The sequence below is a fragment of the Triturus cristatus genome, chromosome 7 (genome assembly GCF_964204655.1).
Source record: "Triturus cristatus chromosome 7, aTriCri1.1, whole genome shotgun sequence".
Classification (NCBI taxonomy): Eukaryota; Metazoa; Chordata; class Amphibia; order Caudata; family Salamandridae; genus Triturus; species Triturus cristatus.
The window spans coordinates 1,733,373,912-1,733,446,000 of record NC_140590.1 but is presented as its reverse complement, the minus strand read 5'-3'; positions in this window follow the sequence as shown (position 1 = coordinate 1,733,446,000).

Here is a 72,089-nt window from a genome sequence, read left to right as displayed (position 1 = left end):
CAAATCAAAACATTCGCCCCCAGTCGAGAGATCTGGGTTAAATCCATCATTCTTTTGCTCACTATGCCACCCCAGTTTAGACCTGGCCATATGCAAATCAGTCTTGACCCTGTGCCTCATGGGAACAGTCCAGCCCGAACTGCCAAGCCAGGTCCTCCCTGGACCGGAAACAAGCATCCTAGGACCGGTTTCGGGGTTTCACCTATCTTCAGCCAGGATAGCTTGATTCCAGTGGCACAGTGAGCCCAGGACCCACGTCTGGGCATACCTGGCTCACTTAGGGCAAGAAAGCAAAAGACACACAATTGATGGACGGAATGCAGAACAAATCAAAAAATTCACCCCAGTCAAGAGATCTGGGTTAAATCCATCATTCTTTTGCTCACTATGCCACCCCAGTTTAGACCTGGCCATGTGCAAATCAGTCTTGATCCTGTGCCTCAGGGGAACAGTCCAGCCTGAACTGCCAAGCAAGGTCCTCCCTGGACCGGAAACAAGCATTTAAGGACAGGTTTCGGGGTTTCACCCCTCTTCAGCCAGGATAGCTGACATCACCCATGAGTGAGTGATGTCACTGACCATGTCATGAATGATGCAATATCTGACATCATCAGCAGTGCATTGCGGGCGCGCGAGTTATAGTTAGCAGAACTAACTATAACAGAGGAATTTCTATGGTTTTGTACTAGTGAAATGGCCAGCTAACAATAACACCCCTGAAACCTATGTTTTTTTCTGTGAATTTCTAAGGTCTTTTAAATGCTAATTTCTAACTATAACGTCTCTGAAACCTATGGTTTTTCCAGTGAATTTCAAAGGTTTTTTAAATGCTAATTTCTAACTATAACGTCTCTGAAACCTATGTTTTTTTTCAGTGAATTTCAAAGGTTTTTTAAATGCTAATTTTTAAGTGTGATAGTAGTTATGCCTATTTTTTTGTACTTATTTTCTACAGTTTTTTAACTGTTTATTTATAAATATTTTATTCATTAAATAACATTATATATTTTTCTGAAAATTGCAAAAAAAAAATTCAAAAATGTAAACCGCCATTTTAGAAAAGTCATTAAGGATCCGCGTATGGTATGCGACGGCTGCGTGTTATTCAGTTACATCATATACATTTAATATCACGTGATGTGCGCGATTGGCATACGACCAGTTTGCAACTCCTGCTCCCGCGCATTCATGACACATGCGCATTACGGTACGAGATGTTTGCGCAGTTGCAGGTCCCACGTGACATCATATACGTGCTGGGGCGCACTGGGTGCGCGACTCCCGCAAAAAAAATTATGTTCCAAAATGATATGTATGTGTCTTTAAAATACATATTAGGGCAATAGATTATGTAAGATATTCATAAAAATAATATATTTGTATTCATAATAAACTTATATTATTTTTATATATATTTTCGCGAAGTCGGGTGCGTGCATCGTGAGTACAGAAAACCAGGTCAGCAGAGCTGCTTTAGAGCCAGAGAACCAGGTCAGCAGAGCCGCTCTAGAGCCAGAGAACCAAGTCAGCAGAGCTGCTCTAGAGCCTATGAACCAGGTCAGCAGAGCTGCTCTAGAGCCAGAGAACCAGGTCAGCAGTGCTGCTGTAGAGCCAGAGAAACCAGGTCAGTAGAGCTGCTTTAGAGGGAGAGAACCAGGTCAGCAGAGCTGCTCTAGAGGGAGAGAACCAGATCAGCAGATTTGCTCTAGAGCCATAGAATAGGTTTAGGAGAGCTGCTTTAGAGCCAGAGAACCAGGTCAGCAGAGCTGTTGTAGAGCCAGAGAACTAGATCAGCAGAGCTGCTCTGTAGCCTAAGAACTAGGTCAGCAGAGCTGTTGTAGAGGCAGAGAAACCAGGTCAGCAGAACTGCTTTAGAGAGAGAGAACCAGTTCAGCAGAGCTGCTTTAGAGCCAGAGAACCAGGTCAGCAGAGCTGCTCTAGCTGACACTGACTGACTGACACTGACTGACTGACACTGACTTATTGACACTGACTTACACTGATTGACTGACACTGACACTGACTGACACTGATTGACTGACCCTGACTTACTGACACTGACTGACTGACTGACACTGACTGACTGACACTGCCTGACTACTCTCTACTACTCTACTACTCACTCTCTACTACTATCTACTACTCTCTACTACTCACTCTCTACTACTCTCTACTACTCACTCTCTACTACTCTCTACTACTCACTCTCTCCTACTCACTCTCTACTACTCTCTACTACTCACTCTACTAGTTTCTACTACTCTCTACCACTCACTCTCTACTACTCTACTACTCACTCTCTACTACTCACTCTTTACTACTCTATACTACACACTCTCTACTACTCACTCTCTACTACTCACTCTCTACTACTCTCTACTAATCACTCTCTACTACTTACTCTCTACTACTCTCTACTACTCACTCTCTACTACTCTACTACTCACTCTCTACTACTTTCTACTACTCTCTCTCTACTACTCACTCTCTACTATTCACTCTCTACTACTCTCTACTACTCACTCTCTACTACTCACTTGCTACTACTCTCTACTACTCACTCTCTTCTACACACTCTACTACTCTCTACTACTCTCTACCACTCACTCTCTACTACTCTACTACTCACTCTCTACTACTCTCTCTCTACTACTCTCTACTACTCACTCTACTACTCTCTACTACTCTGTACCACTCACTCTCTACTATTCTACTACTCACTCTCTACTACTCTCTCTCTACTACTCTCTACCACTCACTCTCTACTACTCTCTACTACTCACTCTCTACTACTCACTCTCTACTCTCTACTACTCTCTCTGCTACTCACTCTCTACTACTCACTCTCTACTACTCTACTACTCTCTACTACTCTCTCTACTACTCACTCTCTACCATTCTCTACTACTCACTCTACTACTCTCTCCTACTCTCTACCACTCACTCTCTACTACTCTACTACTCACTCTCTACAACTCTACTACTCACTCTCTACAACTCACTCTACTAATCTCTACTACTCACTCTACTACTATCTACTACTCACTCTGTACTACTCACTCTCTACTACTCTCTACTGCTCACTCTCCACTACTCACTCTCTACTACTCGCTCTCAACTACTCTCTACTACTCACTCTCTACTACTCTACTAATCTCTCTTACTCTCTACTTCTCACTCTCTACTACTTTCTCTACTACTCACTCTCTACTACTCACTCTCTACTACTCTAATACTCTCTACTACTCTCTACTACTCACTCTCCGCTTCTCTCTACTGCTCACTCTCCACTACTCACTCTCTACTACTCGCTCTCAACTACTCCACTCTTTAGTACTCTCTACTACTCACTCTCTACTACTCCACTACTCTCTACTACTCACTCTCTACTACTCACTCTCTACTACTCTACTACTCTCTCTTACTCTCTACTTCTCACTCTGTACTACTCTCTTACTACTCTCTACTACTCACTGTCTACTGCTTGCTCTCTACTACTCACTCTCTACTACTCTCTAGTACTCACTCTACTACTCACTCTCTAGTACTCACTCTCTAGTACTCACTCTACTACTCACTCTCTACTACTCACTCTACTACTCACTCTACTACTCACTCTCCTACTACTCTCTACTACTCACTCTCTACTACTCCACTTCTCTCTACTACTCACTCTCTACTACTCTACTACTCTCTACTACTCTCTCTCTCTACTATTCACTCTCTACTATTCTCTGCTGCTCACTTTCTACTACTCACTCGCTACTCCTCTCTCTCTCTACTACTCTCTACTACTCTACTACTCACTCTACTACTCACTCTCTACTAGTCTCTCTGCTACTCTCTCTCTACTACTCACTCTACTACTCACTCTCTACTACTCTCTCTCTGCTACTCACTCTCTACTACTACTCTCTACTACTCACTCTCTACTACTCTCTACTACTCACTGCCTACTACTCTCTACTACACTCTACTAATCACTCTACTACTCACTCTCTACTACTCTCTACTACTCACTCTCTACTACTCACTCTACTACTCTCTACTAATCACTCTCTGCTACTCTCTCTACTACTCTCTACTACTCACTCCCTTCTCTCAATTACTCGCTCTCTACCTCTCTCTACCTCTCTCTCTACTACTCTCTACCTCTACACCGCTACCTCTACACCTCTACCTCTACACCTCTACCTCTCTACCTCACTCTACACGCACACATATGCACATATATGCACATGCATTTATATATATGAAGATGTCCAGCCTTAAAAGACATACTATGTAGAAATATTTTAATGGCTGAAAAGGAAACTAGATCAAATGTTCAGGGACTTTTTACATGCACTTCATTCAAAGCGTGTAGGAACAGTTTCAACTGCAAACAGATATTTTTATCAAAAACTATGACACCGTTTATCATAAGAAAGCATCTTAATTGTAAATCGGATTTCTGTATGTATGCACTTATATGCCCTTGCCAGCTGGTGTACACTGGTAGTACGATCAAACAGGTTAAATTACGCATTTTGGAACACATGCGTCCCATAACAAATGAGGACAGGCAATATCCTGTTGCTCGGCATTTTAAAGAATGCCATAATAAAGATATTGGAATATTGAGATATTGTGCCCTAGACAGAATTGCTATCTCTGAAAGATGGGGAAATAGAATATAAGAGCTGCGCAGATTGGAATCACGGTTGATAATAAAGTACGAAACCATTTTCCCAGGCGGCATTAACCAAGATGAAGAATTATCAGTTCATCTTGGTTAAGATGTAGCTCCAACCTGACCATTTGAATGTAATGTTTTTATATAATGAATCTCAAAATGTTTGCCTTTTGTACAGCATGTTTGTGTTGTTTTTAATAGATGGATAGTAACCATTTTAATGATTAGTGCATTTGGTTTTATCTTTGTAGGAGACGGAGTGTATGCCTTGTTGTGAAGAATTGCAGTATAAAACCTCATGAATTGGTATCATTTAATGAATTGGAAACACGGTTGATATTTGCCCACTAGGGCATCAATGTAATAAGCAGTCAGCATTGCGATCAATAGTTATGAATATTTACCAAATTGGCAATATTGTTAAACATGAAATAACAATGTTTTGATATTATCGCGATGTGTAAATAGCACCCACTGACATTTAATTTTGATCAAACCTAAATGTATTATGTATGAAATTGCTTTTTCATTTCTGTTATTCTTGAAATGATTTTTAAGTTGTGATTCAGTGTTTTGAAATCGAAACCATTAGATACTATCAGGTATTAATGAACCATTCCAATATGGTGGTGGAAGCAGTCTCTCAATCATGGCAACATCGTAGTCCTTCGTTTGTATTGTTGTCATTCTTTGTACTATATCACATGACTCACGTTAACGTCTGTTGACCCGTGACCAAGGAACTAAGGTTCTGAAACGCGTTGGGACAGTTTTTGTCATTGCTTTAAATAAAGCACGCTGATGAAATGAATTGGGGCTCGGCGCAATCTTTAAACAAGGAAGGATTGATAGTTTTTGCTGAATGTATATATATACATACATATATAAACATATATATATAATCTGCATATCTATATAAATATAAATGCATGCATACATATACATATATGCATACATATGCATGTTATGTACATGAAAGTTTGAAAAACACTAATACAAGCAAAGCTAAAAAGCCACCTAATTACAAACAGAATTGCTTTAACTTAAACGAGGGCGAGACCTATTGCATTTTCAATGCTTGTTTACTTTGGTTCCATCAAGAAGGCATTCAGATGTGTCACACATTTGCCATAAATTCTGAATGGTAGCAATCTAGTTGCTCATTAGATCACTGTAGTAAAGCTACTGCTTACCAGGGAAGTCTGCTGCTGGTATTCAAAGTGCATGTTTCAGTCTGCATGTCAGAATTTTTTCATGAAATAGAAGAGGATTTGAGAAGTCAAAATGTGCCCTAATTTTTCTTTCTGCAGCACTAATCATAATTTCTATGGCAAAATGAACCCCCTCATTTTGTTCCTTTGCAAATTAAATGTTTTAAGTGTTACCACTTTATTCCAATCAAGATGGCTTCAGGTGTGCCATACTTTTGTCATAAGTAAGACTTTTAGAGCTCTAGTTGTTCTTTTAAACACTCTGGGACATTCTGTCATTGGGCTATACTTGGGCTTCATCTGGGTGATATTTGTGCTACATTTGGGCTCTTTTGTCTCTGGTGGCCATCTTGGGAGACTTATTTGTTTTGAAGTTTCCTAATTTCCTCATTTACTACAGTCTCCTCAGTAGGAAATACTTTCAGGTTTTTTACTTTCATTCCATCAAGAAGGCATTCAGATGTGTCACACATTTGCTATAAATTCAGAATGTTAGCACTTTAGTTGCTTATTAGATCACTGTAGTAAAGCTACTGCTCACCAGGGAAGTCTGCTGCTAGCATTGAAAGTGAATGTTTCAGTCTGCATGTCAGAATTTTTTAATGAAATAGAAGAGGATTTGAGAAGTCACTCAAAATGTGCCCTAATTTTTCTTTTTTCCGCACTAATCATAATTTCTATGGCAAAATGAACCCCCTCATTGTGTTCCTTTTAAATTAAACTACTCACTCTCTACTACTCACTCGCTACTACTCTCTACTACTCACTCGCTACTACTCACTCTCTACTACTCTCTACCACTCACTCTCTTCTACTCTACTACTCCCTCTCTACTACTTACTCTACTACTCTCTACTACTCACTCTCTAATACTCACTCTCTACTACTCACTCTCTACTACTCTCTACTACTCACTCTCCACAACTCACTCTCCACTTATCACTCTCTACTACTCACTCTCTACTACTCTACTACTCACTCTCTACTACTCTATACTACTCACTCTCTACTACTCTACTACTCTCTCTACTACTCACTCTCTACTACTCTACTACTCTCTACTACTCTACTACTTTCTACTACTCTACTACTCTCTATTGCTCTCTGCTACTCACTCTACTACTCTCTACTACTCTCTACCACTCACTCTCTACTACTCACTCTCTACTACTCACTCTCTACTACTCTCTCTCTACTACTCACTCTACTACTCTACTACTCACTCTCTACTACTCACTCTCTATTACTCTACTACTCACTCTCCACTACTCACTCTCTACTACTCGCGCTCTAATACTCTCTACTACTCACTCTACTACTCACTCTCTACTACTCTACTACTCTCTCTACTACTCACTTTCTACTACTCTCTCTACTACTCACTCTCTACTAATCTCTACTACTCACTCTCTACTGCACACTCTCTACTAACTCTCTACTACTCTACTACTCTCTACTACTCTCTCTACTACTCACTCTCTACTACTCTCTCTACTACAAGATGGCTTCAGGTGTGCCGGACGTTTATCATAAGTAGGACTGTTAGCACTCTAGTTGTTCTTTGGAACACTCTGGGAAGCTGCAGTAGAACACAAAGGAATCAACTGACAGTCTCTGCCCTTGTTGGATGTACATGTTTTGCTGAAAATGTCAGACTTCATTCTCACATGACTGAGAAAGATAATGTGAATTTACAGAAAATATGCTCTCAGTTTAGCTTATAGATCACCTTCCAAACCTCTGTGGGAAAAGCATGAGAAAATAGTTTTCTCTCAAACATGATTTATGCTATCCCAGCAGAAGGCTTTTTCACATGGTAAAATCACCTTAGAACATACCACAATTCCTAAAATGAGTATGGTACCATCAACACATGATTTATAATGCAACTAAAGTCTTAAAACCTTCTATTAACTGCAATGCTTTTTAATGAGGTGCTATTATGTATATTGGTTCCAAGATGGCTGCCAACACTTCTTGGATGAAGTGCTGACAGCCAATCAGACCTCACGATGAGATGTGAGGTTAGGCTCCGCCCAGATATATATGTGATTTTACTTTTGATTTTCTCAGGAACTTCTGAACGGATTTACACCATTTAAGCAAAAGGCACGACTCTGAACCAAGGTCTACCTTTCTGCCAAATTTGGTGTAATTCCGTTCAGCAGTTCAGGCTGTAGCTGCGGCTAAAGGTCCTATGGGAAATTGCATTAGGAAAACATGTTTTGGGGCCCCCCTTTTTTCTCAGCCCCCGCTACATGAATCATCCCGAGACTTTCAGGATAGGAGCGGACCAGAGCTGGCCAAATGTTTTGAAAATTTCGCGAAGATTCGTCAACAGGCGCCAAAGTTATTCCAAATAGAATGTTGCGGATTTCCTATGGAAAAAAGGTCCTAACTATAACTACCTACTGGCGACCACCAGTAGGTAATATATGTATACATATATTCAAAAAAGCAAGTTTGTGGGTCTCCCTGCCACTTTTCGGCGGCGGGCTTAAGCGAGGTAGCGATCCTCCTTAATACTCCAAATACTTTGTGCTTACACAATAATAGTCCTAGTCCCATCTCCATAAAGCGTGATTTATTTCATGAATAAAAAAGGCAAAGAAACGCCCGACGCGTTTTGGTGCAGTCGCACCTTGGCAGCAAATTGCATGGCATCGTCCTCTGACCTCTTCCAGATACAGAAGACGTAATCTATATACCTTGCCCAGAGGACGACGATATGGGAAAAGGCTAGGATGTTACTAGCCACCTGCTCCTCCCACTTTGCACAAACTGTCAGTGACCCGTGACCAAGGTGCGGCTGCACCGAATCGCGTCAGGCGTTTGTTTGCCTTTTTGTTCATGAAATAAATCACGCATTCCTATGGTGTGTGACCTGGTGTTGAGACAGAATATCGAGTTGGAAGTGTCGACTTACACAAATATCAAGTTGGAAATATCGTGATTCAGAAATATTGACAGCAAGAATATCGTGGTCAAGAATATTAAATTCAGGGTAAGAAATATAATTGTTTTAAATATAGAAGTCATTAATATTGTATGTAAAAATATAGGTGCCGATTCCGATCCTGTAAAACCCGGGTACGAATGGTCGTACGGAGCGTATTCTCCGTACGACTCGTATCCGGGAAATCCTCCTTACAAAGCAGCAAGTACGATTCGTACAGAAATACCATTTCCGTACGAATCATAAAAAACTACGTGCGGTGAAAAAATACCCACAATTCCGATCCGGGACATCACGTACGTGACGTCCGGATGGAGTCAGGCAGCGTTTTACGGACCAGCAAGTACGATTCGTGCCTACGTCACTCCGCACGGCTCATTTTTTACGGCAGCCAAAAACTCCCAGGAAATTGAGGACGACGCGAAGAAGGAGCACCGGTACGTGACGGACAGCCATGGACCCCATCCTACGTGTCATCCCGGCCCTCCTAGCCTACGACCAGGTGCACCGAAACCGCCGCGCACGCCGCAGAAGGTCAGAACAACACCCAGGGGCAAAGAGGGGGGCGAGGGGCAGGAAAAATAACCCCTACCCAATTTTAAAAAACATATATCCTGTACATACATTACCTCCAGTGTCTGCTCAATTTGGGGTGTGTCCACCAATCCCTGCGTACCGCCACAACAGAAGTGGACGTGAACGCGTACCTGTCACCACTACAATGGTGGGACGAACCGTACCCATGCTCTGAGGGCGTGGGTACGGTCCATTCCACCATTGTAGTGGTGATGTAGGGGTACGCGTGGTACGGTCCGTACCACGCGTACCCCTACATCACCACAACAATGGTGATACGGACCATACCCACGGACTCAGAGCATGGGTGCGGTCCGTACCACCATTGTAGTGGTGATGTAGGGGTATGCGTGGTACGGACCATACCCACGCTCTGAGGGCGTGGGTACGGTCCGTACCACCATAGCAGTGGTAACTCAGGGGTACGCGTGGTACGGACTGTACCCACGCCCTCAGAGCATGGATACGGTCCATACCACGCGTACCCCTACATCACCACAAAAAATGGTGGTACGGACCATACCCACGGACTCAGAGCATGGGTACGGTCCGTACCCCCATTGTAGTGGTGATGTAGGGGTACGCGTGGTACGGACCGTATCCACGCTCTGAGGGCGTGGGTACGGTCCGTACCACCATTGCAGTGGTGACACAGGGGTACGCATGGTACGGACCGTACCCATGCTCTGAGGGCGCGGGTACGGTCTGTACCACGCGTACCCCTACATCACCACTACAATGGTGGTATGGACCGTACCCACGCCCTCAGAGCGTGGGTACGGTCCGTACCACCATTGTAGTGGTGATGTAGGGGTACACGTGGTACGGCCCGTACCCACCCTATGAATGCGGGGGTACAGACCGCATCACCCGTACCCCTAGGGCACCAGTAAATTTGTGATACAAGGCATACACACGCCACGAATGTTGGAACAGGGCCTGGTGCAGCATATAACCAGTATATTGGGGTGTGTGTATGCCCAGGACAGCAGTGTACTGCACCAAGGGTGCGGGCCGGTGGGTGGGTGGCTGCCTAGGATTCCCAGCAGTGGACAGAGACATGTGAGGGGTGGGTGCCTATCACTCCCAGCAGTGGACAGAGACATGTGAGGGTTGGGTGCCTATCACTCCCAGCAGTGGACAGAGACATGTGAAGGGTGGGTGCCTATCACTCCCAGCAGTGGACGGAGACATGTGAGGGGTGGGTGCAGAGGACTCCCAGCAGTGGACAGAGACATATGAGGGGTGGGTGCCTATCACTGCCAGCAGTGGACAGAGACATGTGAGTTGTGGGTGCCTATCCCTGCCAGCAGTGGACAGAGACATGTGAGGGTTGGGTGCCTATCACTCCCAGCAGTGGACCGAGACATGTGAGGGGTGGGTGCCTATCACTCCCAGCAGTGGACAGAGACATGTGAGGGGTGGGTGCAGATGACTCCCAGCAGTGGACAGAAACATGTGAGGGTGGGTGCAGAGAACTCCCAGCAGTGGACAGAGACATTGGAGTGGGTGCAGAAGACTCCCAGCAGTGGACAGAGACATGTGAGGGGTGGGTGCCTATCACTGCCAACAGTGGACAGAGACATATGAGGGGTGGGTGCCTATCACTGCCAGCAGTGGACAGAGACATGTGAGGGGTGGGTGCCTATCACTGCCAGCAGTGGACCGAGACATGTGAGGGGTGGGTGCCTATCACTCCCAGCAGTGGACAGAGATATGTGAGGGGTGGGTGCAGAGGACTCCCAGCAGTGGACAGAAACATGTGAGGGTGGGTGCAGAGGACTCCCAGCAGTGGACAGAGACATCGGGGTGGGTGCAGAGGACTCCCAGCAGTGGACAGAGAGATGTGAGGGGTGGGTGCCTATCACTGCCAGCAGTGGACAGAGACATGTGAGGGGTGGGTGCCTATCACTCCCAGCAGTGGACAGAGACATGTGAGGGGTGGGTGCAGAGGAATACCAGCATTGGACAGAGACATGTGAGGGGTGGGTGCAGAGGAATACCAGCAGTGGACAGAGACATGTGAGGGGTGGGTGCAGAGGACTCCCAGCAGTGGACAGAGACATGGGGGTGGGTGCAGTGGACTCCCAGCAGTGGACAGAGACATGTGAGTGGTGGCTGCCTATCACTGCCAGCAGTGGACAGAGACATGTGAGGGGTGGGTGCCTATCACTCCCAGCAGTGGACAGAGATATGTGAGGGGTGGGTGCAGAGGACTCCGAGCAGTGGACAGAGACATGTGAGGGGTGGGTGCAGAGGAATACCAGCAGTGGACAGAGACATGGGGGTGGGTGCAGAGGACTCCCAGCAGTGGACAGAGACATGTGAGGGGTGGGTGCCTATCACTGCCAGCAGTGGAGAGAGACATGTGAGGGGTGGGAGCCTATCGCTCCAAGCAGTGGACAGAGACATGTGAGGGGTGGGTGCAGAGGAATACCAGCATTGGACAGAGACATGTGAGGGGTGGGTGCAGAGGAATACCAGCAGTAGACAGAGACATGTGAGGGGTGGGTGCAGAGGACTCCCAGCAGTGGACAGAGACATGGGGGTGGGTGCAGAGGACTCCCAGCAGTTGACAGAGACATGTGAGGGGTGGGTGCCTATCACTGCCAGCAGTGGACAGAGACATGTGAGGGTTGGGTGCCTATCACTCCCAGCAGTTGACAGAGACATGTGAGGGGTGGGTGCAGAGGAATACCAGCATTGGACTGAGACATGTGAGGGGTGGGTGCAGAGGAATTCCAGCAGTGGACAGAGACATGGGAGGGGTGGGTGCAGAGGACTCCCAGCAGTGGACAGAGACATGGGGGTGGGTGCCTATCACTCCCAGCAGTGGACAGAGACATGTGAGGGGTGGGTGCAGAGGACTCCCAGCAGTGGACAGAGACATGGGGGTGTGTACATCATTCTCAGATGACCACAACTCCATGGGTGTATGTACGCATCCCTAATTTTCGACTATGTTGATAGTGCCATAACAACACATCACTGACAGCAGTGTCCCACTCCGATGAGGATGGATGTCTTTCCCCCACTGCGTGACACACCACATGTGGGTGTGAGGACAAATGACACATGCATACCCACCCCTGGCTGATGCAGCACAATACACACAAATAGATCATGCCACAAGACTGTATAGTCATGTATATGCCTACTAAACTAAGAGAGCCAAAGGGAACACACACTGTCCCGCACATCCCAGGACTGATAGGCATGTACAGGTGCTGGGACAGCCACCAAGATGTTGTGTCTCATAGAAGGAATAGGGTGGAGTTCCCACAGATACAATGCCCACAATTGTGAGTCAGGTGCCCACATACCCTGCAGAACAAGTACCATATGTGTGCTAGGCTGGGATTACACACATGCATAGTGCGGAAAAGGGACAATTTCTCCATGAAGGCATGGCAACATACTCAATACACAAGTACAGTGACTAGCAAGGATGGCACAGACGATGCAGCCGGAGACATTGCTGAGCTGGCCATAGTTGAAGGGATCCATCACCAACAAAGGAAATGTAAACACAGGTCAGCACAACAATTGTGCAACTCCCTGCAGGGAAGATGTCAGGTGCCACAGAGGAAGGAACACTCCTTGGGACAATGTCTCCAAACACAAATAGCACACACGACCAAAGATTCTTAGCAGAGACCTTGTGATGGCACGCAGATACCATGGTGCACCCCATGAGCATCAGACTACATTTCCCTGAAACCTAACACATTACCACAACCCCAACTCCTGGAGCATCAGCGCCAACATCAATACCTGAAATGCAACAGTGTTCAAAGTAAAACGAAAATGCTTTATTCAGCATTAAATGAAAAATTATTAAAGGACACTATTTACAAAGGCCAATGGCTAGTCCAGATCAGAAGTCCTTGGGGGGGACACATGGCCACGCATCTCCCCTAGCTTGCCTGCACATTAGAACCCTCAGGTTTGTCGACTGGGGGGGGGGCGGCATCATGTGGGGAAGGACTAGGCACCGCAGGGACAGGAGGTGTAAGGGTAGGTGTGGTGGGTGCAGGGACGGACGCCTCCACCACAGGGGGTGGGGCAGCGCCAAAGGTGGAGGTGAGCTCGGCGCTGCACACTTCTGCCAGGGCGTCCAGAGTATCCCCTGCACCCGAAGAAACCACAGGCACAAAGGAGGGGGGGGGTCGGAGGGATGGGGTGCAGTGCTACTGGGGGAGGGGGTGGTCGGGGGGGCTCAACTCCCCTACCCATGGAGTGCCTTGCCCATTTGCAGGCTGGTGACCCAGTGGGGCTGAGGCCCAGCACAGCCAAGTAGCTCTCCTTGTCAGACTGTGTGGCAGGGAAGCCGAGGGGAGTGCCTTTGGAGGGACTGGGTAGTGAGGCATGCGGACTCAGACTGAGGCTGCGTGTATGCCTGTGTGCCCCAGTACCTGTGGGTGTGCCTTTATCCCCCTGAGTGTGCTTGCCAGGAGGTGTGCACTTGCCCTTACGTGTTGGTGTGCTGCCTGTGTCTCGTCGGGCGCGTGCTTGGGAATGTCTGGGTGTGCATGGGACAGGCATGGGAGTGGGAAGTGTGGATGGTGCAGGGGTAGGGGGGGACGAAGCGCTGCAGGAGACTCACTGCTGCCGTCAGTGAAGAGTCCAGGGACTTGAGCAACATCCGTTGGTCAGACATCGCTGCTGACATGCCCTACATGAACGACACCATCTGTGTCAGCAGTCTGGTGTGGCCATGGAGGACATTCAGCATCGATGTCTGGCCAACTTGCAACTGCCGCTGAACATCCACAGACTCTGCAGTGAGGGCAGCAGGGGGGACAGGGGCAGGGGGTGCGGTACCTCGCACAAAGGAGACATGGTGGTGCCCTGCACGGACAGAAGGGTCCGGAGCAACTGGGAGGGCGGTGATGGGAATGGAGGAGGCGGTGACAGATGTTGTGCTGCTGCCAGGTGTTGTAGCAGCCTCTGCCCCCTCGAGGAGTTCAGCCTCGGACCCGTCAGCGTCGTAGTCGGTGTCGCCACCAGACAGGTCCTCCGCCTGACTCCCCTCGCCCTCCGTGCCACTTGCTCCCGCAGACTCGCCAGCAGTGGTGGCACCGGTGCTGGATCCCTCCTCCAGGTCCGTGCAGGTGTCTCTCTTGGTGTCCTCCGATGATGCTGTGGGCAAGGTGAAGATGCAGAAAATAATCAGTCACCTGTATACATCTGACACCTGAGTCCACAAAATATGTCACAGTGCATACCAGGAAATGCATCATGAGTAACATCTAGAATACTCCACACATATGTAAGCCCTGCACTCCCCACTTGGTTGACCCACCATGCCACTTGGAAACAAGGAAAATTAGGACAAAACAGCAAATAACTTGATATTGAATTATACTGAGAAGCTAGTGTCTGGGAACAGTTGAGCACAGGAAGACTATGAAGGCATGCCACCTCTTGTTCACTGTGAACAAAACAGTATTGGTGCACCCAAGGCCAAATAACAGACCTCTATGCTGAAGGTGTCCCCACACTCAGAGACCTGTGAGTACTTTGGAAACCAAAACGAAATACATTGTGATCCCTTGGGAATCACAACACTTTACACAATCTACATGTTTAGAATGTGTGAATGTGCCACTTTGTGAACAGAAACCACATGTGCCTGTATAAAAGAAGTCACACAAGGAGGTGTACACAAAACTACATTTACACAGTCATTGTATGAGCTGCCAGCCTTATTCAAATAAGCCACTGTTAGGAAGAAATGGGGTATCAGTAAGTACATATACATGGCACCACGGTGGTCTGGATGACTTGACACTCGTAAGTTGGTATCAGCAACAACCAAGGACTTACCCAAATGCAACCACACTGTGGGACCATGTATATGTATCATCTGAAAACAAGTGTTATTCGAACTGTGCCTTTCTTTAAAATGTGCCAGCGTGTCCCCGGAAAGTGTAAAGGTGGTTTCTTGTGCACTTCCTTGGGAGACATCTGTCATGCAGGCACACTATTGTCCTTCACAACAAAACATAAAAGTCAAGCATTGAAAAAATTGGGACATGTTGACAAGTGTAGTGAGTGCCAAGGTACAAGACTTCTTGGCTAACAACTTGAATCATGCCACCTGTCACATGGCCATCCGTACCATGATGACACAGTTGGCAACACATCTGACCAACTGCCTGTCATGTGGAGTGGCACACATGTCCAAACACAGGACAATGCATAAGCTAATGGGCCTGCAATTGTGTCGGAATAAGGAGCACCTGCACTGAGGAGACACCCTCATGGGAACCAAGAATGTCCACACAGATGTCAGCACACAAAGACCAAACTACATAGCATCTGGACCACACACTGGTGCCAAAAATGGATGAGCAGGAACCATGTATTTTAACTTTTGACACATGCTGCAAAGCACAAACATTAAACCCTGCACAACATGACTGGGTCACTGCATGTTGAGTGTCTGTCCAGACAATTATCACACACAGGTCAGACCTGGCAAGGAGACATAAGGTTTGGACATGTAGGCCTTGCCGGCACAAATCCCCCATACCTGAGACAATGTGATTGAGACAGATCAAGAAGTTACACCTCTTAATCTGGGTTTACTAAAATCAAGAATTCCTAAATGTACTCCACATCACCTCGTGAGGCTGCCAACACATATTTGTGACAAACAACCATCAACAGATAGTTGTACATAGACACACAGGCACTGCCCAGTGTGAGGATGCACAAGCCAAATGTGGTCACCCTGTACAATGGACACATGTAGCACACTTTACATAAATACAAATGAGGCCAGGGAACAATGCCACAGAGGCCAACCTATGCTGAACACACAGAGAATGGGCACAGTGTTGGATGACACACATGATTCCGAGGCAAGGGTGTCTTAGGGGACTGTAGTGGGCACACTGCTCCATGGTCCTGGAATGATCTGACTGTAACATGAGCAAACATCCTGGCACTATGCATATCTCCCACTCATGCACATCATGTCTGAGGCCACAACATCGATCATGCATGCTGCAAGTCTGTTCATTTGAAACCTCACACTCCTATGTTGAGACTCAGCATCAGTGCCAACAAATATGGACCCCCAAATGACTGAACAGGACAGGGCACAGGCAAGGTACCAACACATGTCACAGACCACCCCCACACATGATGCAGAAAGCAGTGTGCACTTGGATTAACTGGCAGCCTAGATGACCATGTGCAATAGTGATTACACACAGATCAGGGAACACATGTCAAGGAGGGGAAGGGAGGAAGAACAGCACCGGTTGACTTGAGGGAACAGGATATGCACTGCACATATAAACCCTGGCCGTGTATCCAGGTGACTGAGCACTTCCAAAAGCTGGTGACACACAACAAACACACATGTACCTACCCCCTCCTTGCTGCTGTCCCTCCTGTAACCACCTATCCATGTCAGGGAAGACCACCGCCAGGACACGCTTCATCTGGTGGGTCAGGCGTCGGTGCCCGCCGTGGGGGCGTGGAGGTGAGTCCTTTAGCAGGACCCGGGCGATCCTCCAGGTCCAGCACCGGATGTCCTGCCATCTCTTCCTCACTTGGGCTAGGCGCCGACTGCGACCGTCCGCCGAGATCACGGTCCTGACGGCCCGCTTCCATATCTTCCCCTTCTCGTAGGCAGTTACCTGTGAGGATGACAAAGTGAGACAACATCACTACACCTGCTCCATGTCACAGAGACACACATTTGAACATGTTTGATATGTTGAACAGAGCATAGTATGCTGCCAACGAATAGCACCTTTGTCATAGGGACATTAGCCTCTGTGGAAGCCCCAATGCACTACATGGCATTGAAAGTACACAGGTGGCATGAGGGGTGCGACACACTCCCTGATCATGGCACACACTGTGCATCACAAGCAATACCAGGCTGATGGACAGCACCTCAAAGCAGTCACATGCCCCAGACCACTGACGTAACCTTAGCAGAGTACACAGACACACACAGGCACAGATCAATCACCTGCCATTGGAAACAGCGGATACAAACCTCACTCTGCACATGTGCCACTTGCCTGTGGGGTCTCACAGGTGTGGGGCTAGCTCAGCAAGTCAGACACACAGCACGGCTTACTTCTCACATCAGATGGGTAGAGCTGTTGCCTCCTCCATGCAGCTGTGGTGCAACACTCCACATAGACACTCACCCACATGACAAGGAACATTCACACACATCAATGTCCAGGGGGCGTACACATCATTTGGACACTCTCCCCACTCTCACCACAGCTCCACTCAACTCACACACATCTGTGGGTACAGTCACCTGTCACACCGGGGGGACCACTGAATCACCTCAGGACTATAGAACAAAAATGGCCCAAAGGATTGGCCAGGCTGGATGTGCCATGCAGTGAATGTCACAGTAAGCACAATGCAAGTGAGGAGTGCACACATGAACTACATCATGCTCTGCATGAGAGACATAAGCCATTCCCCCCCTGGGACCCACTCTAAACAACATTGCATGTCTGTCACTCCTGGACACAATGCCAGAAGTGACAGTCACAAAACAGGTGCACAGTCAAAGGTAGTGGAGTCAGCACTCACCTGCTCCCCTGGTCTCCCATACAGGCTGGGGTACTGTGGGAGGATGACATCAAGCAATGCCTCATTCTCCTCTTGGGTGAAAGGCTGGGCCCTCTCCACAGACCTTGACATGGTGCCAGAGGAAGCACAGACAGCAGCAGTGGTGTCGACTGAAAGGTTGTGCAGGCAAGTGCCCTCTCATGGGTTTTGGCTGACTTATATCTGCCTTTCTGGGCTGTTTCATTAACAGTAGTACAGAGTGATTGGTCAGACTCATTTGCATCCTACGTTTCCTCCAATCCCTTTAAACATACACCAGCGAGTGCCTTTGCATGGTTCAAATTAGCAGCATCATGTCAAGTCAACAACCACTTTGCAACATTGTATTTTGTGGCCAACTGACTTTTCCAGGCCACCTGATGGAAAAATTTGAACTGGAAACTCGGTATCCATGACAACCAGCATGCATTTAGGCCCTAATACTTGTCCCTTATGTGTCCCCTATGTAATTTTGAAATCCACACATAGGTAAGGTGCGTTTCACACGTACCCCTACGGCACCAGTTGCACAGTGTGTTTGACACGTACGTGTACGCACTGGTAGTACACGTACGTGTACTAAGGTAGTACACATATGTGTACGACCAGTGTGTACACGTACGTGTATGACCAGTGTGTACACGTACGTGCACGACTAGTGCGTACACGTACATGCACCACCAGTGTGTACACATACGTGTACGACCAGTGTGTACACGTACGTGTACGACCAGTGTGTACACGTACGTGCACGTCTAGTGCGTACACGTACGTGCACGACCAGTGTGTACAGGTACGTGTACCACCAGTGTGTACAGGTACGTGTACGACAAAGTGTGTACACGTACGTGTACGACCAGTGTGTACACGTACGTGTACGACCAGTGTCTACACATACGTGTACACACTGGTCGTACACGTACGTGTACTACGGTAGTACACACACGCGTACTCTGACGGCAACACAAATATAGTGAAACGGACCGTACACACGCCCTCAGAGCGTGTGTACGGTGCGTTTCACAGCTTACACTGGTGATAGGAGGCGCACATGAAAGGAATGGAGGTCTCAGACTCGCACAAGGCTGTACATCAAGTCATTGTCATTGCAGTCCTTCATGTGCAGGGCCTAGGTGTGTCAGGCAGTGATATGGCACATGTCTCCTCATGTTTTAGCACAATAGATGTGTGATGACCTGTGTACAAATGTCATGGGGCACTATGTGGCACACTTCCCCTTCACACTTTGCACATGTGTGCATGTAGTACAAACGTGTCAAGCACTGCATCACTGGTATGGCACAGTCACCAACACCCGCAACTGTCCCCTGATGCCAGGGACAGGGACACTAACACCTGACATCTAACAACCAGCGTGCCCCAATGTGACTATGTCATGTGTGTGTCATGTGTTCCCATGAGCTTGCTGTTGGTGTTCCGTCAACTGCATCTGCTGTTGCTGCATCCAACATGTGTCTGTGTGTAGATGGGCATGGCACACATATACGCACACCATTCCACATGTGGATTCACACGTTACATGTGTCTGGATGCTTCGAACATGATTTTTTGACATGAGGACATTTATTTATTTATAATTTTATATAGCGCTGAATCACCCCGAGGGGTATCTCTGCGCTTGCAACAGCCGATCGTCTTGACACTAGAAAAGATAAGTTTTCATCAGCTTTCTGAATTGAAGAAGGGGCATTTCCGTACGGAGATATTGGGGAAGACTGTTCCAAAACATAGGAGCCAGATAAGAGAAAGCCCTGCCACCAGTACGAGCTTTATTCATTCTAGGAACAGAAAGACGTTTTTTTGATCCTGACCTATGTGAGGATATAGGAGTATATGCTTTCAATTTCCTAGCAAGGTACAAAGGGCTACACTCATTTAGAGCCTTGAAAATCATGCAACCAGTTTTAAATTGCACTCTTTTTTTGATTGGCAACCAATGCAATTCATGCAGCAAAGGCAATGAGGGAGTCCTGGCAGGTGAATCAGTTACCAAACGGGCAGCCGTATTTTGGATAACCTGCAATTTATCCACTGATGCTGCATGAGCAGAGAGAAGAAGAGCATTACAATAGTCAATCTTGCTCATGAGCAGCGCCTGAATTAAAGTCTTCCTGGTGGAAAGAGGAAGCATCGGAAAAACTCTTCTAAGTAAACTTAAAATATGATAACAGGACCCAGCAATAGTATTAACATGGGTCTGAAGAGTAAGTTTCTTGTCGAGCTTAATGCCCAGATTTTAACTACTTCTTTAGGAGCAGGGGCTCTACCCAACTCCTCCGGCCACCAACTGGGTGACCAACAGATGTCAGCACCTCCAAACAGCAAAATCTCAGATTTCTCAGAGTTTAACTGGAGATAGTTGGTTTTCATCCATGAGGCAATTGCCAGCCTGCCCTGAGAAAAGATGGTTTGTATGTCTGTCGCGTTTTGTCGAAGGTGAGGAGGAGTTGGGTATCGTCTGCATAAGAGATAGGATTAAACCCCAAATCCCTCATCAGTTTAGCCAGGGGTGTCACATAGATGTTAAACAAAGTTGGGCTCAGACATGAGCCCTGGGGGACACCCCTGGTAACCTGTGAGGGAGCAGAAGAAAAAGAACCCAATGACACTACCTGTGTACGGTTGGTCAAAAAATCTGATAACCAACTCAGTGCAGATCCGTTAATACCAAGCTCTTGTAGTCTGTGCAAAAGAACTTGGTGAGAGATGGTATCAAATGCTGCTGAGAGGTCAAGCAGCACCAAAAGTGCTGCTTGACCTTGGTCCAGAGCCATTCTAATATTGTCAGTTACCTCCACTAAGGCAGTCTCTGTGCTATGTTTAGCGCGAAACTGACTGAGAAACATCAAGAGCACTGGAAGACTCGAGGAAAGCAGATAAGTGCTTATTGATGTGTTTCTCAGTGATCTTACTCTGTAGTGGAAGCAACGAAATCGGGCGATAATTAGACAGTTCCTCAGGAGAGATATTTGAGTTTTTACGAATGGGGATAATTTGGGCGTGTTTCCACCTTTGTGGAAGACTAGCAGATTTCAAAGAGGTATTAATTATGGAACAAAGTGGGGATGCCAGCTGAGCTGCAAATCTAGAAGAGATTTTAGCTGGAAAATATCCAGAGGAGATCCAGATCTGGTACATTCCAAAAGTGTTTGCACTTCAGCAATGGTGATAGCAGGGAATGTAGTCAAATAAGGTCCTACACTAGTTGGATGGAATGTGGTTACAGCAGGGATGGGGACCAAAGTATCGGGGAGGGTGATATTTTGGTAAATCTTTTCAATTTTTTGTATAACTGAGAGGAAATGTCCCTGGTTTGGCAAGATTTGGGGTTCGTAAAATCACATACAATTTGAAAGAGCATTCTGGAGTTGTTACCTGCATGCTCCAAAGTCTCTGCAATGTGTGTTTTACGGGCCAGTTTAACATTATTATGATAGATAACCACAGCTGCTTTATACGTGGTTTTGGCTTGCCCATTGTGTGAGCGTCGCCAGACACGCTCCAGTTTTTTACAAGCACTTTTCTCCTCCCGTAAGGCAGACGTATACCAGCCAGTGGCAGAACTCTTGGGTGAATGTCTTAGAGGCTTTAGAGGAACAACTTTATCAAATAAATGACTAACTCTCGAATCAAAAAAATCAAGTTGCTGATTTACATCCCCTTGCATACTGTTCCAGTCCCACCCGGCAAAAAGTAGGGAGAGATGGTTAGATGTTAATTTATGCCAGGGTCTGTACTGTCGAGAAGCAGAATTATTATTTATCGCAGGAACATGGTCAATAGCACCCAACAATTGAAAATTTATCATAGAATGGTCAGACCATGTAAGCGGGTAAGTCTCCCCACATTTAATGTCCAAAGAATTAGCAAAGATGAGATCCAAAGTATGACCAGCAATGTGGGTGGGAGCAGTGTTGATAATAGCTAAACCTCCCGCTGCTAGATCTTGCAAACATAATTTTGCATCTTGATTGGAAGCATCTTCGCTATGAATATTGAAGTCTCCAAGCAGGAGAAATGTACGCGAAGCAATTAAATAGGGAGAGATGAATTCAAGCAGTTGACTAGAAAATTTCGATATTGAGCCAGGCGGTCTATAAACTAAAGCGCCTTTCCAGCTACAACGTGCGGAGAGGTCCAATCTGAAATTATTGGATTCAAATGCTTCAGTCCCCATCTGGTCAAGGATGGTAACGGTCAATTCCTCTTTATAAATTAAGGCTATACCACCACCCATTTTACCTATTCTATCCCGCCTAAGAATCCGATAGCCCTCAGGTATAGTTAAAGTAATAGCCGGGGTGGAGATAGGTTTAAGCCAGGTCTCAGTAATAAAGCCTATATCCGGCTTCAGATCGGTAAGGACATTCCATTTATCCGTGGAGTGCTTAACCAGAGACCTAACATTAACTAGGAAGCAATTCCATGCTTGATGCTGTACAGTGGGAGGAGAATAAATGAGAGGCTCCAACCGAAGAGAGTCAGGTAAGCATGTACAATCAGATGGCAATATAGTGAGTGAAGTGGAACAGTGGCAAATCATGCTTTGAAACTTACAAGTCGAGCATGAGAAAGGACCCTCAAGAGCTCTATTGAAATAGTGCAAAGCATTACAACACACCATATTTAAAGACAACAAATGCTCACGTGAATATGTCTGCACAGAATTATTCACAGATCTTAGCGACGACTGCAGACTATCAGAGGGTCTGGCGGCTGGCGGCGTCCTGGCGCGGATGGACGCAGACGGGCTTGCCTCTGGCGCGCCTCTGGCGCGCCGTCGGCGCGCCCGCTGCACGCGTGCGCTACGCACTAGCATGGATCTCCTCTTAAAGCCCCCCCGGTCCAGACGCTAGAGCGCTGACCAAAATGGCGCCCTGAAATAGCACAGTCCCTCAGAAAACCCCGAGAAACTCGCAAAATAGCGAGAAATGCATACAATCTTAATGTGCGGGTAAGTGAGGGCATACAAGGTAAATTAAATGCAATTTATAAAACAAATAGAGAGCTCCACATAAAATGCTCCAAACGCAAGGACATATCTGCGTCGTCTCCATGTCTGTGTTTTCTGTATTCACGTGTACCCCTTCATCGCAATGTGTGTGATCTGCAAATTTTTAATGACATGTGACCTGTGCGTCCAGCTTGCCGCCAGCTGTCTGTATGAGATGACATCCTTCAAATGCAGATATGTGGATGTATGTCACTCCTGTGATGTCTCTGGCTGTTGACTTACACTGGCCCACAGATCGTTTCAGGGCATGTCATGTAGACTTGACAATCAACGGGTGTAGCTGGCTTTTCATAGGAGTATCACCTGGCTGGCATACGTGTCCTGGATGTATTGCCCAGACCAGACTCTGTATTTAGCAGATGTGTAGTAGCAGTTGAGCATGTGCTCAGTACATTGACATTGATGTTGTTATGTACTCACTCTTCGTTATTCATTCCAATTTTCTGCAGGGCACCGCCTCTCCCCCGACCAATGCCAGACTTGGGTGCCATGAGGGAACGTGACTGCATAAGATGTTATCGATTCTCGCAACAGTTGATTGAGAAATTGACCGCAAAGCTGGAACCACACCTCCAACCGTGACACAGGTATCCTACTGCGCTGACCCCCAAAATGAAGGTGATGGCAGCCGTACATTTTTTTGCCACCGGTACGTTTCAATTCACCATAGCTGATGTTGGTGGCATGTCACAGACTATGTTCAGCCGTGTCCTGCATGATGTTTTAGAAGCCATGTTGGAGCACCTGGCTGAATTCATCCATTTTCCGACTCGTGAGCAGTTGACAGGTGTCAAGGGTGAGTTCTATGTCCTGGGAGGGATGCCCCATGTAATTGGGTCCATTGATGGGACACATGTGGCTTTGGTACCACGACAGGCACAGGAGGTAGCCTATCGCAACCGTAAACATTATCACTCTATTAATGCCCTTGTGGTGTGTCTACCTAACATGCTGATTTCCCAAGTCTGTGCACGTTTTCCAGGGTCAGCACACAATGCCTACATCATGAGGCGTAGCAGGGGGCCACAAATGATGCTGCGGCTGCACAACGAACGAGCATGTCTTGTTGGTGGGTATACTCTGTTTGGCCTGTGTTTAGCGGTATCTTTGTATCTTACGGTATCTCCTGACCCACTTCTTTACATGATGTTTCCATGTAGGGGACTCTGGCTATCCCAACATGCCATGGCTGATGACGCCTCTCCGCAACCCCAGAACAGCTGCAGATCACCGTTACAACAACGCCCATGGGCAGACCAGGCGAGTGATTGAGAGGACGTTTGGCCTCCTGAAGAGCCGATTCCGGTGCCTTCACAAGACAGGCGGGTCCCTCCCATATGCACCGGTGAAGGTCTGCAAAATCTTCCTCGTTTGCTGCATGCTGCACAACATGGCAGTGGAGAAGGCAGTGCCACTCATCCTGGATCCGGATGAGCAGGAACTTCCACCCGTGGAGGATGAAGGGCTTGGTCATGAGGCAAGTGAGGAGGAGGAGGAGGACATCCGGAGTCAGCTCATACGCAACTTCTTCTCATAATGGTGAGTCCCTGTGTCTGAGTGTGCACGCTTGGAGCCTTGTGTGGCATGTGTTGCAATGTGTGTGTTCAGCTGACTGTATGCTAAGTGACTTAGAGGTGTGTTCTGATGTGTCACTCGAGTGATGATGTCATTCCACACATTTTAGCTGAGACACTAAATTTTAAACTAGCATGGTGACAACCTTATTCCTGTAGAGTAAATGACCATGCATGCGGATGACAATCTTTTCGCTGACTTCTTGTGTGTCTGTCATCCCCAGGTAGTTGCGCATGCTGTCTGCTCGTGTCATCGTTGGCCTCCTGCTATTCCTCATGAGTATTGCAACGTGTGCTGAATCAGCATTCCATGCACGGACATGGTGAAAAGTCTTTTTGGGTAAGGATTGCAGCACGGCATTTTGGGGGTGGTAGGTGTTTGGAATGTGTGAGCACTGCTCCTGTGCAGGTTGTGCTACTATGCATACATGTCGACTCACCATGGGGCACATGACATGTAGCATGACTCCCATGAATTGATAGTCACCCTTCGTGACAGTCATCTGTAATGGGAATGTGGATTCTGATGAAGGCATCAATGTGTGTAAAACTTCCCTCTGAAACATACGGGATGCTACGGGTGGACATAGTGTGGGACATCCCCATAAGAGGATCAATGGGGAATTGCAGCCTCTCCATGTGCAGCAGGGGGTGTTTGACTCACCCCCTTCACTTGTGTGCCAGTTCAATGGATTTACAGCATCTGTGGTGTGAAGGGGGTGTCCAGTGTAGGTCCCACATGTTCAGCCAAATTACCTGTGAGTCTGTTCATATTGATGCATTTCCCTAGCTGTGAGCCTGAGTAATAAAGGTGTTCCTCACCCTCCAAGGTGCCTCATGTCTGTCAATGCAGGTCTCTTGCCACTTTTCATGCGGCATCTCTGGCATAGCTGTCAAAGATTGTGCATATGAGTCTATGTGTAGATTAGCAACATGCATGCAGTTCTTAATGAATTAGAATCTCTATTGTGCATGAAGTCAATGGTTGTGTATGTATTTGGGCATGTTGGTCCCCACAACGGGCCCTCAACAACTGCTGAGGGTGTGTCTCCTGTGCGTAGCTCGGCCTTCAGTTTCCTGATCCTGTGTCAGTCATCTTTGGTGATTGTGCATCCATTGTCTCTGAGTGTGCCATGGGAAACCGGACACTCCTTCCTTTACATACGCCTGTTGCAGTTGTCCTTTCTGACATCCTTGTCTTTGTGTGCAACTTGTGGCATAGTTTCCAGGACATGCCGCCTGCTGATGCGGCCCCTGCAGCAAGGGCCCACAAAGTTGACGGATTCGGCAACACACACGCCTCAAAGATGCTCCTCCCTTCCTCCCTCAACCCATTCATTTGGCTGTCATCAGCTTGTCTGTGCCACTGTTGCGGCCACGCGGTGCCAAAGGCTGGACCGTCAGTGCATGCAACGTGCACATTGTACAACCCTCATGTCCTTGCATGACCCACATCACACTATAGTCTGATGTTGTAGCCACCCTCCAAGCAATGTCCATCCGAAAATCTACCGCCTGCTCTCAGGCATACCCTAAGCCCACACACAACACCTTTGCAAAATGACTGCAACATATAAGTAGAGAAATTTAGATTTATTCTTGGTGGGGGGCATGTTTAGTGTGGACAAATAGGTGCTATACAGTGTGCATAGAATCCAAAGTTCACAGGGGGAGATGGGATCCTTCGCATTGGAAGTCATCAGAGTCCAGACCACAGTGTTGGTCATCATTGGTCAGACTGTGACCAGCAAGTCCATGTGGCAGAGAATGTCATTGGATGAGGTGCTTCTGTTGCACCAGAAGGCCAGGTGCCAGGCCAGGTGACCTGGGAGATGTGGATGGTCCGCTGCCTCTCACGGTCTTTTCCGTGGACGACCCACCTTCCTCGGGGGACCCTCAGATGCAGGCCTTGACGATTCTGGGGACGCTCCGTCGTGTATGAATGGAGCGTACCAACACCCCACCCGTGTATGTACGGACCGCACCCACACCCGTGTATGTACGGACCGTACCCCCACCCCACCCGTGTATGTACGGACCATACCCCCACCCGTGTATGAATGGAGCATACCCCCACCCCACCAGTGTATGTACGGACTGTACCCCCACCCCACCAGTGTATGTGCGGACCGTACCCCCACCCGTGTATGTATGGACCGCACCCACACCCGTGTATGTACGGACCGTACCCCCACCCCACCCGTGTATGTACGGCCCGTACCCCCACCCGTGTATGAATGGAGCGTACCCCCACCCCACCAGTGTATGTACGGACCATACCCCCACCCGTGTATGTACGGACCGTACCCACACCCATGTATGTACGGACCGTGCCCCCACCAGTGTATGTACGGACCGTACCCCCACCCCACCCGTGTATGTACGGACCGTACCCCCACCTGTGTATGAATGGAGCGTACCCCCACCCCACCAGTGTATGTACGGACCGTACCCCCACCCGTGTATGTACGGACCGTACCCACACCCGTGTAAGTAGGGACCGTACCCCCACCCGTGTATGTACGGACCGTACTCCCACCCCACCCGTGTATGTACGGACCGTACCCCCACCGTGTATGAATGGAGCGTACCCCCACCCCACCAGTGTATGTACGGACCGTACCCCCACCCGTGTATGTACGGACCATACCCCCACCCGTGTATGTACGGACCGTACCCCCACCCCACCCATGTATGTACGGACTGTACCCCCACCCGTGTATGAATGGAGCGTACCCCCACCCCACCAGTGTATGTACGGACCGTACCCCAACCCCACCAGTGTATGTACGGACCGTACCCCCACCCGTTGTATGAATGGAGCGTACCAACACCCCACCCGTGTATGTACAGACTGCACCCACACCCGTGTATGTACGGACCATACCCCCACCCCACCCGTGTATGTACGGACCGTACCCCCACCCATGTATGAATGGAGCGTACCCCCACCCCACCAGTGTATGTACGGACCGTACCCCCACCCCACCAATGTATGTACGGACCGTACCCCCACCCGTGTATAAATGGAGCGTACCAACACCCCACCCGTGTATGTACGGACCACCCCCACACCCGTGTATGTACGGACCGTACCCCCACCCCACCCATGTATGTACGGACCATACCCCCACCCGTGTATGAATGGAGCATACCCCCACCCCACCAGTGTATGTACGGACCGTACCCCCACCCCACCAGTGTATGTACAGACCGTACCCCCACCCGTGTATGAATGGAGCGTACCAACACCCCACCCGTGTATGTACGGACCACACCCACACCCGTGTATGTACGGACCGTACCCCCGCCCCACCAGTGTATGTACGGACAGTACCCCCACCCCACCAGTGTATGTACGGACCGTACCCCCACCCGCGTATGAATGGAGCGTACCAACACCCCACCCATGTATGTACGGACCGCACCCACACCCGTGTATGTACGGACCGTACCCCCACCCCACCCGTGTATGTACAGACCATACCCCCACCCGTGTATGAATAGAGCGTACCCCCACCCCACCAGTGTATGTACGGACCGTACCCCCACCCCACCAGTGTATGTACGGACCGTACCCCCACCCGTGTATGAATGGAGCGTACCAACACCCCACCCGTGTATGTACGGACCGCACCCACACCCGTGTATGTACGGACCGTACCCCCACCCCACCCGTGTATGTACGGACCATACCCCCACCCGTGTATGAATGGAGCGTACCCCCACCCCACCAGTGTATGTACAGACCGTACCCCCACCCGTGTATGTACGGACCGTGCCCCCACCCGTGTATGTACGGACCGTACCCCCACCCCACCCGTGTATGTACGGACTGTACCCCCACCCGTGTATGAATGGAGCGTACCCCCACCCCACCAGTGTATGTACGGACCGTACCCCCACCCGTGTATGTACGGACCGTACCCACACCCGTGTAAGTATGGACCGTACCCCCACCCGTGTATGTACGGACCGTACCCCCACCCCACCAGTGTATGTACGGACCGTACCCCCACCCGTGTATGCATGCAGCGTACCAACACCCCACCCGTGTTCGTACGCACCCTGACCCAGGCCCACACACCAGCACCCTCACCCAACATCGGGCATGTACGAGTCGTACTAAGCCATAGCAAAGGACAGCACTGTAAAACAAAATGGCTCATGTACGCACCGTACAGACGCTAAAAATACTCCTACTGAACCAGAACTAACCAAAAAAACACAAGGACAGTCAATCCGAGGCACACAACACCACAAAACATTTCCAACAAGGCCAAATACATCCTATACACTGACCTGCAACTGACAAACAGAGAAACAGAGGCCCAAACCACTACCACTCCTTATAACACACCCACCCAAAGTTCAAACACAGCCACACCCACAAATGGACCAATAAAAAGGCCCAACACACACAAACCATGATCCTTTGCGGTTGTGGTGAGACTGAACTAGGACCAACACTTCATGCATTCGGTAAGGATAGCCTATGCTACAAGCAAGACCCTGGCAATGATGCTAATTTTGGTGGTATAGACGGATAATGAATAACACGTTAACCACGGCTCAAACTGAATGTATATTGATGTACCATTTTTGATTACTTGCTGCGCTATCCTAACACTATACTGATGGAAGTCATGTATCTTAATTTTGTTGAAAACTTCAATTAAAGTGAAAAAAAAAAAAAAAAAAATTAAATATGGCATTTGTGTAATTAGTTTTAGGTGTGGGTTGTGAAGTTCATAGGGGTAAAGGGTGGGAAGTAATTTATTTGTAATTAATTAAAAATTAATTGATTATTAATATTAATTAATTAATTAATTGATATTTCATAAGGGGATTTGTTTATATTTTTGTGCTGGTTTTACTGTTATAGGGGTACAGTGTGGGGAGTAAATTAATTTGACGTACTTTATAATTAGCTGTTAAATACTATAAGTTTTTTAATAAAAAATATGTGTTAATTGTGTAATACCATGTTTTACAGTTTAATTTTATCTGTAGTTGTGGGGGCTATAAGGGGAAAATGTGGGAAGTTAAATAATTTTTATGAGTTTTAATTTGTTTTCTAATTAATAATATTTCATTAATTAGTAATTAACTATGTTAATTAAGGAAGTACATTTCTTAAAAATGTAGATGTGGTTTATGAATTGTGTGGTGTTATAGGGTAGAAAATGAAAAAAGTACATGTATGTAATAATTAATGTTTTTGTTTCTAAATAATCTCTAGATAATATTTATCGGTTTGGAAATTATTATTTATTTTATTTAATATAATATTTGTAGGTATTTGTTATATGTATTTAACATTATAATATGCTTTTTTAAATTTTAATATTAAATATATTAGTTTTTAATTTTGAATTTAGTTATATATTTTTTAATGTATTTTGGTGCCGATTCGGATCCTGGAAAAATTTCCCCCGTCCGAATTGAATCTTGACTTTTTACCGTCCGAATCGCACAAGAAGCGTACAAACTGCCAAGTACGATTTGCATGGGAAAAACTCCATACGAATCACATCCGGAAAAGTCCCCCACACGTCCTCGGGTCGGAAATTGTGTCCGACAAATCCCCGGACGATTTACCGTACGATTAGGAAAAATGAAGTCCGACCGCGCAAGTACGATCACTCCCGTCCTTTCGATTTCACAACTGTATGGAAAAAACACCGTACGGACCGAACTCCCATAGCAAGCATGGAGACACGTGCCCGCATACGCGCCGAACACCCCACCACAGACCCCGCATGTACGCGCAAAATGCCCCCCGGCCGCGGATGTACGCGCCGAACCCCCACCAGTGTATGCATGGAGCGTACCAACTCTCCACCCGTGTATGTACGGACCGTACCCACACCCGTGTATGTAGGGACCGTACTCCCACCCCACCCGTGTATGTACGGACTGTACCCCCACCCGTGTATGAATGGAGCGTACCCCCACCCCACCAGTGTATGTACGGACCGTACCCCAACCCCACCAGTGTATGTACGGACCGTACCCCCACCCGTGTATGAATGGAGCGTACCAACACCGCACCCGTGTATGTACAGACTGCACCCACACCCGTGTATGTACGGACCGTACCCCCACCCCACCCGTGTATGTACGGACCGTACCCCCACCCGTGTATGAATGGAGCATACCCCCACCCCACCAGTGTATGTACGGACCGTACCCCCACCCCACCAGTGTATGTACGGACCGTACCCCCACCGGTGTATGAATGGAGCATACCAACACCCCACCCGTGTATGTACGGACCGCACCCACACCCGTGTATGTACGGACCGTACCCCCACCCCACCCGTGTATGTACGGACCATACCCCCACCCGTTTATGAATGGAGCGTACCCCCACCCCACCAGTGTATGTACGGACCGTACCCCCACCCCACCAGTGTATGTACGGACCGTACCCCCACCCGTGTATGAATGGAGCGTACCAACACCCCACCCGTGTATGTACGGACCGCACCCACACCCGTGTATGTACGGACCGTACCCCCACCCCACCCGTGTATGTACGGACCATACCCCCACCCGTGTATGAATGGAGCATACCCCCACCCCACCAGTGTATGTACGGACTGTACCCCCACCCCACCAGTGTATGTACGGACCGTACCCCCACCCGTGTATGAATGGAGCGTACCAACACCCCACCCGTGTATGTATGGACCGCACCCACACCCGTGTATGTACGGCCCGTACCCCCACCCGTGTATGAATGGAGCGTACCCCCACCCCACCAGTGTATGTACGGACCGTACCCCCACCCGTGTATGTACGGACCGTACCCACACCCATGTATGTACGGACCGTGCCCCCACCCGTGTATGTACGGACCGTACCCCCACCCCACCCGTGTATGTACGGACCGTACCCCCACCCGTGTATGAATGGAGCGTACCCCCACCCCACCAGTGTATGTACGGACCATACCCCCACCCGTGTATGTACGGACCGTACCCACACCCGTGTAAGTACGGACCGTACCCCCACCCGTGTATGTACGGACCGTACTCCCACCCCACCCGTGTATGTACGGACCGTACCCCCACCGTGTATGAATGGAGCGTACCCCCACCCCACCAGTGTATGTACGGACCGTACCCCCACCCGTGTATGTACGGACCATACCCCCACCCGTGTATGTACGGACCGTACCCCCACCCCACCCATGTATGTACGGACCGTACCCCCACCCGTGTATGAATGGAGCGTACCCCCACCCCACCAGTGTATGTACGGACCGTACCCCAACCCCACCAGTATATGTACGGACCGTACCCCCACCCGTTGTATGAATGGAGCGTACCAACACCCCACCCGTGTATGTACAGACTGCACCCACACCCGTGTATGTACGGACCGTACCCCCACCCCACCCGTGTATGTACGGACCGTACCCCCACCCGTGTATGAATGGAGCGTACCCCCACCCCACCAGTGTATGTACGGACCGTACCCCCACCCCACCAATGTATGTACGGACCGTACCCCCACCCGTGTATAAATGGAGCGTACCAACACCCCACCCGTGTATGTACGGACCACACCCACACCCGTGTATGTACGGACCGTACCCCCACCCCACCCATGTATGTACGGACCATACCCCCACCCGTGTATGAATGGAGCGTACCCCCACCCCACCAGTGTATGTACGGACCGTACCCCCACCCCACCAGTGTATGTACGGACCGTACCCCCACCCGTGTATGAATGGAGCGTACCAACACCCCACCCGTGTATGTACGAACCACACCCACACCCATGTATGTACGGACCGTACCCCCGCCTCACCAGTGTATGTACGGACCGTACCCCCACCCCACCAGTGTATGTACGGACCGTACCCCCACCCGTGTATGAATGGAGCGTACCAACACCCCACCCGTGTATGTACGGACCGCACCCACAACCGTGTATGTACGGACCGTACCCCCACCCCACCCGTGTATGTACAGACCATACCCCCACCCGTGTATGAATGGAGCGTACCCCCACCCCACCAGTGTATGTACGGACCGTACCCCCACCCCACCAGTGTATGTACGGACCGTACCCCCACCCGTGTATGAATGGAGCGTACCAACACCCCACCCGTGTATGTACGGTCCGCACCCACACCCGTGTATGTACGGACCGTACCCCCACCCCACCCGTGTATGTACGGACCATACCCCCACCCGTGTATGAATGGAGCGTACCCCCACCCCACCAGTGTATGTACGGACCGTACCCCCACCCGTGTATGTACGGACCGTGCCCACACCCGTGTATGTACGGACTGTACCCCCACCCCACCCGTGTATGTACGGACCGTACCCCCACCCGTGTATGAATGGAGCGTACCCCCACCCCACCAGTGTATGTACGGACCGTACCCCCACCCGTGTATGTACGGACCATACCCACACCCGTGTAAGTATGGACCGTACCCCCACCCGTGTATGTACGGACCGTACCCCCACCCCACCGTGTATGTACGGACCGTACCCCCACCCCACCAGTGTATGTACGGACCGTACCCCCACCCGTGTATGCATGCAGCGTACCAACACCCCACCCGTGTTCGTACGCACCCTACCCCAGGCCCACACACCAGCACCCTCACCCAACATCGGGCATGTACGAGTCGTACTAAGCCATAGCAAAGGACAGCACTGTACAACAAAATGGCTCATGTACGCACCGTACAGACGCTAAAAACACTCCTACTGAACCAGAACTAACCAAAAAAACACAAGGACAGTCAATCCGAGGCACACAACACCACAAAACATATCCAACAAGGCCACATACATCCTATACACTGACCTGCAACTGACAAACAGAGAAACAGAGGCCCAAAGCATTACCACTCCTTATAACACACCCACCCAAAGTTCAAACACAGCCACACCCACAAATGGACCAATAAAAAGGCCCAACACACACAAACCATGATCCTTTGCAACAGATCCACTGCTGCCAGACCCCAGAGACAACGCACTGCACCATACTTCAACCATCAATACACCTTACACTTGCACTCCTTCACACAACCACCATCACAAACACACCCTCATCACATTCACACACACACACCTGCACACCCACAACCATCCACACCCACACCCATCCACACCCCCGCCCCCACAACCATCCACACCCACACCCCACACCATGCCCACCAACAAGAATCCAAAGTTCACAAAGGACGAGCTGGAGTCCCTTGTCGACGAAATCATCAAAGTAGAGCCACAGCTCTTTGGAACATTGGTCAGACGGACCAGCATATCTGAAAAATCTGCCATGTGGGAGAGGATAGTCAATTCTGTGAATGCTGTTGGGGCCACCAGAAGGACCAGGCATGAGTGCCAAGCCAGGTGGTACGATCTGCGGAGGACGGTCCGCCGCAAAATGACGGATGAGCACAACCAGGCCAACATCACTGGAGGTGGGCCGGCCCGTCCTACACTACCATCCCTGGGAGGAGAAGGTGATGGCCACGCTGCCGCCGTTGGGAGTAGACGGACTAGAAGGAGTCCGAGAGCCTGGTGAGTACACAAACAACTCACCTCACATGGGGGGAACGCCATATACAACCCAAATACCAATCATGCCCGCAACCCCCCCAAAGCCAGCACCGGACACAACCACACTCCAAACACACACATGCCACTAGCGCCTCCATGCCCCAAGCAAGGCCATGCCAAGTCACAGGCCACACAAAACACCAACACAAGACAGGATGTCCCTGATGCCGGGAGGGTGAGCCTCAAAACTAACATAGAGCAACTCTGAAGCACACAACAATGCCCTCAGCCCATATGGCTCAGGGCACAGCCATACAAATAGTGTGTCCCCACACAGTACTCTTTTGCCTGCTAATGGTCGCCGCGTTGCAGGACGACATGGGTATGAAGGCACAATTTGCACATAACAGCAGCCAATGAAGACGCAGCACACTGAAAGAGTGTCAGCACACACCGCCACAGCAGCAGCGCAGACTCAGACACTCCGCACAATGGGTGCCCGCAGAGAAGAAACGAACCCACATGAACAAGCCAATGGCCTTTGCAAGACCTGCAAACTGTGTGTGCCCAGGAAGCTGGGCTGAGGTGACAGAGGGTGACACACAGAGGGAGGGAGAGGGGCAGAGAGAGGGACAGAGACAGAGGTGGACACAGGTAGACAGACAGAGAGAGGAAGGAGGCTGACAGAGGGAGGGAGAAGGGGAGACAGAGGGAGACGCACAGAGGGAGGAGGCTGACAGAGGGAGGGAGAAAGGGAGACAGAGGGAGACGGACAGTGGGAGGAGGCTGACAGAGGGAGGGAGAAAGGGAGACAGAGGGAGATGGACAGTGGGAGGAGGCTGACAGAGGGAGGGAGAAAGGGAGACAGAGGGAGACGGACAGTTGGAGGAGGCTGACAGAGGGAGGGAGAAAGGGAGACAGAGGGAGACCAAATCCCTCTTGGGTGGTGTGGCCATGTCAGCTCGTCAGCAGGTGGACTGTGTGCATGTAGACAAGTTTTGGCAGTGCCTCAACCCCCCCTTCAACCTTTGACAAACACTAGGCCATGTGTCAATCTGTGCACGAGTACATCCGTGCTGCAGGCACAAACTGAACCTTACACCCAGTATACCTACCCACTGTGTTCGTCAGACCCCTGTCACAAATTGTTAAGTTACCTACCTGCATTCTCAAATAGCATGGAATAAACACCATTTGGCCACGTACAGTGCAACACGTAAGGCGGCTCTGCATGGCTTGCTACGCCCGCTAACTACACTGCTGACTGCGTTCCCAAAATATGCATCAACTAAGATTGTGTCACACATAGGTAAAGTGTCGAAAGCTGTGGCCAAGGGAGATACCCATGCACAAGTGCACTGTGTGAGGAATGCGCGCCAAATCCAACCACCCAGAGGAACTGTGCCAAATCAAAAAAGAATGAAACATGGATGTCGCATGTAACACAATTAACACTGTCTCTCTCACACACAGGTCAACGTCATTGATCTCCCCCCAACACTGGGGGGGAAGACTCACAGGACCAGGCTCTGCGTGAAGAGGACACCACCGGCAGCGACGACTCTCACCACTCCGTGGATGACCCAGACCAACCTGGCCCCTCTGGTGTCCAACCACCTGCAGCACCTGCGTCAGGTACAACTGTGCCAACCACCACCCCCATTCCTGCCACATCCCAGGAGACACCCAGGAGGCCTGCCCGCACACAACAACACAGCCAGTCTGTCCAGGAGGGACAAGGTTCTCCGGGCACCCAGGAGGAGGCAGGCGACACCGCAAATGCCATCCCTCAGGGGTCCCGGAGACCCGATGTGCCCACAACGGCAGGCCAGGCGCAAGTGGGCAGGGGTGGTGGGAGTGGAGGACGGCGGAGGCGCGAACCTGACCAGTTGGCTCAGGACCCGGCTATGGCACACGTCAGAACCATCCTGGACGCATACCGGCGTGACTCCAGAGGCATCGCCCAGGTAGTGGGGACCCTCAATGAGATGAAGGCCCTGCAGGTTGAGCATCATGCCAGGATGGAGGCAAGACTTGCAGAGCTCTTGGCGGTGCACAGGGATGTGAGCCAATCCCTCCATCATATCGCCCAAAGCCTGGCAAACCCTCCCTGTGCCACCAGGCGTAGAGCAGCACCAGACACAGTGAGGGAGGAGGAGGAGGATACATCTGATGGAGCGTCCCTTGCATCGTCAAGGCAGGCGTCTGAGGGTCCCCGCAGGAAGGTGGGTCGTCCACGAAAAAGACCGTGAGAGTCAGCGGAACATCACCATCTCCCAGGTCACCTGGCCTGGCACCTGACCCTCTGGCCCAACAGCAGCACAGCAGAAAAGGACATTCTCTGCCACATGGCCTTGCTGGTCACTGTCTGACCAATGTTGACAAAGACTGTGGCACAGACTCTGATGACTGTCAATGGCAAGGACACCATCTCCCCCTGTGAACTTTGGATTCTACACTCCCGCCAAGCACCTCTTATCACCCCCCCAAACACGTACCCCAGCAGTAATAAAAATCATCACAATCACAAGATGATGCCGTCATTTTGCATTATTCCACTACATGTCTGTGTTGCAAAGTCAAACCATGCCTGATTACTGAATTAACTCCAAACATCCATACCCTGGTGTCTGAGTCTGGCACAGGACACACATGGGTCACAACGTACCATCCAAGACAGACATGGAGCACCATACTCACCCGTGATAGGCCCAACCAGCTGAGGGGGTGCCCGCACAACTGTGCCCACAGACCTATTTAGAAGAGCAACTGTCATGCGCAGAGGTCAGGGATCATGTGGAGTGTCCTGGGGTGGGAGTCCCAGGTATGTGTAGACACGTGGCAGAACCATGTCCTGCATGCTTGAGTCAGGTGGATGTGGAGAATGGTGGGCCAGCCAAGGTTGGATGCATGGAGATGGCACAATTGGGTGTTGGATCACAGTGCCACAAGGTTGTGTTGTGGGTGTGGGCTGCATCCTGAGTGTGTGCGTGGATTGAGAAGGTCATCCTGCAGCTGGCAGTGATCCACTCCCCCCATCTCTGTTGGACGATGATGTGGCCTGGTCGCCGGATGTAGTAGCAGAGCTGTGCAGATGCACCCTGGATGTGGACAAGTATCATGGGATTTCTAACGCACATGTCCGTAGAGTGCAGGGTAGGAGTAGACACGGATGTCATAGTTGACCTGGGGGATGGTCTCCCTCTTGCCTTGAGGTGGATGGAACTGGGGACCTTGTGCATAATGCAGAGTGTGCTGCCGCATGAGGCACAGATGCTGCTGATCAGCATAGCACATATCAGCAAGCAATCCATGATGAACAGCAGCTCGTTTGCGTGGACTCTGGGTGCCCTTGCAGCAGGGCCTGCAGCAGCATGCGCCATGTCAAGGAAACAATGCCACAAGTAGCACACAAAGACAAGGATCTCAGGAAGGAACCATGCAAAAGGTGTATGTCAAGGAAGGAATGTCTGGTTCAACATGGCACACACACACACAATGGATTCACATGCGGCACAGTGGCCGTCGTGGAGACTGACATGCCACAAAACCTACACAGCCATGGACATCATGCACAATACAGAATCTAATCCCTGACAAACAGCTTGCATCTTGCTACTCTACACATAGACTCATATGCATCATCTCTGAGAACAATGCCAGACATGCCGCATGCACAGTGGCAACAGACCACCATTGACAGAGATGAGGCACCTTGGAGGCAGAGGGACACCTTTATTACTCATGTGTGTCGGAATGCTAAAGCAACTCTGTCAACACATACACAAGTCATGTGGATGAACACGTGGGACCAACACTGGCACCCCCCTTACCACCACAGATGCTGGAAATCCATGGCACTGGCACACAAGTGACGGATTACAGCTAAACACCCCCTGCTGCTCACGGAGAGCCTGCTATACACCATTGAGCCCCTAATGGGGAATTCACACACCATGTCAACCCGGTGCAACCCGTATGTTTCCGAGGCCAGTGTTACACACTTTGATGGCTGCATCACAATCCCATTACAGATGACTGTCACCAAGTCTGACCATCAATTCAGGTGAATTCTGCTCCAGGTCATGTGCCCCATGGTGAATCTACATGTATGTGAAGTATCCAAACTTGAACAGGAGCAGTGCACACACATTCAAAACAAATACCACTCCCAAAAAGCCGTGCTGCATCCCTTACCCGAAGGAGATTTTCGAACTTGTCCGTGCATGTCACGCTGATTCAGCACATGTTGCTGTGTTTATGAGGAATAGCAGGAGCACAACAATGCCACCAGCAGACAGCATGCGCAAGTACATGTGGATGGGAGACACACCAGAAGTCAGCCAAAAGAAGCACATCCGCATGCATGTGCATGTACTCGACACGTATTAGGTTGTCAACATGCGAGGTGACAATGATGACTCTGGAACAACATTATTCTATTGCACCATCACTCGAGTGACACATCCAAACACCTCAGACTCACTTGCAAGACATGCAGATGGACACACACATTGCAACACATGCCACACACAGCCAAATGCGTGCACACTCAGACACTGGAACTCACCACTAAGCAAAGAAGTCGCGTATGAGCCGACTCCGCATGTCCTCTACCGCCTCCTCCTCCTCCAGATCACTTGCCTCGTGCCCAAGCCCTTCATCCTCCACGGGTAGATGGTCCTGCTCATCTGGATCCAGGATGAGTGGCACAGCTTTCTCCACTGCCATGTTGTGCAGCATGCAGTACACGAGGAATATCTTGCAAACCTTCACCGGTGCATATGGGAGTGCGCCACCGGTCTTGTGGAGGCAACGGAATCGGCTCTTCAGGAGGCCAAACGTCCTCTCTATCACTCGCCTGGTCCGCCCATGGGCGTTGTTGTAGAGGTGATCGGCAGCCATGCTGGGATTGCGGAGAGGCGTCATCAGCCATGGCATGTTGGGATAGCCAGCGTCCCCTACATGGAAACATCATGGACAAGAGTGGGTCAGGAGAAGCAATAAGACAGGAAGATGACGTTAAATACAGGACTGGCAGAGTATACCCACCAACAATACATGCCCGTTCGTTGCGCAGCTGCAGCATCATTTCAGGCACCCTGCTACGCCTCATGATGTACGCATCGTGTGCTGATCCTGGAAAACGAGCACAGACATGTGAAATCACCATGTTGGCAAGACACACCGCAAGGGCATTAATGGAGTGGTAATGCTTGCGGTTACGGAAGGCTACCTCCTGTGCCTGTGGTGGTACCAAAGCCACATGTGTTCCATCTATGGACCCAATGACATGGGGCATCCCTCCCAGGGCATAGAACTCACGCTTGACAGCTGTCAACTGCTCAGGAGTTGGGAATTTTATGAACTCATCAAGGTGCTCCAACATGGCCTCTAAAAAATCATGCAGAACACGGCTTAACATGGTTTGGGACATCCCACCGACATGGGCAATGGTATGTTGAAAGGTACCCGTGGCCAAGAAATGTAGGGCTGCCATCACCTTCATTTTGGGTGTCAGTGCACCAGGATACCTGTGTAGCGGTTGGAGGTGTGCTGCCAGCCGTGTCGTCAAGTCCACAATCAAACGTTGGGGGAAGCGGTAGCGGCGTATACAGTCATTTTCCCGCATGTCAGCCAAGTCCGGAATTGCTCGAGGGAGAAGCGGAGCCATGCAGTGAATTAGAAGGGACAATGAAGAGTGAGTACAGTACACCACCAATGTCAATGAACTGAGCACATGGTCAACAGGCAATACACATATGCTACATACAGAGTCAGGTCTGTGCAATATGCCCTGGACACGTATGCCAGCCATATGCCACTTCTACCAAGAGACAGCTCCAAACGTTTATTCTCAACCTCATTATGCCATGCCATGAAACTAGCTGTGGGCCAGTGTAAGTGAGCAGGCAGACGCATTACAGGAGTTACAGACAACCAAATATGTGCAGAGGAAGAATGTTTATTGTACAGACAGGTTGCGGAACACTAGAGGCACAGGTCACATGTAATAGGAAAAGGACAGACCACACACCTTGCCATGAAGGATTACATTTCAAGAATGATCACACATACATTGAGAGTATGCAGATATGTCCTTGTTTTGAAACTCCGTGTCAATGCATACATACACACCTTACGTCGGATTCCACATGTGGCCTGGTATGCGTAACACTGTGCCATGGCCATCTACACACAGACACATGTTGGTTGCAGCAACTGCAGATGCATTTGACCAAACACCTACAGCAAGCTAATGGGAACACACAACACATACATGACATAGTCACATCGTGCAACGCGGGTAGTCACATGTCAGGTGTGAAAACCCCTGTAGCTGGCATCAGGGGACAGTTGCGTGTGTTGTTGACTGTGCCATGGCAGTGACGCTTATCACAAGTGTTCTGTACTACATGCACACATGTCAAAGGAGTGAAGGGGATGTCTGGCACATAGTCCACCATCACACATGACATCTGTACACATCTCATCATACATCTATTGCCTTCACAACTCAGGAGTAATGTGTAGGCCTGGGCGGTAAATTCCGTTCCGCTCGCGGAATTTGCGGAATTTGGGTAATTTCGCGCTCCGCGGAGAACGCGAAATTGCCCAAAAATCTGCTTTCCGCGACTTCGCGAAATTTTTTGCTTGTTTGCGTTCTCAATATGCGTGTTCGCGAGATATTTCACCCCGAGCACGCAAACAGCGATCGCGAACAGGAAAAAAGTATCGCGAACAAGCAATTCCGCGTGTTCGCGGAATTTCTGCGCGTTCGCGGAGATTTTTTACCGTTTCGCGGAGATTTGCGTAACGTGATTACGCAAATTCCGCCCACCCCTAGTAATGTGCCACATTGCAGCCTGACACACCTGTGCCCCACACATGTAGTACTGCACAGACAATGCCTTGATGTTCAGCCTTGGACAAGTATGTCAGCTCTATTCCTTTCTGTGTGCTGCCTGTCACCACTGTCAGGTGTGAAATGCACCGTACATGCGCTCTGAGGGCGTGTGTACGTTCCCCATCACTATGGGAGTGCTGCCGTAGGCCTACCCATAGTGATACGGAGCGTACACGCGTGTGTACGGGGCGTATCAATATGGGTACGCATACGCGAGCAAACCCATAGTGAAACGGCCCGTACACGCGTGTGTACGGGGCGTATCACTATGGGTACGCATACGCGAGCAAACCCATAGTGAAACGGCCCGTACACACGTGTGTACGGGGCGTATCAATATGGGTACGCATACGCGAGCAAACCCATAGTGAAACGGCCCGTACACACGTGTGTACGGGGCGTATCAATATGGGTACGCATACGCGAGCAAACCCATAGTGATACGGCCCGTATACGCGTGTGTACGGGCCGTTTCACTATGGGTTTGCTCGCGTATGCGTACCCATAGTGATACGCCCCGTACACACGCGTGTACGAGCCGTTTCACTATGGGTTTGCTCGCGTATGCGTACCCATAGTGATACGCCCCGTCCACGCACGTGGACGGCCGTTTCTATGCATTTGGGGTGCCCTAGGGCCCTGGAACTCACCGTACCTGTGTGTGAATGTCCAAATTACATAGGGGACACATGAGGGACAAGTATAAAGCCCTACATGCATGCTGGTTGTCATGGAGACCGAGTTTAAAGTTTGAATTTTTTTCATCAGGCGCCCAGCTAAAGTCGGTTTGAGAGAATCTACTTTGTTGCAAAGTGATTGTTGAGTTGACATCATGCTCAATAAAAAAAAAGCAAAGCCAGTGACTGTGGTAGGTTTAAAGGGATTGGAGGAAACATAGGATGCAAATTTGAGTGACCAATCACTCTGTACTCCTGTGAATGAAACAGGGCAGCAAGGCAGATATAAGGCAGCCAGGTCCCATGAGAGAGCACTTGCCTGCACATCCTTTGATTCAACAACACTGCTGCTGCTCGTGAATCCTCTGGCACCATGTCCAGGTCTGTGGAGAGGGCCCAGCCTTTCGCCCACGAGGAGAACCAAGCCCTGCTGGATGTGATCCTCCCACAGTACACCATGCTGTATGGTCGGCCAGGGGTTCAGGTGAGTGCTGAGTCCACTAGCAAAGACTGTGCCCCTTTTTTGTGACTGTGACTTCTGCCATTGTGTCCAGGTGTAACACACATGCAATGTACTGTAGGGTGGGTCTCGGGTGGGGGAATGCCTAATGTCTCCCAGCCAGAGCATGCTGTGGTGCATGTCTGCTCTCCTCACTTGCATTGTGTGTACTGTGACAATCACTGCATGTGGCATTACACATTCTGCCTGTCTAATCCTCCTGGGAATCTTGTTACTACAGTCCTTATGTGAATCTGTGGTCCCCCCAGTGTGACAGGTGGCAGTACCCACAGATGTGTGTTTGTTTAGTGTACATGTGCTGAGAGTGTACAAATGATGTGTTTGTCCCCTGGACATTGGTGTGTGTGTGTAAATCCCCTGTCATGTGGGTGAGTGCATATGTGGAGTGTAGCGCCCCAGCTGCATGAGGGATGGATATATCCTGCCCATCTGATGTGAGCAGGGAGCAGTGCTGTGTGTCTGCGGTGATGGGCCAGCCCCACACCTGTGACACCCCCCAGTCTAGTGGCACATGTGCAGAGTGAGGTGTGTAGCTGCAGTTGGCAATGGCAGGTGATTGTCCTGTGGCTGTGTGTGTCTGTGTACTCTGCTGAGGGCGCCTCAGTGGCCTGTGGCATGTGACTGCTTTGAGGTGCTGCACATAATCCTGGTGTCGCTTGTGATGCACAGTGTGAGCCTGGATGATTGATTGTGTCGTACCCCTCATGCCACCTGTGTACTCTACAATGCCACCTAGTGCATTTTGCCTTCCACAAAGGAAAATGTCCCTATGACACAGGTGTAATGAGTTTGATGCATTCTATGCCCTGTTAAAACCAGCCAAATTGTTCTAATGTGTGTCTCTGTGACATGTCGCAGGTGTATTGATGTTGTCACTTTTTCATCCTCACAGGTAGGCGCCTGTGCCAAGGAGCAGATCTGGAAGGACGCCGTCAGTGCCGTGAGGAAGACGGATGGTCGGAAGCGGCGCCTAGCCCAGGTGAGGAAACGCTAGCAGGATATCCGGTGCTGGACGCGGAGGATCGCACGGGCCCTGCTGGGGGACTCACCTGTGAGCCAAAAGAACCATGGGCGCCGCCGTCTGACCCACATCCACAAGCGTGTGCTGGCGGTCGTCTTCCCTGACATGGACAGGCGCTTACAGGAAAAGCAGCAGCAGGAAGGGGGTAGGAACATGTGTGTTTGTTGTGTGTCACCAGCATTTGTAAGTGCACAGTTGCATGGATACACTGCCAGGGTTTACATGTGCAGTGCAGTTCCTGGTCCCCAAAGTGTAGCGGTGCTGTCCTTCCTCCCTTCCCCTCCTTGCCATGTGTACCCTGGTCTGTGTGTAGTCACACTTGCACAAGGTTATCTAGGCTGCCAGTTTATCGATGTGCCCAATGCTTGCAGCTTCATGTGTGGGGGTGGTGTGTAACAGGTTTTGGGACCTTGCCTGTGCTCTGTCCAGTTCAGTACTTGTGGGGTCCATGTCAGTTGTCACTGATGCTGAGTCCAGACATAGGAGTGTGTCTCTAAAGTGTATTGCTTTACAGCATGCATGTCCTATTTTGTGGCCTGTGACATGATGTGCATGAGTGTGAGAGATGCAGAGTGCAGGGATGGTGGCTTGTGTTGCAGTCATTACCATTCAGGACCATGGAGTAGTGTGGCCACTACTGTCCCCTGGGGCATCTTTTCCTAGGTATCATGTGTGTAATCCAAAAATGTCGACAATCTCTGTGTCTATAGCATAGGTTGTGCTCTGTGCCATTGTACCCTGGCACCATTTGTATTTACGTAAACTCTGCTACATGTGTCCACTGTACAGGCTGACCAAATGTCCCTTGTTCATACTCACGGGGGCCAGTGCCTGTGTGTCTTGGTAAAATGATCTGATGATGGCCATTTGTAGATGATGTATTTGTACCGGCGCACCAGGGGTATTTTGTGTCCAATCAGGATTTCTTGCAGGCCATGTGTTTTTATTTCAGACTAAGAGATGTAAGTGCTTCCTGTGTCTCAAAAAATTGTCTCATGTAGGGGGTGGTTGGTGCAGGCAAGGCCTACATGTCTAAACCTGAAGTCTCCTTGCTAGGTCTGGCCAGTGTGTGATGTTTGTCTGGACATACACTCAAGGTGCAGTGACCCATTAATGTTGGGCATGTTTTTAAGTATTACCTTTGCAGCATGTGCCTACAGTTAATAGACATGGTTCCTGCTCATCCCTTTTTACGCCAACGCTGTGTGCTGCAGATGCTGTGCTGGATTGTCCCCAGTGCCTGGCTCCTCTGTCCAAATCCATATCATGTTATTTGCTTTTGTGTCATGCTCTCCATAGTTGGTCAGTGGCATGGTGGGTCAACCAACTGTGTGTTGCAGGGCCTACATATGTACCTTGTATTGTAGATATTACTCATGTTGCTTTTCAGGCTATGCACTGTGACCTATGTGGATTTGACTCATGTGACATATGTACACAGGTGTCTGATTATTTCCTGTCTCTTCACCTTGCCCACAGCATCGTCGGGGGACACCGAGGGAGACACTGGCACGGACCATGAGGAGGGAGCGAGCACCAGTGCCAGCAGTGCAGAGTTGTCTGGCACATCGAGTGGCACGGAGGCCGACGGGAGTGCAGCGGAGGACCTGTCCAGTCAAACCACCACCGACTATGACGCAGACGGGTCCGAGGCTGAGCACTCCGAGGGGGCGGAGGCTGGTCCCACAGTTGACACCAGCACTCCATCACTACCCGCCCCCTCCATTCCGATCACCGGCCTCCCACTTGCTCGTGTCCCTTCCCGCCGTGCTCGGTCACCACGTGTCTCCTTCTTGCCAGGCACCGCACCCCCTGCCCCTGTCTCCACTGCTGCCACCAATGCCGAGTCTGTGGACATCCTGCGGCAGTTGCGGGTTGGTCAGACTGCGACGCTTAATGTCCTCCATGGTCACAGCCAAGTGCTCAACCAGATGGAGGCATACTTGGAGGGCATTTCAGCCGCGCAGTCTGACCAACGCAACTTGCTGAGGTCCATAGACTCGACACTGACTGCAGCAGTGGGTCTCCTGCAGCGCTACTTCCCACCCCCTACCCCTGCCCCATCCATACTTCCCACTCCCATGCCTGTCCCACGTACACCCAGACGTCAGCATGCATGCACCCCACCAGACACAGGCACCACACCAGCAGGGCAGGGCAAGCGCACACCTCCTGGCACGCACACACAGGGTGAGGTAGGCACACGCACTGGGTCGGGGGGCAAACGTAAGTCACGCAGCCAGAGTGGGAGTCCGCATTCCGCAAAATCCACTCCCTCCAAATCCACTCCCCTCAGCTCTCCTGGCCACGAATCCATTCATGGCCGCTCTGTCCCTGAGCCCAACAGTGACACCACCCCGCAAGCGGGCAAAGGAGTCCCCGGTCAGGGTAGTTGAGTGCCCCCCACTGTCCACACCCTCCCCCAGTGGCGTTGCGACCCATTCCTCCGCCCCCCCCTCCTTGGGGCCTGTGGTTCCTTCCGGTGCAGGGGAGACGCTGGGGGACCTTGCTGACGTGTGCAGCGCCATCCTCACCTCCTCCTTTGGCGCTGCCCCACCCCCTGTGGTGGAGTCCAACGTCCCTGCACCCACAACGCCTGCCCTTGCCCCTCCTGTCCCTGCGGTGCCTGGTTCTTCCCCCCCACATGATGCCCCCCCCCTGTGGAAGACCGGGTGGTCTGAACTGTGCAGGCAAGCTAGGGGACACGCGTCCCACTATGTCCCCCATCCAGCTGTGACTTATGGACTGCCCTATGGGCTTTGTAAATATTGAACTTTATCCACACAAACATTTTTTGATCATGCTGAATAAAGCCATTTTTTTTTCCTTAGAACACTACTGCTTTTCTGGTATTGCTGTTGGTGGGGCTGCTACATGATTTTGGGTGGTGATCATGTGTTGGGTGTGTGGGAAATGTAGTAGTGTGCTGGTCATAGGGGGGACCCTGGTATCTGTGTGCCATCACAAGGTGTTAGCTAAGTTTCTTTGTTCATGTAAGCAGTTACTGCATGGTGAAATTGTCCCAAGGTGTGTTCCTTCCTCTGTGTACCCTGACATCTTCCCTGCAGGGTGTTTCCAATATGTTGTGCTGAGCTGTGTCTACATTAGCTGGGTGTGTGACGGACCCCTTCAACTTTGGCCATGCATGCAGAGCGATGTCTCCACCTGCATCATTCGTGGCATCCTTGGTGATCACTGTACTTGTGTGTGTAGTCTGTTGACATGACTTCATGTGGACATGTTCCCTTTTAGGCAGTATGCATGTGTGTACTCCCAGCCTCGCACACATGTGTTACATGTACTGCAGGGTCTTTGTGCACCTGACTGACAATTGTGGCCATTGGATCTGTGGGTACTCCACCCTTTTTCTTTCCATGGGCACTGCTGGGGGCCTCTGCACCCACCCCTCCTGTGTCTGGGCACTGCTGGGAGGACTCTGCACCCACCCCTCCTGCGTCTGGGCACTGCTGGGGGGACTCTGCACCCACCCCTCCTGCGTCTGGGCACTGCTGGGAGGACACTGCACACACCCCTCCTGTGTCTGCGCACTGCTGGGAGGACTCTGCACTCACCCCTCCTGCATCTGGGCACTGCTGGGAGAACTCTGCACACACCCCTCCTGTGTCTGGGCACTGCTGGGGGGACTCTACACCCACCCCTCCTGTGTCTGGGCACTGCTGGGGGGACTCTGCACCCACCCCTCCTGTGTCTGGGCACTGCTGGGAGTGATAGGCACCCACCCCTCCTGTGTCTGGGCTCTGCTGGGAGGACTCTGCACCCACCCCTCCTGCGTCTGGGCACTGCTGGGGGGACTCTGCACCCACCCCTCCTGTGTCTGGGCACTGCTGGGAGTGATAGGCACCCACCCCTCCTGTGTCTGGGCACTGCTGGGAGTGATAGGCACCCACCCCTCCTGTGTCTGGGCACTGCTGTGGGGACTCTGCACCCACCCCTCCTGTGTCTGGGCACTGCTGGGAGTGATAGGCACCCACCCCTCCTGTGTCTGGGCACTGCTGGGGGACTCTGCACCCACCCCTCCTGTGTCTGGCCATGTACGCTCCATACATACACGGGTGGGGGTACGGTCCGTACATACACTGTTGGGGTGGGGGTACGTTCCATACATACACTGTTGGGGTGGGGGTACGCTCCATACGTACGCGGGTGTGGGTACGGTCCGTACATACACTGTTGGGGTGGGGGTACACTCCATACATACACTGTTGGGGTGGGGGTACGCTCCATACGTACGCGGGTGTGGGTATGGTCCGTACATCCACGGGTGGGGTGTTGGTACGCAGGCCTTTGGAACGTGGGTATGGGCCGTACCGCCATTATTGGGGTGACGTAGGGGTGGGCGTGGTACGACTCGTACCCACACTCTTAAGGCGTGGGTACGGTACGTACCAGACTTGTTGTATTGCCGGTTCATGTCTACATCCACTTCCGTTGCTGGGCACGCCCCCACCCCCTCGAAGTGACCAGGCCCTGAAGGTCAGGTATGTCCAGGGCATGTATGATTTGTGACTTGGGTGGGGGTTTTGTGTCCTGCCCCTGCCCCCCCCCCTTTGCCCCTGGGTGTTGTTCTGACCTTCTGCGGCATCTGCGTCGGTTCCTGTAGAGCAGGTGGACTGCTATGAGGGCTGGGATGACACGTAGGTTCGGGTCAATGGCTGTCCGTCGCGTACAGGTGCTCCTTGCGCGCGTCGTCCTGATTTCCCGGCAGTGTTTGGCAGGCGGAGGATTTAATCCGTGCGGGGTGATGTCGGTGCGGATCGTACTTCCTGGTTCGTGAAACGCAGCCTGAAGGCGTCCCGACGTCACGTCGGAGCATTCCCGGATCACATTTTTTTGTATATTTTCGTCGGTCGGTGATTTGTACGATTCGTACGGAAATGGTGTTTCCATGCGAATCGTACTTGCATTTTTGTAATTTTTTTTCACCGGGTACGAGTCGGACGGAGAAAACACTCCGACCGACCGTTTGTACCCGGTTTTTCCAGGATCGGAATCGGCCCCTTTGTGTTTGAAATATTTTTATTGTTTGAAATATTTTGTTTGTTTTTAATTTTGAACTGTCTGGAGTAAGAATATTCATTGTTACTTCTCTGCAATCCAACACTTTCCCTACTGTTGTACTCACTGGAGTGGGAATAGTAATTTTTACCCCTGCTCTATCCAACACTTTCACTACTTTTTACAATTATTTGAGTGGGAATAGTAATTTTTGCCCCTCTGCTATCCAACAATTTCCCTACTGTTGCACTGATTGGAGTGGCAATAGTAAATGTTATCCCGCCACTATCCATCACTTCCCCTACTGTTACACTCACTGGAGTGGGAATAGTAATTTTTACCCTTCCACTATCCAACACTTTCCCTACTGTTGCACTGACTGGTGTGAGAATAGTAATTTTTACCCTCCGCTATCCAACACTTTCTCTACTGTTGCACTCACCGGAGTAGGGATACACCTTTTTATCCCTCCGCTATCCAACACTTTCCTTACTGTTGCACTCACTGGAGTGGAAATAGTCATTTTTACCCCTCGGGTATCCAACACTTTCCCTACTGTTGCACTCACTGGAGTGAGAATAGATATTTTTACCTCTCCGCTATCCAACACTTTCCCTACTGTTGCACAGTTAAGTTTGAAGATTTTCAAACAGTCAATTTATAATAGAATGTTTTTTTATTAGATTTTATGTTATTGGTACATATATATATAGGTTTCAGGCACGTTATAGTTAGGAATTAGCATTTAAAAAACCTCAGAAATTCACTGAAAAAACCATAGGTTTCAGGGGTGTTATAGTTAGCTGGGCTTTTCACTTGTACAAAACCATTGAAATTCCCCCGTTATAGTTAGTTCAGCTAACTATAACTCGCGCGCCCGCATTGCACTGCTGATGACGTCACATATTACATCACTCATGACATGGTCAGTGACATCACTCATGACATCACTGATGACATCTCAAATGACATCACTGATGACATCATCCAGTGAATGTGTGTTTTTCTGAAAATTAAATATGTTTTATATATGTATATCTCAAGGTCGATGGAAGAATAAATGGGTATATAAGTGTCTAAATGGATGATTTGTTTTTGAAAAATTGATTGTGTAACTGACTGATTAAGTGTATCATAGTGAATACATGGCTTAGTGAGTAATGTTTAAATATGTAAATATCTGTATCAGTCTCTCACTTTGTGTATAAGTGGCTGCATCGGTTGGTGAGTAGCTACATGGGTGTCTATATAGGTTATTAGTTGGTTTTTTGAGTATCAGTCTGAGTGTCTGCATGGTTCGGTGGGGGGTATTACGTAGTGCATAGGTGCATGAATGAGTGACTCACTGTTTGTATGTGTTGAAGACAGCATGTATGCAGGACTGTATGGGTGAATGAGTGTGTGTAAGGGTGTGTTAGTGAGTGAATAGTGTCTTTATGAGTAACTACATATGTTTTAAACTAGTATATGTGACTATTGGTGTATATAAGTGAGTATATGTGAGAGTGAGAGATTGAAAGAGTTCCTGTATGATTAAGTATGTGTTTCTATAAGTGATTGTTTAAAAGACTAAGTATGTGTAAGTTTCCGTAGAAGTAAGTGTGGTGGTGTGTGTATAACTGTATTTGCAAGTAAATGTATGTTTGATTCTTTATTAGCATGAGTGACTATGTGTGTGAGTAACTCTATGGATGAGTGGCATTGTGTAACAGGATGTATAGGTGTATGAGTACATATGATGAGTGAGTACATGTATGAGTGACTGTATAGGACTGTTGGTGAATGAGTGGATGTGTATGTGGATCTTAGAATTACTGAAGAGGTTGTTGTAACTGGTATTGGTATGTCCATTGTTTTCAAAATTTTAGACTCTATTTTTGAATGTGTGTATCAAAGGTTATATTAGGGTGAGAGGAGGTCTGCCACTCTATCACAAGGATGATGTCATCAGTGATGTCATCAGTGATGTCATTTGAGATGTCATCAGTGATGTCATGAGTGATGTCACTGACCATGTCATGAGTGATGTAATATGTGACGTCATCAGCAGTGCATTGCGGGCGCGCGAGTTATAGTTAGCTGAACTAACTATAACGGGGGAATTTCAATGGTTTTGTACAAGTGAAAAGCCCAGCTAACTATAACACCCCTGAAACCTATGTTTTTTTCAGTGAATTTCTGAGGTTTTTTAAATGCTAATTCCTAACTATAACGTGCCTGAAACCTATGTTTTTTTCTGTGAATTTCAAAGGTTTTTTAAATGCTAATTTCTAACTATGCCTACAGAGATAGGACATGTGAAGAAAGAAGAAAAAATGCACAGAAAGAAAAAAAAGAAGTGCAGAAAGAAGCAACAGAAGTCCTCAAAGACGAAGAAAAGTGCAGGAAGAATGATAACGTGCAAAAAAAACAAAACGAAGAGCAGAAAGAAGCCTTGTTGCAAAATCATCCTGTACCCTCAACTTTTTCAGACGGATACTGGTGGTAACTGAGTCTGACTAACCAGTCCTAGAGCCAGTGCTATGTTAAAAGACACTTAGAATACAGTGAAAACACCTACATACACTAGGGAACATTATGCGTTGGGGTCCCCCTGTGATTAGCATGACCTCCTCTGTAAGCCCCTAGTATATAATAGGGCAGGGGGATTAAAACTACCTCTTAAAACAGGCCACAGGGCGTTTTTGCACACGTTAACTCAGGCCCCGTCCCCTCCCTTCACCACTGTGTAAACACGCCCTGTGTCCGTTTTTAGTTTTTAGTTGGGAGATTAAGTTCATTTGAATCCTGAGGGTCCCTAGGGTCCAACTAGTCCACTAGGTACCTCCAGTAAGTGCCACAGAGCTGCGTTTCAGAGAGGTGTAAAAAGTGGCACGGCCTGGACCACCTCTCTGCAATGCAGCTCAGTGGCGCTTACTGGAAGCACTTGCTGGGCTAGTTAGCCCCCAGGGGCCCTCAGTATTGAAGGGAAATTATATCCCCAATTTAAATCGTGCCATAGTGCGTGTTTGCACACGTCACCTCAGGCCCCGTCCCCTCCCTTCACCACTGTGTAAACGCGCCCTGTGGCTGTTCTAAGTTGAGAGATTAAGACCCCTTGAATCCTAAGGGTCCCTAGGGTCAAACTAGACCACTAGGTACCTCCAGTAAGCGCCACAGAGCTGCGTTGCAGAGAGGTGTAAAAAGGGGCTTGGCCTCAGAACACCTGTCTGCAGCGCAGCTCCCTGGCGCATACTGGAGATGCCTGTTGGGCTAGTTGGCCCTCAGGGACCCTCAGTATTGAAGAGGAATTAATTCCCCAACTTACAACTCGCCAGGGGGCGCGTTTGCAGAGTGCTGCAAGGAGGGGGCGTGGCCTCTGGCACGATGCCAGTCTTTTATTTAATTTAATTAAAAGAAGGGGGCTGTGTGGTTCCCCTTCTTATTCTAATTTATTGGCCCTGATGACCCCATCCCCAGGGCCTGTCTCCTAATTATATTTTTTTTAACCCCAATCCCCAGGGCCGGCCACTGTTTTTTATTATTTAAAAAAAATATATATTTATAGACACACCTAGGACATGCTGGACAAACCGTACGTACCTATCACCATGACGAATTGCGTGATATTCATTAAAAGGCGACTATGCATACAATGAATCCAGGTGGAATGTATTTACACCACTAGTAAAGCTCTGACATGTCTGATGCCCTACCGTGCCTAATCCCAGTAGACAACCTTGTCGTTTATTTATACAAACATGGGTAGCTATTGACGGGCACATTTAATACACATGCACACCAAGCCATTCAAAGGGGATTTGACAAAAATTCGACCAAAACTATGCAAGAAACCCCCCTCATGGTTAATAAAACACACATCCACTGCCGGATGTGTAATACTTTTTATTTTACTCTCTGGAAAGGGGACCAACATCACTTGAGAGTCACAGCGCGCTCCTGGCAGAGCCCAATGCTGTGTTACACCCACCATTGCCTGCTGAGTGCCACACACCTCTGTGTTGTATTCCACTAGCTAGTGCATATGCTATGACACTCTCTAGCCAATGTGCACTGTAACACCACCCCGTGAATGTCATGCCACACTTGTCTTTGCACGGGTTATATTGCCCCATCTAACATGCCTTCCTCGATGCCTATGTTATAACGCACAGTGCTATGCCATACATATTACAATCTGGGATCCATATCTTTGTCACAGTGCATATGCAACGTTACACTCCCCAGCACATATTTTATATTACAACTTTAGAGACTAGTTAGGTTACACAACACTGCCCTGTGCATATTACACTCCAAGGCGCATATCGCATAGCACGCGCTAGTGCCTGTGCTATCTCGCGCTCTCCAATGAATCTGTCATTGCGCACAATGTATTGCATATTATATTTCACGCCCGGTTCATCTTATATCACACTTTTTGGTGCATAGTTTATACCATACACTATATCTAGTTTTCATTTTCAATCGTGCTCTCAGGACTATGTTCTATATAACACTGTGTTCACCTACCCTTTTCACAGGCATTATATTTTGCGATAGGGGGTGGAGGGTCAGGGGGTGTTTCTGCCAAGTGAGCCCGGAGTCACAGTCACAAACGTCCTCTTCTTCCTGAATAAAAGTTAGATTATGCTGCATACTTGTTCATATTTTAAGTAGTTCGCACAGACACACGTTTTAAAAACAATAAAGTTCCTAATACCCGCCTTCTCTGAACAGTTAGCTTGCTGCCCCATCCCCCTCCTCCCTATCCTCTGTTGCGTGAATCCATGGACTAGCCTCCTCCCTCCTGCCATCCATGCATGGTCTGATGTGCTGCCACTGCCCTCAATTTAGTATGATGTACCAGTCCACTCCTCCTGCCCTCCATTGCCCAATTCTATGCCCCATCAGTGACCTCCTGCTTAAACTCTGTGCTTAGCTTGCTGCCCCTATTCTCCTTCCCCCTGCCCTCTGATGTCTTTGTGCATGTCCCTGCTCCATCCTTTTTGCCCACCATGTTCCATGGACCTGCCACTCCTATCTACTCTGAGTGTTCTGTTGAGCTGCCACTCCCCTCCCACCTGCCTAGCATTGTCAGATGACTGTAACCTGTCCCTGCCACCTCCACCCTGCCTGTCCACATGCCATGCCCCTATCCTCTTCCTCCTGTCCTACATGGTCCATTGTACTGCCACACCCTTCTGCCCTCCCTGGTCTGTTGTGCTGCAACTGCTCCTCCTGCCTGCCCCGTGCGGTCTGTTGTGAGGCCCCTTCCCCTGAACTTTCTTGTCTGTGCACAGGTCCTGACCCTCCCTTCTATCCTCCATCGTCCTATGTGCATGCCCCTGCACCCTCCTTCTTGCCCATCATAGCCATTGTGCTGCCACTAGCCCTCCCACTTGCCATGCATGGTCTTCTGTGCTGCCATGGCCCCTCCCACCTTCCCTGTGTGGTCAGTTAGCTGCCGCTGACCCCCTCCCACCTTCCCTCCATGGTCTGTGTATGCCATCACAGTCTCACTGTTGCTCTTCATGGTGTGTCTTGCTTCTAGTGCCCATCCTGCCTGACCTCCATGGCTATCTTGCTGCTCCTGCCCTGCCCCCTTGCCCCCAGCCCTCTGTTTACATGTGCAGACCCCTACTCCCTCCCTCCTGGCTTGTCTGTTCCATTGTAATGCCCCTGATCCGTCCCTCCTGCCCTTTATGGTCTGTTATGCTGCAGCTTTCTCTCCTGTCTGTCCATTATGGTCAGCTAGCTACCATTGCCTCTTGCCCCTCTGTTCTCTGTTGTCCATGTGCATTGTCCTGTCCCCTCCCTCTTGCTTTCTATGGATTGTTGTGCTGCACTCCCGTCCCGCATGCCCTGTGTGGTGTATTGTGCTGCTGCAAACCCTGATGCCTGCCCTGCAGGGTCAGTTTGGTGCACCTCTCCATGTCCCTCCTGTCCTCTGTTATCCAAGTCCATGTCCCTACCCCATTTCCTTCCATGATCTAATGTACCATACTTGCGAACATTTTGAACTTGGTAAGAGGGAGATTTTGAAAAAAAACTGGGGTATTGATTTTCCCCTTTGAGTTACATTGAAAAAGAGGAGATTGTAGACAGGAGACAGATCAAATAAAGCCCATTTGAGCTTCAAACATTGGACGTTTCCTGGCTGAATCGGGTCTGTTGGCATGTATGGTTGTACTACCATTGCCTCTTCCTTCTGCCCACAATGGTCTATTACATTGCCACAGCCTCTCTTGCAAGTCCTGTATTGTTGGTTTGTTGCCCCTGCCCCCCTTTCCACTGCCCTCCATAGTCTGTTGTGCTGCCACGGCCCTTCCTGCCTGCTCAGTGTGGTTAAATTGTTGCCTTTGCACCCTCCTACCTGCCTTCAATTTTCAGAGTCCGTGCCCCTGGCCTCTGCCTCTCAACAGTATCCTAATGAACAACTAGATTGCTAACATTCTATATTTATTACAAAAGTGTTGAATGCCTGACGTCATGTTGATGTAATCAAAACTTTAATACCTAGAGCATTTCCTTTAGAAATTACATATATGAGAGGGTCTTATTGGCATCAAAATTATGGTTAGTGCTCTAAAAGACTAAAATAAGGACATATTTTCTGAGTTTTCAAATAGCGACAAAGCACTTTTAAATTATTTGTTATCTTTATGTTTTTTATCCAGTTGACCACTTGATTAAATGTTGCACTTAGGGGAGAGGATGTGGTGTTACTTCCAGAACTGCAGACTTTGCAACTGGGGAACCAGGTTGGAGTTTCTGCTTCAGCTCGACATTCTGTGATTCTGGTCAAATCACTTAGTCTCCCCATGTCTACAACCAAAATGAATTTGTTCTTGTGTGATGTAACCAATGCTCATGTAAAGCACTCCAATACCTGACAAGTCTGCACTATATAACACTGCAAAAACACAAAATAATAAGTGTTTTGCACACTTCTGTCATTGGGCTATATTTGGGCTACCTCTGGGTGATTTTGGGCTACATTTGGGCTCTTTTGTCTCCGGTGGCCATCTTGGGAGATTTATTTGTTATGAAATTTCCTAATTTCCTTATGTACTGCAGTCTCCTCAGTAGGAAATGCTTTCAGTTTTTTACTTTGATTCCATCATGAAGGTATTCAGATATGTCACACATTTGCCATAAATTCTGAATGTTAGCACTCTAGTTGCTCATTAGATCACTGTAGTAAAACTACTGTTCACCATGGAAGTCTGCTCCTGGTATTAAAAGTGCATGTTTCAGTCTGCATGTCAGAATTTTTTAATGAAATAGAAGAGGATTTGAGAAGTCACTCAAAATGTGCCCTCATTTTCTTTCTTCAGCATTAATCATAATTTCTATGGCAAAATGAACCCCCTCATTGTGTTCCTTTTTAAATTAAATGTGTTAAGTGTTACCAGTTTATTCCAATCAAGATGGCTTCAGGTGTGCCATACTTTTGTCATAAGTAAGACTGTTAGCGCTCAAGTTGTTTTTAAGAACACTCTGGGACATTCTGTCATTGAGCTATACTTGGTCTACATCTGGGTGATATTTGGGCTACATTTGGGCTCTATTGTCTCTGGTGGCCATCTTGGGAGACTTATTTGTTATGAAGTTTCCTAATTTCCTCATTTACTGCAGTCTCCTCAGTAGGAAATACTTTCAGTTTTTTACTTTGATTCCATCAAGAAGGCATTCAGATGTGTCACACATTTGCCATAAATTCAGAATGTTAGCACTCTTTTTGCTCATTAGATCACTGTAGTAAAGCTACTGCTCACCAGGGAAAACTGATGCTGGTATTGAAAGTGCATGTTTCAGTCTGCATGTCAGAATTTTTTTATGAAATAGAAGAGGATTTGAGAAGTCACTCAAAATGTGCCCTAATTTTTCTTTCTGCAGCACTAATCATACTTTTTATGGAAAAATGATCCCCCTCATTTTGTTCCTTTTTAAATTAAATGTTTTAAGAGTTACCACTTTAATCCAAGGAAGATGGCTTCAGGTGTGCCATACGTTTATCATAAGTAGGACTGTTAGCGCTCTAGTTGTTCTTTGGAACACTCTGGGAAGCTGCAGTAGAACACAAAGGAATCAACTGACAGTCTCTGCCCTTGTTGGATGTACATGTTTTACTGAGAATGTCAGACTTCATTCTCACATGACTGAGAAAGATAATGTGAATTTACAGAAAATAAGCTCTCAGTTTAGCTTATAGATCACCTTCCAAACCTCTATGGGAAAAGCATGAGAAAATATTTTTCTCTCAATCATGATATCCCAGCAGAAGGCTTTTTCACATGGTGAAATCACCTTAGAACATACCACAATTCCTAAAATGAGTATGGTACCATCAACAAATGATTTATAATGTAACTAACGTCTTAAAACCTTCTATTAACTGCAATGCTTTTTAATGAGGTGCTATCATGTATATTGGTCCCAAGATGGCTGCCAACACTTCTTGGATGAAGTGCTGACAGCCAATCAGATCTCAGGATGAGATGTGTGGTAAGGCTCCGCCCACATACATATATGATTTTACTTTTGATGTTCTCAGGAACTACTGAACAGATTGACTCCATATATGCAAAAGGCACATTCCTGAGCTGAGGACTACCGCTCTGCCAAATTTCATGTAATTCTGTTCAGCCGTTCGGGCTGTACCTTGGACTAAAGGTCCCTAGGGAAAATTGCAGGGGGAAAACACGTTTTGGGACCCCCCTTTTTTCTCAGCCCCCGCTTCACGAATCCCCCCGAGACTTTCAGGGTAGGAGCGGAGCGGAGCGCCCCACCTATTTTGAAAAGTTTGCGAGGATTCGTCAACCGGCGCCAAAGTTATTCCAAATAGAATGTTGCGGATTTCCTATGGAAACACCGTCCTAACTATAACTATCTACTGGCGACCGCCAGTAGATAATATATATATATATATATATATATATATATATATATATATATTCACTGAAAAAACCATGGGTTTCACACACGTTATAGTTAGGACTTAGCATTTAAAAAACCTTAGAAATTCAGTGAAAAAAACATAGGTTTCACACACGTTATAGTTAGGAATTAGCATTTAAAAAACCTTAGAAATTCAGTGAAAAAAACCATAGGTTTCACACATGTTATAGTTAACTGGACATTTTACTCGTAAAAAACCATTGAAATTGCCCCGTTATAGTTAGTTCAGCTAACTATAACTCGCGCGCCCGCAATGCACTGCTGATGACGTCACATATTACATCACTCATGACATGGTCAGTGACATCACTCATGACATCACTGATGACATCTCAAATGACATCACTGATGACATCACTGATGACATCATCCTTGTGATAGAGTGGTAGACCTCCTCTTCCCCTAATATAACCTTTGATACACACAATCAAAAATAGAAATTAAAATTTTAAAAACAATGGACATACCAATACCAGTTACAACAACCTATACAGTAATTCTAAGATCCAAATACACATCCACTCATTCACCAACAGTCCTATACAGTCACTCATACATGTACTCACTCATCATATGTACTCATACACGTATACATCCTGTTACACAATGCCACTCATCCATAGAGGTACTCACACACATAGTCAGTCATGCTAATAAAGAATCAAACATACATTTACTTGCATATACAGTTATACACACACCACCACACTTACTTCTACGGAAACTTACACATACTTAGTCTTTTAAACAATCACTTATAGAAACACATACTTATTCATACAGGAACTCTTTCAATCTCTCACTCTCACATATACTCACATATATACACCAATAGTCACATATACTAGTTTAAAACATATGTAGTTACTCATAAAGACACTATTGAGACAGTCATTCACTCACTAACACACCCATACATACACTCATCCACCCATACAGTCCTGCACACATGCTGTCTTCAAAACATACAAATAATGAGTCACTCATTCATGCACCTATGCACTACGTAATACCCCCCACCGAACCAGACACTTACACTCATACTGATACTCAAAAAACCAACTAATAACCTATATAGACACTCATGTAGCTACACACCAACCCATGCAGCCACTTATACACAAAGTGAGAGACTGATACAGATATTTACATATTTAAACATTACTCACTAAGCCATGTATTCACTAAGATACACTTAATCAGTCAGTTATACAATCAATTTTTCAAAAACAATTCATCCATTTAGACACCTATATACCCATTTATTCTTCCATCGACCTTGAGATATACATATGTATAGAACATATTTAATTTTCAGAAAAACACACATTCACTGGATGATGTCATCAGTGATGTCATCAGTGATGTCATTTGAGATGTCATCAGTGATGTCATGAGTGATGTCACTGACCATGTCATGAGTGATGTAATATGTGATGTCATCAGCAGTGCATTGCGGGCGCGCGAGTTATAGTTAGCTGAACTAACTATAACGGGGCAATTTCAATGGTTTTTTACGAGTAAAATGTCCAGTTAACTATAACATGTGTGAAACCTATGGTTTTTTTCACTGAATTTCTAAGGTTTTTTAAATGCTAATTCCTAACTATAACGTGTGTGAAACCTATGGTTTTTTCACTGAATTTCTAAGGTTTTTTAAATGCTAAGTCCTAACTATAACGTGTGTGAAACCCATGGTTTTTTCAGTGAATTTGCAAGGTTTTTTAAATGCTAATTTTTTTTTTTTTCTTCTATTTTTTCTAACATATTTTTATTTTAATTTTCTTACCTTTTATAAAGACTATGATTAAATTTTTTAAAGTCTTTAATTTGTTTTTTTAATATATTTTTTAAAATAAACATGTAAAATTTATTAGCAGAACTTTTTTTCTATTTTTTTATTATTTTTTTAGTACGCGTACCGTAAGCTCACGGTAAGCGTACGGTTCACGCAACGTCCGTAATTTATACCTTACGCTGCTTGCGTATAGCTACGCAATTTGCGTAGCCGCGCGTACTCCGCGTGGGACGCGTGCGCGCTTACGCCACACGCGCACGTTACGCGGAAGTGTCGGGTAGTGACTGTTATGCGCATGCGCGCAAGCGCGTGTCTTTTTTACGCGCATGCGCACTTTTGCCGTAAGCGTACCGTAAGCGTACTGTAAGCGTACGGTAGGTCATGTGATCATGAAACACAACTTTTGATTGGTTGAAACTACTTTCAGTTCTAGAACTCTCCTACACCACACCCATTCCCCTCATTTCTGCTTGTGATCCCTTAGGAGAAGGAGCTGGGTTGTCTTTGGGATACGATGGCAGAACAGCAGAGCTCTTCTGAGAGTGAGGCTAGCACTAGCAGCACTGTCTTGAGGCAGAGATCGAGGAAACAAAAGCCCTCTTATGTATGGGATTATTTTACTTTTCCTGAAGGCCAGCAAAAGGTGAATGCACCCTTAGTAACTTGCAGGCTGTGTCAGCGTGTACTTTCTAGAGGTAAACCTGACAGGAAGTATTCCTTTGGGAATCATACCATGAAGAGACACCTCCAGGATGTACACAGAAGGACACATGGTCATCTTTTTGGAGGTAACTCTTCAGAAAGACAAGCAAGTACATCCACAGCAGCTCAGCCTGGACCATCATCTGCAGAGCTGACTCCTTCTTCTGCAGGTCAGGTGAGCCCTTCATCTGTGGGGGGAGAATCTCCTTTTGCTGGCCCTCTGGAAATGAACCCTCGATTTCGAAGGGTTGATATTCGATGCGCCTTTTGTCAAGATCTAATTTGCCATAGGGAGACCAGTGTTTCCCTAGTGAACAACAAAATAGATCAGCACATTTGTCGCTTTGAATAATTTTTCCATGCTTTCTTTCCTCTGTCCCTGCATGAACACAACGGTTCTTTTAAGAGCCAACCTTATCTTTCATCTTTTTTTTACATATGTTTTTAAAAACTTTTTTTTTTTTTTTTACCGTACGCGTATGGTGCGCGTAATTTTTTTTATTTTTTTAAAAAAAACACTAAAAATCAATTATCACATTACAAGGTCCTTGAGAGACTACAATTATTATTATTGACTTACCATACCCACTCAAAAAAATATTTATTCATTTGTTTTTTTTAAAAATAGTTTTAAAAATGGTTCTAGTTTTCGAAAATTTTCTATATCAATCTGAAAAAAAAGAAAAAAGTATTAATATTTTTAAAACAATTTATAATACAGTACACATATTTACATTTTTTTCCAAAAAATATTTTTGCCTTATTTTTGCTGTTTTCAGAATATATTGCATTTCACTATAAATTGTGAAAGCAATTGCATTCATCATTTTACAGCGGGCAAAAAAAAATAACAATCACAAAGATTGTAATAAAAAAGCCCAGAATCTCTTTTTACTTAAACTTAACATTATAGAAATGCATAATATTCTATAAAAATATCATCTAATACCAATAGTTATTTCTTTAAAATACCGCCTGATATGTTTGTTTCAGAAGTATAATCACAATATTATATCTCAAATAACTCCAAAATACATCTGATTCCATTTCCTTTAGGCCAAATAGTAATTTTAAAAAAATTTTTGGAATAAATTTCCAACAGTAATCCAATAAAATTCTAAAGTTTAATTTGTCCAGATCTCACCGATTCTCTGTAACATTTTGGTTCACGAAAATTTTTTGAATAATTTATTAAGTCCACAATAGAATTGGTTACTTTTCCGCATGGCCAAATAGTAATTTTTTAAATCATTTTTGAAAAAATTTCCAATGGCAGTCCAATAACATTCCAAAATTTAAATTGTGCAGATGTTACCGATTATCTCTAAATTATAGGTTTTTCAAAGTTTCATTTAAAATTAAAAAAGTCCACATTACAATTGGTTATCTTTCCATTAGGCCAAATGATAATTTAAAAAATCTTTTTTCTATAAAATTGCAATGGTAATCCAGTAAAATGGTAAAATTATTTTGTCGAGATCTTGCCAAATCTGTCTAAAATTTAGGTTTCAGGAAGATTAGATAGGAATTTGCTAAATCAAAAGGCAAACGTTGTTTGAAAATCAATTGGGAATCATTACACAGTGTCCAACCTTTTTCACATTTAAGATAAACTGTGTAATGTCCAGAAGTAACAGTAGGTCCATCATGGAAAATTATTGCAACAGTTACAAAAGTTTTTCCTGAAATTGATAATTGCTGTCCTGTAAACTTCTTTATTAAAGTATCCAATTTTGAACCATCAGCTCTACATCGTTGCATCATTAAAATTACATACTGTCCGTATTCCTTTAAAATTAATGTTGAAAACATGTCAGATTTACACTCACCACATTTCATGCTATGATTAGCATCTTTAACTAATTTTGCAAAAGTAACTGTTTTACTCTCTGGCAATGTCAAATAAATAAACCTTTCATTATCAACATTAGAGCCACATATATTATAACAATTTTCACAACTATGTTCCCATTTATAAGAGAGACCAAAAAAAATTTCAATGGGAACTCCTTCTTCTTCCACTACCTGAAGAAAATACATCAAGAATTCCTGTGCGTCTTGCTGTACATTTTGAGAAAACTGTGTTCGTCCTGAACATACATCTAAAAGTTTTCTAATTTCAGTAGCACTTTCTATTTGAGTTTTATCTTTACTTAGCTTTTGAAAAAGGAGACTCAGCTCTGAACAGAATCTTTTTCCCTGATTTACTATTATCTGCTCTTGCAAACTTTCCAGATAAAATGCAACATTCAGCACTACATTTGCGTAGCAGTTGACACCAGAGCTATTTTCAAAATGACATCCTACAACCTGTTCTTCATTTTCCTTTTTCTTTTTGCTTACAATTACATCACTCCTCTTTTTTTTCCTCTTCTCTACATCTTCATTACAGATATTCTCATTTTTTCTTTTACGAGAAACTACACGTTTCTCTAACACAGGATACTGACCTAAATGAGGAGCATAGCTTCTTCTTAATCTATTATACTCCTTTACACAGTTTGTATCAGCACTAACTTTTGAGTCATCAAAGTCTATCATGAATAAACCTGATAATGTTTTCACTCGTGACAAAGCAACATATGCCATACCCTCTTTGAACACAGTTGAACCAATGTTCACAAATGCACAATCTACAGTCAATCCTTGAGACTTGTGAATAGTTACAGCATATGCTAGAGAAAACGGAAACTGCTTCCTACGTACATATAAGTCTTTCACAAGCATGAAACGAACTGTACAACGACAAATATCTTTAACTTCTTCTATCTGATCAAATTTTATTTTTAAACATTCAACTCCTTCTTTTTTCTGATAATTAATAAAACCCACAACTCTTCCCATCGCTCCATTAACTAAACCTTTTTCAACATCCAAATTTCTTCTTAAAAATACTCTACAGTTCATGCAAACATATAGATTTTTTTCTAATCCAGCTGTTTTGGAGATGTTCTTTTCTAGTGAGTCCAATTTATTTTTCATTTTGCCTGTTACTGTGACAGTAATTCTTCCATCCTCAATTTTGTCCACTGCTTCCAATTTCCTGATCTCTTCCTTTTCCAATTTCAAAAGCTCCTCATTGAATATTGAGCATTCACGTAGAGTTGGCATTAAGCAGATGACACTTTTGTTTTCTGCAATGTTCTTGTATATCTTCTCTGCAACTATTTCTTCCTTTGGAAATAAATTATGTAGCAGCCGACTCTGTAATGCTTTTTTGCCAACTTCTGTGAGTAGTCCAATCCTGATATCTTTCAGAATACTTCCATATTCTTCATCGTTTGCTTGCCTCATATTAGTAGTAAGTTCCTTGTACTCAAAGAAGGACCAAATATTTGTATTTCCGATGCTTCCCAATGACTTCTTCGTGTCTTCATGTGTGACAGTATTAAACACTGGTTGTCCTTTAACTGGAGTAAGTTGCAAAAGATCTCCAAAAACTATGACGTGTTTTCCACCAAATAACATGTCATAGTCTGTCTTCAAAATTTGCTGCATTCTTAAATGCACAAAGGCAAGCATTAAGTTTGATACCATGCTCACCTCATCAATAATGAGAACTTGCATCTTCTTCAATACTCTTGAAACTTCCAAGGATGCTTCTCCAGTTAGCTTGTTGAATTGTATTTTGTTCTCATGCTCCACTGGTAACATTAGCAAACGATGTAAAGTGATTCCTTTTATGTTATATGCTGCTAACCCAGTTGGAGCAGTAACCACACAAGACAAAGTAGAATCCGTTTTTTGCTTTAGGTAGCTTCTGATGACTTTTATTAGGAAACTTTTTCCAGTTCCAGCTTGTCCGCTTACATACATCCTGATTGGATGAAATGATGTGCATGAGCACTCTTTTTTTTCATGTAGAAATCCGTGATCAATTTTGTTTTTGATCTCTTCATAAATTTGTTGCTGCTCTTGATTCAGTTGTCTTTCCAAATTTTCTAAGTCTATAAATTCGTCTTGAGCTTGATTCATAGCCGTTTCCACTTCATTCATGGCTATTGATGCTTCATTTTCAACGATTGGTTGTCCTAGGGGATCTTGACTGAGTGTTCCTGAACTTTGGCTGTCCTGAGAACTATCTCTAGCTATTTCTGCTGCAATTGTAGTTTCCTGTTCTATTTCTTCATTTAACATTTGCAGATAAGTTGAGAATGTACTGCATTGTATGCTGTCTTTGCAAGCATTAAAAGAATCTTCATAGCTCTGGAATTCTCCCAGTAGTTCATCCTCTGTACGCCATGGTTTAAACAACTGTAAAAGAGCCAAGTAGTAAAATTCCTTCTTGTCAGTAGTGTCGCAACTCAGCCTCCGGTGATTTATCAAACTTCCTTTTGTTTGCTTCACCAAACATCCTTCCTCACCAATGACTTTATATTTTCCATTGTTGATGTCTTCTGCAGCTTTCCGTGAATAAATGTAGTTCTGCAACACTTCATAGAGACACATGTTCTCCAGATGATGACTTCTCTTGGGATAATAAGTGTCCAACATGTTTGATTTCAAAATATCTGTACTTTCTGGGTCATTCTCGGCCAAATATTCAATTTCTCCTACAGATTTCAGTACCCGATTTCTCATTGCTGCAAGGCCTAAACTTGCCCAAATTATTCTTCTTGACTTCGAGTAGAGACTTGCAGAAGATAACCTATCTGAACATTCGTAGGATCCAATTTCTCGATGCGATAACATCTTCAAACTGAAACTGTACAGCTTCTTACTGACAGTCTTCTCGTGAGAAATCTCTTCCCACATTTCTTTCAATTCAGTTTTTTCTGATTTCGTAATGTAAGACGTTACATATCGAGCAACAGCAATGGAATTGTCAGCAACATACTGTATATCCATGTTAGCGTTCCACATGGATAAAATGACTGGGTTGTAGTCATTTATATTTTTTGATTCTTCTTTTCTTTTAAGGTTGTAGGTATTCTTAGGTGATTTTCTTGTGATAGTATGTCTCACAGCTGACATAAAACTGTTTACTCTTCCATTTGAAAGAACAGGTCTAGGAAATCCAAATCGACATTTAGTGTAGTATTTTTCTTTGCTCTTGTATTTCCGTCGACAGTATTTTCCACACCGATGACTTTGGAAACGTAAAACTTGCTCCTTTAACTTGTTCTCTTCTGTGCTTTTTGGTATAGCACATGTTGCATATTCTTCAATGTAAGATAACACTGCTTCATCAGTATCTGTTCCAAACTTTGGGGCATCCTTGATCCACAACAACATATGAATATGAGGAGCACCTCTTGCCTGGTACTCTTTTCTCCAAAAGAAATCCACTACTTCTCCAAGAGGTGGATTTTTTTTATTGCAGATGAAGGACATCATAGCCTCAAATCTATGATTGAAATATCTGCAAACATTAACCGGATCCAATGAGCACAGTTCTCCTGCTGTCTTGTATTCGATGTTTTTAATGTTTGAATTGGCCTCTCGTAGAAAATCCAGTAAATCATCCCAAGCGTACTCGGCACAGCTTAGGGTAAGGAACCATGTTGGTGTTCCTAAATTCCGTAACATGCATTTTAGTTCACCATGGCGTCGGTACCAATATTCATTTGTCCCACGCTGACAAGCCATCAGATTGATCAGTTGTGTTTCCAAATGATCATCTCGGTGCTGCACTTTCTCCATAAAATCCTTAGCAGACACATTTTGTAAATGTACTCCACTTTTTAAAATGTGATTTACTGCATAAGACAGTGCAGACAAGTCGCTTTCAAATAAAAGATGGAACAAATAAGGAATACTTTGTCGAAATCTGGGATCTTCAGCATATAGTCTTGTAGTCCGATACTCAGAAGCTGGAATCTGTTCTGGACGTTCATCGTATCGTCCTCCTTTTCCTTTAGGAAACAGCTGGGGAAAACATCGAGCTTCCAAGCTCTCCTCCCATACACTCACGGGAGTTCCTTTTGCTTTCTTCATCTGAAAGAGATCAATATTGTCTCCCATAACTTCTTTTGAATGAAGAGGATGTATGCTAAAATGTTCATAAATTTCTTCTTCCTTTGACTTGTCCACTTTTTCAATTTGTCCAGTTGGTGTTTCTGTGTCTTCTTGTAAATCTTCTTCTTCTTCTTCTTCTATATAAATTGATTCATACCATTTGTTATTTTTTTTCAAATACAAATTTGCTCTTTGTACTTTCCGCACATCTACCAGCTCCTGCCAAATCTTCTTATTCTTTGTAGGTACACCATTAACCAGAATAATTAATGGTTCAGTTTCCAAAGTATCCGCATCAATAGTTTCCATATTTTTTTCAAATCCAAGGGCAAATACACCACTCTACCTTTTAAACCTCTCAGTAAATCTGAAGGAGGTAATTTACCAGTTTTGGGCTCCATACGTACTATGGTCTGGAACGGATGAACACATTGAATGAGTATAGACTCATATGTATTTAATTCAGAAAGTTCAGCAGGAATAGCATCCAATTCTAAATTATTATGTACAGCTCTGGTCGGCATTCTATTTTCCTCTAACTTGTTGTAACAGTATTTACAAATACGCTGATCTTCACCCAATTCAAAACAATTTTCTAGAAATATATATGTGGCAAAATCCTTCCACTTATAATTATCTTCATTTTCAATCTTTCTGTAGAGATCAACATTCCTAGTTTGTTTTCTATAATGAGTTCTGCGGCAACAAATACAAGTAAAATTTGGTCTTTCATTAGAGACTATTGCAAATTTTGTTATGTGATGATTAAATGTGTTACTTACAGAGGGTTCTACATTCTCTTCCACTTCTTCCTCATTTACTGTGTCCTTCTCTGCACTGTTTTGTTCAGGACCAAAGTAACAAAACTGAATTTCATCAACAACCTTCTCTACATCTGATACCGTTCCTCGGAACAGAGCCCTATTCAATTCATTTAACTTTATTGCTGGACTTTTGGCAAAATACAACCATCTCACAAACTTTCTCATTTGAGTATGATGAACAGCCAGCATCCTAAAATGATGGAAAACACTATTGCACACTTTTCTAGATAGACAAGCCAGAGAATGACCCTGCAAACCAGTATTCTCTCTCACTCTGCATGGATCCAGACTTTGAAGCACCTTAATCTTCTGTTTTACACTTTTTTTACTATATTCTCTTAGAAACTCTCGAAATTTGTCAATAGATTCCTGACGCACAGTGCAAATACTACTACAATTCCAAGTGTACACTGGGGCTTTAGGACGTCTCCCCATTGCCTCATCTGCCATCACTTGTACCTCATCTCTTGGAACCATTATCTCCTTCTCCATTATGCAACCATTTTTTACTTCGTATGAACGACCTCTGGTGTCAACTGCATGCAGCAAACTATTACTTTGAAAATAGCTCTCTTCATTAAAAAAAGGTTCACTACTTGAACTATGCATCCACTTTCCTAAAAACACTTTACAAAAGTTTGTTCTGTTCACTACTCTTTTCCTTTTGCTATGTGATTTCAGTACATTAACCATTTTGTCTAATGTATGCATCCTATTCAAAATTAATATGAATAGTTTCCTTTTTAATTCTAATGCCTTTGCTGCAATGGCTTCAATTTCTTTTTTTCTCTTATAAAACTTTGTCTTTTTCTTATATTTCTTCACATCCTTTATCAAATTGGACATAACTCTTCTCTGAAACATTTTTCTACGTATCTCTTTAAACGCTGTTTTTCTGTTTAAGTTTAACTTTTTAGTTGCAGAAGGTATATTTGCATTAACTAAATTCTCAATTTTTTCTTGTCCTTTTTGTTTGAAATCATTCTTTCCTGTACAGACATTTTGTACATTTTTCCTTTTTTTGAATATATTCCTTAGAAAATCTTTTTTTTGCTTACCAGAAGATTTTTTCTTCCTTCCAACATCAGCATCTTCTACTAACTTTGATCCTCTAGTTGTCTTCAAATATAGTTTTTTTTTTAGCGTTTTTTGAACTCTGGATTTTGTAGGCATCTTAAATTTTGTTCACTGCTCTTCAGCAATACCTGAAAAAAACTAAAAAAAAAATTCCTTTATTTTATTTAAATATATTACTACATTTCTTTTCACAATAGTCACAAAACGAAATTTCATTGCCAATTTGAATGCACACTAACTGCTCTTTTTTTTGGGCAAGTGAAAATCACTTTTACAAACTGTCACATTATGAAACCACTTTTCAGATTTTTTAAAAAGCCCATGTCCAGACTGCTACACTCCAGCAAGGGCAACCAGCCTTAGTGATGCTGAATGTATTTGCATTACAGACTGAAACCTGAAAACCCCACTCGCTTGTAAATACTGTGCATGATTATACATGGCAAGCACATGGGTGTGTGCTAAGAGTCTGCTTCTTCCCCCAAAAAATCGCTCCCCCTTTCCATCTAATGCAACTGTGAAATCACCAGAGCAAAACGCAATAAATCTCTGCCTATAATTCCTCTTTGCACACAGAGTCATGTTTTCACATTAGTCCCAAAACGAAATTTCTTTGCCAATTTGAAAGCACACTTACTGCTCTTTTTTTTTTGGGCAAGTGAAAATCACTTTTACAGACTGACACATTATGAAACCACTTTTTTGATTTTCTTAAATGCACATGTCCAAACTGCTTTTTCAGACCACCTCCATGTGTAACCTGGGTGGCTGCCTACACTCCAGCAAGGGCAACCAGCCTTAGTGATGCTGAATGTATTTGCATTACAGACTGAAACCTGAAAACCCCACTCGCTTGTAAATACTGTGCATGATTATACATGGCAAGCACATGGGTGTGTGCTAAGAGTCTGCTTCTTCCCCCAAAAAATCGCTCCCCCTTTCCATCTAATGCAACTGTGAAATCACCAGAGCAATACGCAATAAATCTCTGCCTATAATTCCTCTTTGCACACAGAGTCATGTTTTCACATTAGTCCCAAAACGAAATTTCTTTGCCAATTTGAAAGCACACTTACTGCTCTTTTTTTTTCGGGCAAGGGAAAATCACTTTTACAGACTGACACATTATGAAACCACTTTTTTGATTTTCTTAAATGCACATGTCCAAACTGCTTTTTCAGACCACCTCCATGTGTAACCTGGGTGGCTGCCTACACTCCAGCAAGGGCAACCAGCCTTAGTGATGCTGAATGTATTTGCATTACAGACTGAAACCTGAAAACCCCACTCGCTTGTAAATACTGTGCATGATTATACATGGCAAGCACATGGGTGTGTGCTAAGAGTCTGCTTCTTCCCCCAAAAAATCGCTCCCCCTTTCCATCTAATGCAACTGTGAAATCACCAGAGCAATACGCAATAAATCTCTGCCTATAATTCCTCTTTGCACACAGAGTCATGTTTTCACATTAGTCCCAAAACGAAATTTCTTTGCCAATTTAAAAGCACACTTACTGCTCTTTTTTTTTGGGCAAGTGAAAATCACTTTTACAGACTGACACATTATGAAACCACTTTTTTGATTTTCTTAAATGCACATGTCCAAACTGCTTTTTCAGACCACCTCCATGTGTAACCTGGGTGGCTGCCTACACTCCAGCAAGGGCAACCAGCCTTAGTGATGCTGAATGTATTTGTATTACAGACTGAAACCTGAAAACCCCACTTGCTTGTAAATACTGTGCATGATTATACATGGCAAGCACATGGGTGTGTGCTAAGAGTCTGATTCTTCCCCCAAAAAATCGCTCCCCCTTTCCATCTAATGCAACTGTGAAATCACCAGAGCAATACGCAATAAATCTCTGCCTATAATTCCTCTTTGCACACAGAGTCATGTTTTCACATTAGTCCCAAAACGAAATTTCTTTGCCAATTTAAAAGCACACTTACTGCTCTTTTTTTTTCGGGCAAGTGAAAATCACTTTTACAGACTGACACATTATGAAACCACTTTTTTGATTTTCTTAAATGCACATGTCCAAACTTCTTTTTCAGACCACCTCCATGTGTAACCTGGGTGGCTGCCTACACTCCAGCAAGGGCAACCAGCCTTAGTGATGCTGAATGTATTTGCATTACAGACTGAAACCTGAAAACCCCACTCGCTTGTAAATACTGTGCATGATTATACATGGCAAGCACATGGGTGTGTGCTAAGAGTCTGATTCTTCCCCCAAAAAATCGCTCCACCTTTCCATCTAATGCAACTGTGAAATCACCAGAGCAATACGCAATAAATCTCTGCCTATAATTCCTCTTTGCTCACAGAGTCATGTTTTCACATTAGTCCCAAAACGAAATTTCTTTGCCAATTTAAAAGCACACTTACTGCTCTTTTTTTTTCGGGCAAGTGAAAATCACTTTTACAGACTGAGACATTATGAAACCACTTTTTTGATTTTCTTAAATGCACATGTCCAAACTGCTTTTTCAGACCACCTCCATGTGTAACCTGGGTGGCTGCCTACACTCCAGCAAGGGCAACCAGCCTTAGTGATGCTGAATGTATTTGCATTACAGACTGAAACCTGAAAACCCCACTCGCTTGTAAATACTGTGCATGATTATACATGGCAAGCACATGGGTGTGTGCTAAGAGTCTGCTTCTTCCCCCAAAAAATCGCTCCCCCTTTCCATCTAATACAACTGTGAAATCACCAGAGCAATACGCAATAAATCTCTGCCTATAATTCCTCTTTGCACACAGAGTCATGTTTTCACATTAGTCCCAAAACGAAATTTCTTTGCCAATTTAAAAGCACACTTACTGCTCTTTTTTTTTCGGGCAAGTGAAAATCACTTTTACAGACTGACACATTATGAAACCACTTTTTTGATTTTCTTAAATGCACATGTCCAAACTTCTTTTTCAGACCACCTCCATGTGTAACCTGGGTGGCTGCCTACACTCCAGCAAGGGCAACCAGCCTTAGTGATGCTGAATGTATTTGCATTACAGACTGAAACCTGAAAACCCCACTCGCTTGTAAATACTGTGCATGATTATACATGGCAAGCACATGGGTGTGTGCTAAGAGTCTGATTCTTCCCCCAAAAAATCGCTCCCCCTTTCCATCTAATGCAACTGTGAAATCACCAGAGCAATACGCAATAAATCTCTGCCTATAATTCCTCTTTGCACACAGAGTCATGTTTTCACATTAGTCCCAAAACGAAATTTCTTTGCCAATTTAAAAGCACACTTACTGCTCTTTTTTTTTCGGGCAAGTGAAAATCACTTTTACAGACTGACACATTATGAAACCACTTTTTTGATTTTCTTAAATGCACATGTCCAAACTGCTTTTTCAGACCACCTCCATGTGTAACCTGGGTGGCTGCCTACACTCCAGCAAGGGCAACCAGCCTTAGTGATGCTGAATGTATTTGCATTACAGACTGAAACCTGAAAACCCCACTCGCTTGTAAATACTGTGCATGATTATACATGGCAAGCACATGGGTGTGTGCTAAGAGTCTGATTCTTCCCCCAAAAAATCGCTCCCCCTTTCCATCTAATGCAACTGTGAAATCACCAGAGCAATACGCAATAAATCTCTGCCTATAATTCCTCTTTGCACACAGAGTCATGTTTTCACATTAGTCCCAAAACGAAATTTCTTTGCCAATTTAAAAGCACACTTACTGCTCTTTTTTTTTCGGGCAAGTGAAAATCACTTTTACAGACTGACACATTATGAAACCACTTTTTTGATTTTCTTAAATGCACATGTCCAAACTGCTTTTTCAGACCACCTCCATGTGTAACCTGGGTGGCTGCCTACACTCCAGCAAGGGCAACCAGCCTTAGTGATGCTGAATGTATTTGCATTACAGACTGAAACCTGAAAACCCCACTCGCTTGTAAATACTGTGCATGATTATACATGGCAAGCACATGGGTGTGTGCTAAGAGTCTGCTTCTTCCCCAAAAAAATCGCTCCCCCTTTCCATCTAATGCAACTGTGAAATCACCAGAGCAATACGCAATAAATCTCTGCCTATAATTCCTCTTTGCACACAGAGTCATGTTTTCACATTAGTCCCAAAACGAAATTTCTTTGCCAATTTAAAAGCACACTTACTGCTCTTTTTTTTTCGGGCAAGTGAAAATCACTTTTACAGACTGACACATTATGAAACCACTTTTTTGATTTTCTTAAATGCACATGTCCAAACTGCTTTTTCAGACCACCTCCATGTGTAACCTGGGTGGCTGCCTACACTCCAGCAAGGGCAACCAGCCTTAGTGATGCTGAATGTATTTCCATTACTGAGTGCAACCTCAAACCCTTAAAGTATTCCTTATTTATTGTGAAAACATAGTCCATATTATTTTACATGTTCCTCACATTTAAATTTCTCCCAAAACAGAAAATAATAAACACAACTTCAACAAAAGGAATTCCAATT